The sequence below is a fragment of the Vombatus ursinus genome, unplaced genomic scaffold (assembly GCF_900497805.2).
Source record: "Vombatus ursinus unplaced genomic scaffold, bare-nosed wombat genome assembly UNPS02014798.1, whole genome shotgun sequence".
Lineage (NCBI taxonomy): Eukaryota > Metazoa > Chordata > Mammalia > Diprotodontia > Vombatidae > Vombatus > Vombatus ursinus.
Genome location: NW_020954576.1, coordinates 74420917 through 74493005, shown reverse-complemented (window position 1 = coordinate 74493005; position 72089 = coordinate 74420917). Strand labels below are relative to the sequence as shown.

General features: G+C 36.9%; 1 long non-coding RNA gene across 2 annotated transcripts; it reads right to left on the bottom strand.

The window, feature by feature from the left end:
- Positions 1–32049: 32049 nt before the first annotated feature.
- Positions 32050–43784, bottom strand: LOC114050238. 2 transcript variants are annotated; one of them, XR_003569956.1, is made up of 3 exons: positions 43720–43784; positions 42160–42290; positions 32050–33216 (listed from the first exon to the last, which is right to left on the bottom strand). It is a non-coding gene; the product is annotated as an uncharacterized LOC114050238 (long non-coding RNA). The 2 variants fall into 2 exon arrangements; XR_003569955.1 differs by lacking the exon at positions 43720–43784 and adding an exon at positions 42602–42757.
- Between the last annotated feature and the right edge of the window lie 28305 nt (positions 43785–72089).

Sequence of the window (72089 nt, the reverse complement as noted above, 5' to 3'; positions counted from 1 at the left end):
AAAAGAAGTTCTTTTTTAAATGGCACATTTACTAATTATAAAATGCTCTTATCTCTCTGCAGCCAAAGCCAAAATGAACATGTGCCTTGTACTAAGAAATCCCAGGATTGTCACAACTTGTGCCAGCTGTTGAGGTTATGACACCTGTGCCAGCATCGCCAGCTCTGCCCACTGTCATCTGTTCCAACTGTTCCATCTGCACTGTTTGTACCAATTCTCCCATTTCTGCATCTGTACCTTCTGCAGAAACGGTTCCAACAATGCCAGCTGTGTCATTGGTGCCAAATATGCCAGATGTTCTATTTGTCCACCCTGGGCCAAATCAATGCAGTTTTGTGCTCATTAGTTTGAGCTGGTAGATTCTATTTCACAATTTTTTTAGATGTATTTAGATGGAATTCAGGCAAAATCCCCTTTATAACTGTTTTACATCTCTTTATCTACTATCCATAACCACAACTTCATCTGACAACATAAAGTCAGTCAACATTATTTTGATCGTATTAAACCATGCATGATAACCAGTCCAGCCTTAATGACAGAAGAAATTTTCCTGGGGTGGGAAGCTACAGATAAATGAATACAGCAAAAGTCATGGAACACAGACTATAAATTGGCAAGGTAATTAAAAAAGAATAAACGTTGTTCAAATAAACAAATTGAAAATGCTCAGAGATCAATATGTTAAACTGATTAGAATAATCTATGGTATAGTTTTCTATTAAGCTGCCTGTTTATTGGTCTTTTAATTGATAGAGTTGCACATCCAGATTAATGTGTAGGACATATTCCCATTTTCTATGTTCTGCTCTACAGAGTGTTAAGTAACTATATATAAGGATAGTAGAACTAGGCCTTATTGAAACTTCCTGCTTTTTCATAGAGCTCAATAAACTTATGACCTAATCTGAGGAGGTGTTTTTAAGGCTTCCTTCTCCATTCTGTCTGCACTGATATAAGCCCTTCCTATTTTTGTGTTCTTCTGTCTTCAAAAAATCTTTTGATATCCCCAATATTAACATCAAATTAACTACTTTAGTTTTGTCTTCTTATCAAAGAAATGCCTTTTAGAAGTACTAACTCAAAAAGGATACTCATTTTCACCAGAGTTTATTTCACTCTAATCAGTCAACACATGTAGTAGATGATTCAGGCCATCATCCATCCTTTGGAGGTCTACACCTTAAGGAAGATATGAGATCTAGAGAAGCTTAGTCTGCCCTCCTTTTCCCCAACCTATTCCAATTTACCTTGTCCTGTCCAATAGTGAAAATCATGGTTACTCATTAACATGACTCGAGAGCCAAAAGCTGAATAAATGATTCTATAACTCTTGCTAGACTGACTCCTAAAGGCAACATGTCAGTTCAACTAGCACTTGATTCCATTGATTTGGACTCAAGCTCTCTGAGTACAGTGGGCACAGTGAAGAGATGGCTCAGCAGCTTTATTAGGTTTTCAGAGCCCAAAGAGAAAATAATAAGCTTCCCTAGTGAGTCACTAAATTACCCTAAAACTAGGACAATAATGGGTTCATTTGGATCTCTGTTTAGAAATTGTAGAAGTCTGCAGTCCTCAGCTCTCCCTAGAACAATAAGATATCTGCCAGGATCTCAACTCCCTTCCATGACTGTGACACTCTCAACATAACCTTCAGTCTTCTTGTATGGGGAGAAAAATGCCCGTGAAATCATATCCATCCTTACTATAGCTAGCATAGATTATACAATAATCACAGCCTCTCACTTTTGTTATCTTCCCACCTCCAATTCCTAATTCTTCTCCTCTCAAAATACCCATCAAATCCCTTTTTCCTAATTTCACTGTACCCCTGGTAAGGAACAGTCCATTTGAAGTGAATAGGTGGGGGATATAGTAGAGAGAATGTCAATAAATAAATATGCCTGAAGAATAACAATAGTTTTCTGAATCAAGTACCCTCAAGTACCATGTTCTAGTTTCAGGACCCCTCTTTAAATCGCTGCAGTCTCTGGGGAGTTTGTAAGTCCCATTTCAGGAAGTTCCACACTGTGTAATGCTGCCTCCCTACTCCATATGATGTAAGGAGAGAACACACTTAATTAGGATGAAAATAGCTATGACACTAGTTGGAGTGCACCCTGTACCTTCTTAGAACATTTTAATTAACGTAACTTCTGGTTCCTGCTGACAAAGATGTTTCCAATGGTGTTTTGGTCCAATCTATCCCCGCCTTCATTGGTATGAGTCACTTAAAGACTCTCAGGAATCCATACTTCATAGTTTCATGGAAAATAAAAGATTGAGAGCCCGAGATACCAGATGTGCATGTATTCTCTTGATTACTTTTCACTATATTTGTGGTATCTTTCATATAAGTCATTGATAAGTACCTAGAGGTCAGGTTGGCCCCATGCCACAGGCAGAGCATAGCAAAGCATTTTTGTCCAAGCACCGGTGATCAAGCAGAGAAAAAAATCACAATGTGCTTGAATTTTGGCTCACCAAAATATATCATCTTGAAGAGTTCCTTTTGCCTGAAGTGCCTAAATATTCGCTCAGCATGGCATCATGGGACGAGTAGAGAACTAAGGATTAGAAGAGTTAGGTTTGAGTTCTGGCTATGCCACTTGCTACCTGAGTAGCCATGTAAATACTCTTTAGCATGGAGATGCAGATGATACTTGTATTATCTCCCCCAGAAGTCTGCTGTGTGAATAAAATGAATTAATGCATGTGAATACACTGTCAATTGTGAAGTTCTACATAAATAAATTAGTGAGGGCACATACAATAAATATACAATTGAGGGTAACAGATTGGCTTCTAGAGTTTTCTATGGACATTTTGGCATTAAAAAGACATCCATACCTTTACTGGATAATCCCCAGGAGGGTTCATACCACGTAATGTTTTTGGTTTGTTTTTGCCACAGAAACTCATGAAAAGGACAAAAACACAAAATTAACTTTAGATCCATGTGTCTTCCTTCTACTTCCAGGATGATGGTGGGTTTGAGGAATCAAAGGTGAGTACTAAGGCAGAGAGTGGTAAGAATCACAGAGTTTTTAGCTTGTCTACGAACATTTATTTAACTGATATTCGTAACAAGTAATTTTTGTCCAAAGATCCTTCTAATGGTTAACATAATGCTTGGATCACATGAGTAAGGACATTTTTGCCAGTAGCTAAACTGTAAGATATAAAGAAGTTAAAACAAAATAGTACAACTCTCCTTGGAGAATTAAATAAAAGGATTTGCAGACTTCATCCAAAGACAGAAAGAGACATAGAATTTTAGAATCATAGATTCGGAGCTAGAAGGGACTTTAGAAGCCATTGAGACCAAACCTCTCACTTTACAGATGAGGAAACAGAGGCACAAAGAAGGTAAGTGATTTGCACAGTGTCTCAAAGTAAATGACTGAAGGGTTTGAATATCAATGCATTTCATGGTATACATAGTAATCTCACTCTGCAGTGCTCAAGTATCAAAAGGAGTGTCCTGGGTATCTTTCTTCTGTTTACCTGTCACCATTGCCCACATTTTCAAATGCAGGACATAATTGTTAAGTTACAAACTGAATTATTGGAATTATTAAACAAACATTTTCATTTTGTTGTATTGCATGCATTATTAATATAGTACTATTGCTGTTCTAATATCTCAGAATTGAAGATGGTGCAAAAAAAAAGATAATTTAGACTGTCCATCACTTCTTTCAGTTCTTGTGGCTTCTATTTCACAGTATTTTCTACATACAAAATGTGTCATTTCCAAGAGAGCACTAATAGTCTCAGACAAGGAACATTATTTGACATGCTGATGTTCCTCCTGGAAATTCCTAAGGCAGATTTTGTTTTAAAATGTCAATACCCAAAATTTCGGTGCTGACATATGTACATAAGCTACTCTTTTTACACCACATACCTATACAGATTTAATAGAACTGACAACTCCTAAGCAAAGAAGCATCTGGATGCAGAAATGAAATGTGTAAAGGTGGAGAAAAGTCTAGAGAGAACAGGAAGTCATGTCAGTTTTTTAAAAAGTAGGACAGAAAAAGGAACAGAGGTTCACCTAGCCAATTACATAAATAAATGAAAATAAGGAGTTCTTTTAGTTAAATGAACAAGCAAAACAAGGAACTTAAACATTCAGTTTAGTGAGTATTTGTTAAGCTCCTACTATTTATCAGGAAATGTGTTTAGGTACAAGAGATATGAACACACACACACACATTTCCTGTCGTCAAGAATTTTACACTCTATAGGGAGGAAATGAAATGTACATAGATAAGTTTATGTGAAACATATGTGTATGTATGCATGTGTGTGCATGTGTGTATATCATGAAAGGTCTTATGCAGGAAGCTTCAAAGGGAGCCTGGGATTTCGAGAGGTTCAAATAAGAAGAGAAGACAATCCAGTTAAGGGGTCCACTGACTTATGCAAAAGCACAGAGGTGAGAGATGGAATGTTGTGCATCATGAGCAGCAAGAAGGTCACTTTGGTTAAAATATAAACTGTGTGAAAGGTAGTAATATGAAATCATTTTAGGAAGATAGATTGGACACAAGTTAGGAAGGGCTTTAAATGACAAAAAGAGAAGTTTGTCAGTTATTATTTTATATTATTTTATTTTTATACTTATTTTATATACCTATTTTTATTATCCTAAAGGTAATAAGGAGCCACTAAAACTTCTCTTGGCAAGGGAACATCATGGTTAGACCTTTGTTTTAGGAATATAAATTTAACAACTCTGGTTTCTCTAGAGAGAAGAAAATCTTCTTTCGAAATCATTGGGGTTCTCCTATGGCTTAGAGTTCAGGACAAACCAAAAAGATTTTTATTGATAAATCAGAAAAATATTAAGCTACCTAAATCTGGGCTGTCACAGATTCCCCCTGGGAAGATAATCCAAGTAGTGATATTAGATGGGAATAGAGGCTTAGTAAGGAGATGCTTTCTCTTTAAGCTGTTCTAAGGCAATCGGCCACAAGTTCTCTTTCCCCTCTCATACCATGAGAGGCAAAATGAGAGGGTTAACTAAGGGAAAAGTCTCCCTAAGGGTACCCATGGGAGAGGAGCTAGGAAAGAGTGGTTCCACTTATGTGGGAGCTGGGGGAGATCATCTAAGAGGGAGTAAATAGCTGTCTTGCTAAACCAAACAACTTCAATCTCCATCCTCATCACAGAGATATAAACTGAAACATGTCATCTCTCTATTTATACTTTCAGTTCCTTGTATCTTCTTCATAAATATGCTTTTAATGCCTAAACCTCATTCATACATAAATATGCAAAAGGATCTGTGATCCCATTGATTAGTTTGCACCTTCCAAAAATGCAGATAACATACCTACCTATCTTATTTAATTCTTTTCCAAGTGCTCCTCTAAGTTCAGGACAGAGAGTTTGCCTAATATGTCTGAGGCTTTCCTGACTTCTTTTTCCAGACATAACAGGATATCAATGGAGCACTCTCCACCTATAGGTCTGTCTACATGTCATCTTTTGCTCTTGCTACATGATAAGCCATTTTTTTTTTACTCCTGTCATACATTTCCTTGATGACATTCTTCATGTCTTTTATTTTTGAAAGTTCCTCTTTGGTTATGCATTTCAGCCTACTCATACCCATGTACTTCTTGTCTTCTGTGTGATACTCATTTTCAATTCTTTGGAGACTATACTGTTCTATGTCTTATAGCCAGACAACATAAGCAGAATATTGGTATGTTTAAAAATGGGACTTTCATTCAAGGAAAAGAATGGAATCATTAAAGGAACTCTGTAATTTCCTTAAGGCAATTCATCCTGCTCTCCTCTTGCCATCTTAATTCTGGGTCCAACTTGGGCATTTGCATGATCCATCCCAGATTTGAAACTGATAAACTCAATAGGTTTCAACACATAGAAGTTGAGCTGCATTTCGTAATTTGGGCAATAAACATTTTCCATCCACTTGGTCTTTCCTGTGTGTGTGATTAGAAATTTTGCATGGTTCTTAATCTCTTCTAGGTGACTCTGCAATGTCTCAGGACTTAATGAAAATAGCATAATATCTGTCCACAAGTGGCAGCATCTGTTGGACTACATTAATCTTGGGAAGGCCTTTTTAATTGAATGCTGCCCTGGATCTACACTATCACTGTCATAAAAGCCTTTGGTGAATATACACCTCCCTATTTTATCCCTATTTTATGCCTTGTCACCAGAAGGTCATTGAACAGGGTTGCTTCTGTAGTTAAATCTTATAAGAAATCTTGAAGGATTTTGATTTATAGATAGGAGAAACCACATTAGAAGAGAGCCCTTAAGAAAGTGCTCTGCTGTGTAAAATCAAATGCTTATTCATAATTATCAAGGCATAAATACAATGAGATCTTATATCAAGATGTGGTCTATTATAGAATATAGCTTGTGAATGCCTTCTTGTTCCCTACTAATATCCTCAGCAAGGAGCCCTCAATTCATATAGATAATTCAACATAGATAAACCTGATAAAGACTTTGTAGAGATGGGAAAGTAAGCACCTAGGTTGGTAGTCATTAATGGGGTTTTTTTGGTTGCCTTTTCAATATTAACAAGAATTGAAAGTTTTCCCATGCTTTTGATACCTTCCTTCCTTTAGACAGATACCTTATGAATGTCCTCAAAATTATGTCACCTCCAATTTACATATTTTTCCTATCTTTGTTCTCTTTAGGACCCATTAGGGTCTATTATCACTTCTGAAACAAGTGTGGTAATTATACTCTACTTGACAAAAAGAAAATGTCATTAAGGTCTTTGTATATCTTTTCCATTTTTCTTCTGTTTATCAGCCTTCTATTTCTGTATTCAAATGTCCTGGGGTCAGTTTGCCTAGTTGAAGAACTTTCTAAGATTTCTTTAAACTGGTTTTGCTCTGTATTGCTTCTCTCTGAAGGTGAGACAATACTACTCTTTCTCCCATAATCCTTCTTCGTAAGTTTTTACAAATGAGTTTATATTTTAAACTAGCAATGCCTTTGGTCCAGATAAACTATATCTCAGGTCCTGAAAGAATTAACAGAGGGGATTTCTGAGTTACTGTCAGAGATAGAATACAAAAACAAAGGATCATGGGAAATGGAAGCTATGCAAAAGTAGGATAGGCTCCCTCCTTCCTAGATTCTTCCTCCTTAAAGGTCCTCAACCAGAGACTGGATGAATAGTTGTCAGTATGTTATAGCGGAGAGTCTTTTCACACATAGGTTGGACAAGGTAGACACTGAGGTTACTTCCACTTCTTAAATTATGCGACTGGATGCTTTCTCTCTCTACTTGGCAAGTAAGTCAAGGGTTTGATGACTAACCCACTCTTTAGACTCTTTTGGTTTCCTTATATGGCAATTGACATGTCAATTAAATTCTGTATAAAATTAATGCATGCAGATATTATTTTTGTTGTCCATTATCCATTTTTCATGATCAATTACTTGTTACAATAGCTCGGGATTGATTTTTTAAATTGTATTCCATACATCTCTCATTAAGATTCTTTCTTTTATCTTTTTACTAACTCTAATCATTTGAAGCTCTTCTAGTAGTATGTTCACTCATTGGTCATTAGACAAGGATTTTGTTATTTAGTATGAAATCAAGTTAAAGTTTATTGACTGTCTAGATTCTTAGCACTTTATGTCTCCTTTTCTGTACTCTGCTACCATCACTGTAGAAGAAGAAGGGGGTTGAACAAACCTGAGGACTATTTTGTATTTCTCTTTGCTTTATAGGTTGCCATAACCAAAGAATTCACCATCCCATGCACAACCAGTGATGAAGAACTTCTCCATACTTAGCCATGCTGGTTCTCAGAAAGCACACTCAGTCTATGGCTGGGCTTGTACCCACAGATTTTGTAGCATGTCAGAGCTTACCCTCCACTAGTACAATCCTTGAGAAAATGTAAGGTGACTTCCACACAATAAAGAGGTATTGGAGTAACACTTTGCGGCAAAAATACCATTCATTATATGATAAAAATAAAAGAATTCTCATATCGTGTCATATATATCAACACATTTATCATTTTCTAATTTACAATGTAATTAATTATATACTTGACTTATCTCTCCAAATGGATTGCAAGCTGCTTGAGGGAGTGAATATGCCTTACACATCTTTTTATTACCTAGGGCTAGCATAGTATTTTGTGGGTAGAAAGGACTTAATAATTGCCTATTGAGTTTTGATAAATTAATGGTGTTTTGAATATAAGTGCTAGTCTAATGTATCTTTGTGATTTAGAAGTGACCCTACGTTCCCAGCCCAGCCTACTACATGCTATGGCAGGTCCTACTAAAATGAACCTGGTGATGGACTATGTTCCTTGCCTAAGATCCACTTTAACAAATTCAGAGAGGTTCTGCACTAAGAAATTGGACACCTGGTGATGAATTTTTTGGGTCAAAGTCCTAAAGATCACTTATTAAGGTGTGAAAAGGTTGTAAACCAGGTCAGAGGAAGGAGGATGCACAGATGAAATTATAGATTTTCTGAAGGGCTGAAAATATGTAAATATCTTTAAACCAGGAAATTAGTAACATTTTTAAGTAGTGCATAACTTTATTAAAATCTAGAGAGCCATCAAGTTAGAATACAAAGATAAGTAGGCTCAGTGGCTCCCTATTGCCTCCATGATAAAACATTAGCTATTCTAGAGCATCAGTATTCAAAGCTTTTTGCAATCTGCCGTCAAATTGTATTTCTAGACTGAATTCACATCACTCCCCTTTGTACCCTGTGAATTCCCATAAAACTGGCCTACATACTGTTTCCCTCCTTCAATGTGGCCTGCTTCCATGCTTTTCCACAGCTTGAAATACTCTTCTTTCTCACTTTTTCCTCTTGCTCTCCCCCTTCCCTGAAATTACTTTGAATTGATCATGTATATTTTTTACATTTATTTATTTATGCACATATTGTTTCTCCCCAGTAGAATGTAAGTTCTGTGAAGGCAGCAACTATTTCATTTTTTTCTTTATTTCCTCAGTGCCTGGACAGTACTGGACACATAGTATAGGCATTTAATAAATATGTATTGAATTGAATAGAATAAAAAATAAAAATATCTTCCAGAAGAGTCAATCCTCTAATTAATGAAACCCCTGAAAAGAGACTCTGTGGCCCATAGTTTCTGCTAGTGACTGAATAGGTATTAACAAGTAACCTATGCAACTATACTTTCAGTAATAATCACTTAAGTTCACAAATCCCACTAAATTTTGAGGCCAATCCAGAAACAGCTTCTTAATGGGGGTTTTTTGGCGATCAAAATAAAATGCACTTGTGATTCAAGACCAATTGTACAACTGTTACTTGGATAGACATCCATTCAGTCCTTAAAGAAACCCCCAGTACAAATATAATAGGAACTTTGTCTGCTCCATAGAAAAGCAAAGATAATTATAATTCTCATTCCTGTTTTCAACAGAGGCCAAGGATTGAGCTAAGCTGGGGGAGAAAAAAAAAAACATATATATATATACACATATATGATATATGATATAAGGTACTCATCCCTGCTTGTTAAGCTTGCTCAAAGCCTCTTTTGTAGCTTTTGAGAACAGGAGTGTGGCCTGGTGACAGGACCATGTGGAGAAGCTGACACTGCCATGTCTCCCAGTGTGCCTGCGTCATGAACTTCCTCACTCCCATGAATGCCCTAATTATCACATGCCCCATTTATCTGAAGAGCTTTTCAGTCATGGACAATAAAATAGAAACATATTCAAGCATGAACAAGTCTCAATCATGATATCCTGAATTACATCAAGGGATTTCTTTAGTTATGCTGATTAGGACTACAGTATATGTCCAAAGAGCCAGGGTAGGTACTGATTCCAGGGCAATATTGTTCTTTTTCACAAGGACAGGTGAGGGATAGGAGTGAATCAGTAATACCCTTTCATTTCTCCTGGCAATTTTGTAAGGCATGGGAGGGGAGAGGGGATAACAGCCTAGTTTTCATTCTCCATGCTTTCCTGCAACTTATGGAGGAAGAAAAAGAGAGATGTACTCCTCCTTTAATTTCTGATAGTCCCATTCCCCCTTGCCCCAACACCTTAAATCTGGAGTCAGCCTTTTTTCTTATTGAGTCAAAAATACTGCACCTGTGCTGGGGTAAGGATTGTCACTATCCAGCTTGATTTGGTGATAAAAGGACATTGTATGGACTGAGTCATTGATGAATGTGTTCTCAATGTCACAATCACCCAGTTCTAAAGCAACAGAATTTCCCAAGGGCATTATACCAGAATTCTGTAAAGATGCATAGCCCTCTCTGTGCTATCCCATCCATACCATTATTCACTTTCTCCAATTCTTTTCAAAGTACAAGTCTGATTTGGGACATGTTGTAAAGATGTGGAATACATTCTTTGACCAACTTACCAGAAGGAGGGCATTGTCATGGCTCTTTATCTCTCTCCTCCCGATCAGAACCTTATGCTTCACCCCTGGGACTTTGGAATCTAACAGGTGAGTTTTCACCTTACCTTTCCTGGAGCAAGATCTCCATGCCACTTCCTGGCCATCTCCACACCATGTTGCTACATGTATCCCTCTTGTCCTCTTTTTTTCCAGATCCCCTTTATATGTTGTCTTCCTCCATTAGAATGTAAGCTCCTTGAGGACAGGGTCTGTATTTGCTTGATTATACCTGTATCCTCATTACTTGGTACAGTGCCTGGAACACAATATGTGTTTAATAAATGTTTTATCCATCTGTCTAGCTATTAGGATTTTTATATCTTACCACAGCTTCTGAGATGCTTCATGGCTAAGTTCTTCCTACTTCAAATCACTTCAATTCAAGTAGGTTTGATTCAGCAAACATTTATTAAACACTTCTTGTTTTCAGAGCTCTGTGCTATGTCTCAAGGGAGATAAAAATATTAGATCTGATAGTTATCTGCCTTCAAGGATGTTATTTTCTAACAGAGGATGTGATACAAATACAGATAAGTGAAGAGAAAGGGAATAAGCATTTATATAACACCTGCTATGTGCTAGGCATTATGATAAATGCTTTTACGAATATTATCTCATTTGAACCTCCAACAACCCTCAGAGATGGGTGCTATTATTATCTCCATTTTTCAGTTGAGAAAATTAAGATTAAATAACTTCCCTACGGTCACGAAGCTAGTAAATGTCTGAGGCCATATTCAAATTCTAGTCTTTCTGATTCCAGGGCCAGCACTCTATTCAATGTACCATCAGCTATCTATAGATGAAAAAGAGTAAGAGAACTAAGGTCAAAGTTTTATATGAGGTCTGAGAGGGAAAAGGCCATCACTAAAGGGGAAAATGAGGGAAAGATTAATGGAGTTAGTGGTATCTGAGTTGGGATTTAAATAATAGATAATTCACCTTTTCTAAGTAGCAAAACCTGGATTGTGTTTACATGACACTAAAACAATCAGTCCAAATGTTATTCAAACCACTTGTCTGGCATCAATTGTAAAAGTATATAAAACCTTTTTTTTGTTTGCTATATGCCTTTGGATTGTTCAGGACACATTTGTGAAATGGTTGCTATAAATGAGGACAAAGGAAAAGGATTCATTCTCACCCAGTTATCCACTGGTCTAGCCATCTGTGTACCCACATTTATTACTCCACATATTACACACACACACACACACACACACACACACACACACACAAATATACACATGCACAGGTAGACACACTATCCTTACTCCTCTCTCCATAGTGATTACCATGACTACTTTGTTCCTCCTGAATTGAAAATTGTCCAGCAAAAATGAGGAAACCGGGGCAGGTAGGTGGTGCAGTGGATAGAGCACCAGCCCTGAAGACAGGAGAACCTGAGTTCAAATCTGGCCTCAGATCAAACACTTGACACTTACTAGCTGTGTGACCCTGGGGAAGTCACTTAATTCCAATTGCTTAAAAAAAAAGAGAGGAAACCAAGGACAACTCAACATACCAAGGATGTCTTAATGACACATAAAAGGAATGTGCAACATTTTTTGTGAAGCAGGGTATAGATTAAATACCTGGCCTTACTGCCTCTAATATACACCACCATTCCATCCTAAACTGTACAAAGCCACCAGATTCATATCCCTACATCTCCATTTTTGTCATGATAAACATAAGAAGGCTTCCAATTGTCCATAGGATAATTATCTCTATTTTTATTGTATTATTATCTCCATTTTTCAGTTGAGGAAAATAAGGTTAAATAACTTGCCTAAGGTCATGAAGCTAGTAAATGTCTGAGGCCATATTTGAATTCTAGTCTTTCTGATTCCAGGGCCAGAACTCTATTCAATGTACCATCAGCTATCTATAGATGAAAGAGAGTAATAGAACTAAGGTCAAAGTTTTATATGAGGTCTGAGAAGGAAAAGGCCATTACTAAAGGGGGAAATGTCAAGCTTAGCTTGACATTCATGACTATTCCCAATCCAGACCCAACCTCCCTATCTAACCTTACCTTCCTCTACTCTCCAACATAGATCCTCTGATTCAACCAACAGTCTTCTCATTATTACCCAATGCCCACTATGCTTTTTTCTGACATAGAATTAATGAATAGCTCTAAACTTTGTTCATACTATTCTCCTCACTTAAAATTCCTGTTCTGTTCTCCTTTGCATTTCCAGATATTGCTTTTCTTTAATCCTACTAAAAACTCTTCCTCAATCAGTCCAGTCTACATAAGTTTTTTGCTTTTGTTTTTGCCAAACCCTTATGTTTTCATTTGTTTGTTTGCAATATTTTTGGTCACTCGATCATATTTCTGGGTGATCATTACCTGGAATGCAGATGTAAGACAATCAGAGTCCTCAACTAGGCTTTGGAACTTTGTCCCAAGCTGACCTGTCCTGATTGGTGAGTACAACCTTACCTTCCACTATTTTAACTGGCCCTAGTCCATGCTTCACAGTTCATCTAGCCATTAACCCAAAAATAAAGACCTTCCTAGGAATGTGACCTGCCACACCACAAGTATAACATCCCTACCCTTCTATCTGCTGCCCTTGGTGTGGGAAAAGTCATCAAATAAATACTATCTTTATTACTGGCAAAAGCTTGACATTTGACTATCTTATGGCTTCATTCACAGTCTCTTCAAAGTCAAACCAAACCTCCCTTCCCTAGCTGTCACTCCTTCTATTAGAATGTAAACTTCTTGAGGGCAGGGATGGTTTTACTTTTGTATTTGTGTCCCAACCACCTAGCACATTCATTCCACAAGAGGATCATACCAATTGTGTAAGTCAGAGTTTAAGGAGAAAAAGTTTCAATGGAGTTAGTCCTTTAGAACAATTTCTCTCTTAGGGAGCTATCCAAGGTACTAGACTGCCTATGCGTCTCTAACAACCCTCTGTCTTTGTAGCTGACTACATCATTACCTACCTTAAACCTTGTCCTCTTAATTTTGAATACACCTAGAATTAGCCTGTTTTCCACAATCTAAGATCTTTCTTGTCACAAATGACCCTGTATAAGAGGCAGCATTGTAGATTAGGAGCACTGGATTTGGAATCAAGATACTTTGATCCAAATGTTAGATCTGACACTTACTAGCTATTTTTCTATGGTCTGATTATCTAACCTCTCTGAATCTCAGTATTCTAATCTATAAAATGGAAATAATACTTGTACTGCCTGCCTTCCAAAATTATTATGGGGAAAGTGTTTTGCACTATTTTTAAGATAAATAAGTTGGAAAAATACTATGTGCTCAACAACTATGCAATTGCTAAGTAACTTGTGGCATATTAATTTAATGCAATATTAATGTTCATTAAGGAATAATAAATACAAAAAATTCATATAAATATAGGAAGATGCATAGAAAGAAAAACAGTGAGGAAAGTAGATCCAAGAGAATAATGTAGACATGTATTATAGCATGTAAATGAAATAAATAATTAACAACAACAAAATTCTAGTTAAATTCAACAAATAATATTGGTACTGCATGGCTAAGGTTAAAACACACAGCCTTCCTTTCCTCTAAGGAATGGTAAATTGCAGAAATTTACGTGGTCATGTACAATTCCTCTTTTGTGTTGATTGTTTAACTGCTGAAAAGTACATTTTGTATTCTGTTTGCTCTAGTAATTGTTTATGTTTGCCTTCTATGGTAAAACAAAAATTACAAATAAAAAAGGAAATTGCTTTGTAAACCTTAAAGATATATATATATATGTATATATATGTATATATAATGTAAGTTATTGCAATTAGTCACTCATTCTAATCTAAGCCCAAGTTGACCTTTGCTATTACCTGTTTACAATCAGTTGTGCCCCTAAATGATGGTCAGATTTTGACCTTGGACAAATCCCTTAACCTCCCTGGGTTTCAATTTCTTCATCAAAATGATGGGGTTAGACTAAATGGTAACTGAGGTCCTTTCTAGCTTTACATTTGTGATCCCATGATTCTTGGAAAAGTACCAAATATAGAAGGTGGATTTCAGGTCTTATTGTTTTTCCCTGTCACCTCATCATTGTTATGCACATACTAATTGCTCATAAACTCTTGGTGAATGAATCAGTTAGTTGATTGACTGGATTTTTTTTTGCTTTTTTATTTGTTGATTTTGGTGTTAGACTCTCCTCACCTTATGCCCTACTCCTGTGAGAAAAGGTATGGCCTTGTCATGAAATCTACATACGTTTTGTCTTTGAATCTTTGTTTAAATTTCACTTAATTCTTTATTTTTTTATTTTTTATTTTTTATTTTTAGGCAGTTGGGGTTAAGTGACTTGCCAGGGTCACACAGCAAGTAAGTGTTAAGTGTTTGGTCTGAGGCCAGATTTGAACTCAGGTCTTCCTGACTTCAGGGCCAGTGCTCTATCCACTGTGCCACCTAGCTGCCCCTAAATTTCACTTAAAATGTGCTATTGGAAGAACATAAAGTCTTATTTTAAAATTTTTGGAAGCCTTAGTATTGAAAACAGTTTGTTAAAAAAAAAAAATTTAAGGGGGACAACTAGGTGGCACAGTGAATAGAGCACTGGCCCTGAAGTCAGGAGGACCTGAGTTCAAATCTGGCCTCAGACCAAACACTTGACACTTACTAGCTGTGTGATCCTGGGCAAGTCACTTAACCCTAACTGCCTAAAGGAAAAAAAGAAAAGAAAAAAATTTTAAGGAAGCTGTAGCTCCTGCTAGTCTTTGTATATTAATCTTTCTAACTTAGTTCAGTTACTGCTGAAAATACCCTCATAGCCAAGAGAATGTTTAGCACTTCTTTAAGAATAAAATAGAAAATTATGTCTGTTTAGAGAGGACCATTTCATGAAATGAATTATATGCTTTTGAAATTAAGGCACACGTAATATGGATTATTGTTTCTTTCTCCTATGAGGAAAAAAAGAGTTACAGGGAATATTACAGATCTTTCTAGTGGCTTAGAACTCTCAAAGGCTGAATAAGGATATTCATTTAATTAACCCCAATAGTCTAATAGATCAAACATCTATGACTGAGATGGGGGAAACAAATGTGTCATTCTCATGCTAAAAACATCTGTTGTGCAGGTTTGAAAGACATCAATTGGACAAACTGACTAATGTTGTGCTGCCACTGACTACTTAACTGAACAATTATGAAATTAGAATGAAGAGTTGAAATATAAGAGTTAAGGATCTGTGAGAAAAGTATCAAATTGTATCCAGCATTCCTTTCTTTAAAAGTATGCTTCGTACAATTATCTAATGTTTTATTTAATGATTGGTACCATAGCCAGGATTAGGAGTAGTAAATGTAGGTAGCTGTCTATTGTGTGACACACAATAGAGTACAATAAGGGGCATTTTAAAATATTTTGTTGTATAAATGTACATATTTTAATGCTTTAAAATCCTCACAAATTGTGTAATATACATATTTATTTTGAACTGTCACATATTACTGAGAATGCATAAAACCTTCTGTGAATGGCATTTTTCAAAGGGCATGAATATTCTAGTCAATACACATAGCTTATTTCACTAAGAGTTGCATATCTGTAAAATAGTCATTTTTATACATTCACATATGACATGTATTTCTATATATGCATCAAAACTCCATTACATAGTAATAATAATAGCTAACAAATAGCCACATATAGCACTTACTATGTGCCAGTTACTGTGCTAAGTGTTTTACAATTGTTATCTAATTTGATCCTCATAACAACCTTAAGAGGAAGGAACTATTATTATTCCCATTTTACAGATGAGAAAACTGAGGTAAACAGTGGTAAGGTGACTTGCACAGGGTCACATAGTTAATAAGTGTCCAAGGCTATCTTTGAACTTGAGTTTCCTGACTCTGGGCCCCATGTACTATACACTGCATACATGCATGCATGCATACATACATACACATGTACACAGTACATACATACATATGTATGCACACACATACACACATACATATAAATATGTGTGTATATATAGGTGTGCACATATTTTTACATATATGACAAAATATGTAGTTCACAGTTTGAACCACAGGATCAAGTTATCTTCAGTTACCTGGTGACATCTTGCCCTAACTATAGGAAAAATACCTAAATGGAAAACCACTAACTGCCTGAGGTATGAACTTGGAAACTGTAATTACAAGTGATGTATTGATAATAACCATCAAAGGCTCCTTTACTAGTCTCAGTGAATAGGTGCTACATTCAGTCTTCTCCAGGGAACAATTGTTGAAGATAAATCAGACAGCCCTTGTGCATACCACTTAATTGAATTCAGACATTTAGTAGCATCTCAAGAGCATTAGTGTTCTCACACTGGGAGAATACAAAAGTGATTAGCAATTTGAAAGCACAATTTACAATGATCTGATAGTCTGAATCTTCAGTGATAAACCACCTGAGGTATCTTGCATTGCCTTTTCCTGTTTTGGGCATCTTACACATAGAATGGTGAATTTAAGACTTTCCAACCTGAATTGTTTAGATACAGTTCCTCCTAAAGAATTCTGTGGGAATAATAACTCCAGAAATTTTTACTGATCATTAATTGGATATGGCCTAGAAATTAGGTATATTATTTATAAGGTGAACTTTATATTTGGTTACCAATGGAGACCATATGATACATTAAAAAGAACTGTTATTAGAGTCAAGGATCCAGATTTGAATCTCATCTTTACTATTTATTACTTGTGTTATTTTGGACAAGTCACTTTTTAAAAAAAAAATTTATTTATTTTTAGTTTTCAACATTCACTTCCACAAGATTTTGAGTTCCAAATTTTCTGTCCAACTCTCCCCTACCCCTACCCCAAGACAGCTTGCATTCTGATTACCCCTTCCTCCAATCTGCCCTTCCTTCTATCACACTCCCCCTTCTCTTATCCCTTTCCTTCTCTATTTCCCTGTAGGGTAAGACGGATTTCTATATCTCATTGCCTGTGTATCTTATTTCCCAGTTACATGTAAAAACAATTTTTAACATTCGTTTTTAAAACTTTGAGTTCCAAATTCTCTCCTTTCCTCCCTCCTCACCTACCCTCATTGAGAAGGCAAGCAATTCAATATAGGTTATACATGTGTAGTCATGCAAAACACTGGCATAATAGTCATGTTGTGAAAGACTAACTATATTTCCCTCCATCTTATCCCACCCCCATTTATTCTATCCCCCCCTTTGACCCTGTCCCTCCTCAAAAGTATTTGTTTCTGATTACCCCCTCCCCCAATATGCCCTCCCTTCTATCATGCCCCCTCTCTTATCCCCTTCCTCCTACTTTCCCGTAGGGTAAGATAGGTTTCCATACCTAATTGAGTGTGTATGTTATTCCCTCCTTAAGCCAAATCAGATAAGAGTACAATTCACTCATTCCTTCTCACCTCCCTTCTCTTCCCCTCCACTTTAACAGCTTTTTCTTGCCTCTTTTACGTGAGATAATTTACCCCGTTCTACCTCTCCCTTTTTCCTTCTCCCAGTACATTCCTCTCTCACCTCTTAATTTTATTTTTTAGATACCATCCCTTCATATTCAACTCACCCTGTGCCCTCTGTCTATGTATATTCCCTCCAACTACCCTAATAATGAGAAAGGTCTCATGAGTTACAAATATCATCTTATCATGTAGTAATGTAAACAGTTATACTTCAATAAGTCCCTTATGATTTCTCTTTCCTGTTAACCTTTTCATGCTTCTCTTGAGTCTTGTATTTGAAAGTCAAATTTTCTATTTAGCTCTGTTTTTTTTCTCAAGAATGTATTAAATTCATCTACACCATTGAATATCAATTTTCCCCCCTCATTAATTACACTCAGTTTTGCTGGGTAGGTGATTCTTGGTTTTAATTCTAGCTCCTTTGATTTCCAGAATATCATGTTCCAAGCCTTCTGATCCCTTAGGGTAGAAGCTGTTAAATCTTGTGTTATTCTGATTGTGTTTCCACAACACTTGAATTATTTCTTTCTGGCTGTTTGCAATTATTTTCTCCTTGACCTGGGAACTCCAGAGTTTGGCTATAATATTCCTGGGAGTTTTCCTTTTGGGATATCTTTCAGGAGGTGATTGGTGGATTCTTTCAATTTATATTATACCCTTTGGTTCTAGAATATCAGGGCAGTTTTCCTTGATAATTTCTTGAAAGATGATGTCTAGGCTCTTTTTTATCATGGCTTTCAGGTAGTCCATTAATTCTGAAATTATCTCTCCTGTACCTATTTTCCAGGTCAGTTGTTTTTCCAATGAGATATCTCACATTGTCTTCTATTTTTTCATTCTTTTGGTTTTGTTTTTTAATTTCTTGATTTCTCATACAGTCATTAGCTTCCATTTGCTCCATTCTAATTTTTAAGGAATTATTTTCTTCAGTGAGCTTTTAGACCACCTTTTCCATTTGGTCAGTTCTGCTTTTTAAGAATTCTTCTCCCCATTGGCTTTTTGGACCTCTTTTGCCATTTTGTCTAGTCTATTTTTAAAGTGTTATTTTCTTCAGTATTTTTGAGTGTCTCCTTTAGCAAGCTATTGACTTATTTTTCATGATTTTCTTGCATCATTCTTATTTCTCTTCCCAATTTTTCCTCTACACCTCTTACTTAATTTTCAAAATCCTTTTTGAGTTCTTCCATGGCCTGAGACCAATTCATATTTTTCTTGGAGGCTTTGGATGTAAGAGCTTTGACTTTCTTGTCTTCTTCTGAATGTATGTTTTGATCTTCCTTGTCACCAAAGTAAGATTCTGTGTTCTGTGTTTTTTCCATTGCTTGCTCATTTTCCCAGCCAATTTCTCAACTTTTTAACTCTTTGTTAAGTTAGGGCTCTGCTTTTAGTGTGGGGGGCATACTGTCCCAAGCTTCAGGAGTTTTGTGCAGTTGTTTTCAGAGATACTTCTAGGGACCTGTAACTTTTCAGTTCTTCCAAAGTGGTATGATCTAAGGAGAGGTGTTTACTCCTCTCTCTTCTGTAAGTGACCACAAGCACTCTTTTCTGCCCTGGAACTGCCACAAGCTTTGCTGCCACAAGCTGTGCTATGTTAGTGCTCCTCCTCACCCCAGGACTGCCACCCAGGACTGAGACTCAGATCCAAGTATAGGCAAAGCAACAGAATTCTGCCTCAGTGCCAGCAAAGAAACCTCTGTAATCTCCTCCTGATCAGTTGTTTGATCCTTTTATCATCTGTAGGCTGAAAGCTGCAGAAGCAGCAGCCGCTGCCACCACCACCCCAAGGCTGTGCTAGGGCAGGGACTGATCTGTGCTCCTTTCTAACCCAGGTCTGACAGATCTTTCCTACCGACCTTATAAGTTGTCTTTGGCATTTGTTGGTTGAGAAGTCTGGAAATTGCCACAGCTGCCAATGATTCAGTTCCTTGATGCCTGATCTGGCCTGCTGGGGTGTAGTCTGTGCCAGCATCACCCATGCTAGACTGCACTCCTCTCCCATCCTGGTGCAACAGACCTTTCCTTTGACCATCTAGGTTGTTTTGGGCTGGAAATTTATTTCGCTCTGTCTTTTTGTGGGTTCTGCTGATCCAGAATTTATTTAGAGTCATTTTTTACAGGTATTTGGAGGGTCATTTGGGAAAGAGCTCAAGTGAGTCCCTGTCAACCACCTTGGCTCCACCCTCCCCTTGGACAAGTCACTTTGGGCCTTAGCTTCCACTTCTGTAAAATGAGAGGATTGGACTAAATTTCTAAGATCCCTTCAGCCTTAAATCTTTTGACTGTGTAAAAGGAGTTGTGACTTCTGAGGAGATAGAGAGAAGGGAAAGGTAAGATACTTTTATCCTTTCTAGATTTAAAAAAAAAAAACACAGAAAGTTCCAAATGCTCTCATTTTTATTCTAGAATTCTTAAGAAATACAGAAAATATTTTATCTGAAATTGAGTGAACTGTAGTAGTCATCAGTGATACTTCTAACAAATCAAAACTGTGAAATGATCTAATTCTGGAGGCTCACTTTGGACAGTCTACAAGGAGGCTGCCCTAAACAAAGCTCTTAGGCTTGACCATAAGGAAGGGGGATTTTATTTTAATTTTAAAATGTGCCTTAGAAGAATGAAAAGGCCCAATTTCTGAACATGTTTATGAGCATTGCTTGATTTTATTTTGAACCTTTTACATGTGACTCAAACATGCAAATTGGAGTGATGAAGACTTACAAGGACAGCAACACCATATGGTAGTGGTTCAGCAGATAACTGTGCTAAGACATGAACACTGAAATAAAAACAGTTCTTTGAGCCCCAAATGACTTGATATTGGCAGTGGCTGTCTTTAGCACTTTGGTAGAACACTAATCGTTCCCCACTTACAAGATTCCCATCATAGAAACATGACATGCAGAGCCAAATCCCTGTTCATCCTAGGAGTAAATTTATAGCTCATTGACTCCTGGAATGCAAGAGCCTATGGGGTATGCTAGGCACTCTACATGAAAAGTATATGTATAAGTCAGATTTTGCAGGGTTAAAGTGTGTTCTACATTCAAGCAGGACAATAGGAACATAGGTTCATGGGATGGCAGGATTTAGATTTGTAGGGGACCTTAAAAATCATCCAGTACAACTCCCTAATTTTTACACTTGAGGAAATGGACCCAGAAAGAAGAAATGACCAAGATATTCCAAGTAGTGAGTGGCAGTTAGGATTCAAAGCTAGATCTTCTGACTACTAATCTTATACCTTTTGTATCACATCATGATAACTAGTACTCTTCCCTTTGCTGAAATCCTCTAAATTGACTTAATATATCTTCTACTTAGACATAAAATTTCATATCTGGAAAGGACCTTGAGAAGAGGATGGTACCATGCAAAGAGTTTTAGTTTGGGAGTCAAAGGTCCAAGTCCAAGCTCATTTACCATCTGTGTGATGCTAGACAAATCACAACCTTTCTGTGCCTCACTTTTCTCATGAATAAAAGGAGGAAGTTGAGCTAGATAGTATTTAAAGGGCCTTTCTGTTCCAAGTCTTTTCTGCCCAGTTATTTTTCAGTTGTTTCTGATTCTTCATGAACCCATTTGGGGCTTTCTTGGCAAAGATACTGGAGGGTTTTGCCATTTCCTTCTCCAATTCATTTTCCAGATGAGGAAACTGAGGCAAAGGGGATTAAGTGACTTTTCTGAGGTCACACAGCTAGTAACGTCTGAGGTCAGATTTGAAATCAGGAAGATGAATCTTCCTAACTCCAGGCCTGGCACTCTATCCATTGGGTCCTAGATTTCAGCTAGTTCAATCTCCCAGTTTTATAGATCATGATACTGAAGCCCAAAAAAATTCAATCAACTTCCTCAAGGTCACTTAGCTATTTAATGGAAAAGCTAGGATTAGAGCCCAAGCCTATTGCTTCCTAATTAAATTTTGTTTTAATTATATCACTACCTGGTATTTCCAAATCCTGGGGCTTGCAAAGAATCTTGAGAAGTCATCTAACACTTTGCTCACTCCCAGACAGATGAGCATCTATGCTAGTAGATATAGCTGCATAAAGTTAACTGATTGAATTTAAAACATATAAACCTTAATTAGCACCTCATATTGTCAAATCAACTTCTTGCAAGTTAAAATATCAAAGGACCAAAATATCATAACACCTCTTCTATCTTCCCACGAGAAAACTATATCTGTACAACTGGCTAAGCTGGCCTAATATGTAGATAGAGTAGGGACCTGCCTACATGGTGTGATTTGAGAGGGCTGCCAAAGGGCCCTTGCCCTTAAAATATCTTTTGCCAGCCTGCCAAAGTACCTGAAACTCTGATCATTAGATATTCATTTCTTTGGATTAAGGAATTATCATAGTTCAAGAGATAAACACCTCTGAAAAAGGCAATAATACTAAAACTAACAATTATCATTGTGATGACTATAATAGGTATTCAAAAAACAAATAATGTGATATAATGACTAGAGAGCTGACCTTAGACTCAGGAGGACTTGGGCCCAAGTCCTACTTTTACTACATACTGGTTGGGTGACCCTGGGAAATTCATTTAGCCTTTCAGTGCTTCAGGTAACTGACTATAAGTTGTAGAAAAGATTCCAGCCTAACTTTGTAGCAAGTTTACCCACTGGGAGTTTCCTTCACCATTAACATTATAGGTTCAGTATAGTAGTTTGCAAAGCATTATCTCATTCGAGCCTTACTACAAGCCTGTGAGGTAAGTACTACAGGTATACATATATATATATATGTATATATACACATATATATGTGTGTGTGTGTATATGTATATATATGTATATATGTATATATGTATGTATGTATATATGTATATGTGTGTGTATACATATATATATTTTTTTTTTCCAAACAAGTAAACAGACTAAAATTAATTAACTTGTCCATGGTCACATCACAAGTAAGTGTCAGAGATTGAATGTGAGATCAGGTCCTTCTTACTCTAAGGTTATTGCTCTATCCTCTCTCCAAGAAATGTAGAAAGGGTAATACCATAACATGAATTAGTATATCAAACACTAGAATCATAAATCTAGAAATAAAAGAGACTTCTAAAGTTATCTAATCCAATTCCCTCATTTTAGAAATTAACTAGGCAGTCATCTCACAAATCCATAATGGAGGAGACATAGAAAGATAAGTTTGTATGAAGAAAAGATTCAAAGCATATGACATCACCTGGGGAAGGACAGAGACCAGTGAGGCAGTTTCATGAAGATCCCTTGGACAAACAGAGTAACAGGAAAGCATTGAGTGCCTAGAAATGAGAAATAGTGCTCTCCCCCTCCCCGACCTCAACAGTTATCTATTTGCCAGATCATCCTACTCCAGGTCATTCTCCTACCTTCTGTATTGACTTCAGCCTCTGGTTTCCAGTATATGCTTCTCTGGCACTCCTTTTAACTCAGAGGGCAAGGAAAAAGGTTGCCATAATCCTTGCTCCCCACTGGAATTTCCAGACCACAGTTATACCACAATAACTTCTCTTCTTTTGAAATCTACTCCATCCTTTTTCTATGTCCTCCCCACTTCTATTCACATTATCTATTGACCTCTAGGACTCTTGGTTTCCAAAATTATTTTAGCACACAATTCACAGGCTTCCTTTTCACCCCATCTCCTGATATTATCCTAAAGGACTTCAGAATGTTTGTAGAAGAATTTTCCAACTCACCATCCTCCTATCTTCTCAACAACCTCAGATTCATTGACCATCATATCCATTTAGTCTCTTGCCCACATAGCCATAACTCAGATATAATCTTCACATTTATCTTGTTAATGAGACTGCCAACTCTTCTCTAAAGGCCATAGCACAATTGGTAGCCCAGTGCCATTGAATAAATAAGCAACTTTGCTTTAGGGAAATTTGGTGAAGATTGCCAAACTCACGGATTTTTCAAGGAACTGAAAAAAATCAGTTCAGTATTACAGAATCATAAAATCTCAGTTGAAAAAACTAAGCCATCTAGTCCAACCCATATCTGAACAAGAGCTCCATCTACAACATTCCCAGCAAGTTGCTATTTTTGTCTTTGCTTGAAAATCTCCAACAAGAAAGAATCCACTATCTCCCAAGGCAACCCATTCCATTTGTTAATAGTTCTAATTAATATTAATTTTCTTCATATGTCTGTCCAAAAGTTGTCCCTTTTACAACCTCTCCCAACTGCTTTTAGTTCTGCCCTCTTGGACTAGGGAGAAAAAGCCTATTCACTCTTCCTCATGACCACCCTAGAAACACTTGGAAACTTCTATAATGCACATCCCACTCTTCATCAAATATATATATTCTCCTCTGCAAGGTTGTTGTTCAGTTGTTTTTCAGTCATGTTTGACTTTTCATGACCCCATTTGGGGTTTTCTTGGCAAAGGTACTGGAGTAGTTTGCCATTTTCTTCTCCAGCTCATTTTGCAGATGAGGAAACTGTGGCAAATAGGGTTAAGTGACTTGCCCAGGGTCACACAGCTAGTTAGTGTCTGAGACTGGATTTGAACTCAGAAAGATGAGTCTTCCTGACCCCATGCCTGGCATTCTATCCACTGCACCGCTTAGCTGCCCCCAAAATGTAATTGAACTCAAAACCTGATCTGATGCTTTGTTGTTGTTTAGTCAGTTAGTTGTATCCAACCATTTGTGACCCCATTTGGGGTTTTCTTGGCAGATACTGGAGTGGTTTGCCATTTCCTTCTCCAGCTCATTTTACAAATCAGGAAACTCAGGCAAACAGTTAAGAGAGTTGCTAATGTGTGAGACCAGATTTGAACTCAGGTCCTCTTGACTCTAGGGCCAGCCCTCTAACCACTTTACCACCTAGTTACCCCTACTTCTACAAGGTAAACATCCTCATTTCTTTGAACTGATCTTCATATGGCATGATCTCAGGTTCCTTTGTCATCTATATCACCAACTTCTGGATGTTTTCCTATTTATCAATATCCTCCTAAAATGTGTTACACACAACTAAACCTAGTACCACATGTGGTTTAATTAGGACAGAATATATCAAGATTATCATACCCCTATACCTGAAGACTATGTCTCTTAACGAAAACTAATATCAAATCATCATTTTTTTACTTCCATATTACACTATTATTTCACATCACTTCTCAATGTTCCCACATTTTTTTCCTTTGGAAAAATTTCTCCTCTTTCCTCAGAATCATGTCCAGAATATCAGTTTCCTTTGTCACTTCCATATTTTGAAGGATGAAATTGTCATTGTGGCAAGTCAAAAATTTACTAAATTTTTCTGTGTTAGGAGAGAGAGTTTTGGCAGAGTTTAAATAATTGAAGTCCTCAATTGTCTTTTCTATCATATTTCCATGTCAAGTTTGTGATCTGTTTCCTGAACTTCTTATCTATTACCTTCTTCTGTCCTGGTGGTCTGTAGTATACTAGAACAACAAAATTTCCTCTAATCCCCTTAAGCACCCAATACAATGTCTCACATTATATAGGTGCTCTATAAATATTTCAGACAAATTTAAGGAAGAATACAGGTTGCAGAAAGTAGTGGTAAGGTTCTCCAAATAAGTATTTCTCCTGTTTCTCTGATTTACAAAATGATCCAGGCAATTCCAAAAGACTTACGATGAGGGAAAAAATTTTATCTGCCTCCAGAGAGAGAATTGATTAACTCTGAGTACCAAAGTATAATCTTCTCACTTTCTTTATTTTTTGTGATATGGCTAATTTGTTTTGCATGATTTCACATGTATAATTGGTATCATATTGCTTGCCTTCTCAATGGGTAAGGGATGGACAGGAGGGAGGGAGAAAATTAGGAACCCAAATTTTTTTTAAGCATGTTAAAAATAAATAAATAATGCATTAAAAAAAGAAAATACCCTTATTAATTTACAACTACTGATAAGTTATCTGAAGAGAAGAATCATTAAAAATCTGACTTTTATTATCTCCTTTTCACTCATACTAGAACATTATTTCCTGTCTTTCCCACCGTAATATTCTTATAATCATTTCCAATACATTCTCAGAGTTGTTTTGTTTCCCCTACCTACATATACACTCCACCAGTACAAGTGCTGAGGAAACTAGGGTGATTCAATACTAAGAACATTATATGGATTCTAACTACTGTGTGTGACATTGCGTCTATAGAAAAAAAAATTTAAAGCATTCATTAAGTGCCTACTATGTGCCACATATCAGGAATGCAAAGACAAAAATGGAACAATTCTTGCCCTAAAGGAGTTTACATCTTTGGAGGGGAGGCAGTGGTGCATGTGAACAGGTAAGTGTGCATAAAATATATTCTAAGTAACAAGATAATTTGGGGGGGAGTGGGGAAACTATAAAGGGACTCCTGTAGGAGGTACTTTAAGCTGAGTTTTGAAGAAAACTTCAGAAGGTAAATTATTACAAACAAAAGATTTAAGATTTATCAATATTTCAAACCTTATGTAGTCTAAGCTAAAATAATGGAAGGGGTAGAAAAAAATTGTCTACTATATCTGCCAAGATAGTTATCATAGAGCAGTAACTACAGCATAAAAGTAATAGAAGTAGAGAAATCTATGAATTGGCAGGAGACAAAAACCAAAAAGAGAACCAGAAATAAAACCCATAACTTCAGAGGTCTGTACACAACTACACAAAGTTTTGATAACAAACAAGTGGAACCAGATATCCTAACTGGAGGAATGGGAGATTAGGGAAGGTTCAAGAATTATACATTAACATATACTTATGTGAGGAAATTTAGGAACTAGAGAGGGGATACACAGTGTTGAATATTTGGTGAATATGAATGAATGGAGAAATACAGATGACTCATCTTCCTCAGTTTAAATCCAGCCTCAGCCACTTATTAGCTGTGTGACCCTGGGCACATCACTTAACCCTGGTTTCCTTAGTTTCCTCATCTGTAAAATGAGCTGGAGAAGGAAATGGCAAACTGTTCCAGTATCTTTGCCAAGAAAACCCCATATGGGGCAACAAAGAGTCAGTTTTGACTGAAAAATAACTGAACAACAACAAGACATATATTATAGACTACCAAGTTAGAAGAAGGGCAACAGGTAAGTTTAAGAGACAAATCACAATGTCATGGCAACATGACAGAAAGGTAACTGGGAGTTTCAATTATCTGAATATCCACCAAAACTCTCATTCCTTTATGCTAGTGCCTTCCCTCTATGTTTTCATGTTGTCTGTCTCATTAGACCATGAGCTTCATAACAGCAGAGCCTATCTTTTGCCTTTTTTTTTGGAGGGGGGGCTAGGCAATGGGGTTAAGTGACTTGCCCAGGACCACACAGCTGGTAAGTGTTATGTGTCTGAGACCAGATTTGAACTCAGGTCCTCCTGAATCCACAGCCGGTTATCTGTCCACTGCACTAACTAGCTGCCCTTGCCTTTGTTTTTATTCCCAGGGTTTAGCACAGTGTTTGGCACATAATAGGTGCTTAATAATTGCTTATTGATTGATTACTAAAGCAGAGGGGTTAATAAATGTTTGGCTTGCATCAATGATAATTTTATTCTTCAAAATATCAAGAAGTGAAAAATGAAAACTGCTATCCCAAACCTGATTCTGACCATTCAGTTTTCAAATTCATGCTGCAGGAGAGAAAATCTGAGCTTAATTTAACATGTACCCTAATATACAGCTAATGTAATCTAAAGCTACATCGACAGGCACAGTTCCTTTGTCCTATTAAGAATATACATAAGTAATGGATGAAGGAATTGCAGAGATATAGCTTGGAAATAAAAACTTAAACTTGTTCTGTTTGTCTTCAGAAGATAGAAATAGAAACAATGGCAAAAATTTCAGAATGGCAAATTCAAATCCAATGTAAGGAAAAATTTGCTAACAATTAGAGCTATCTAAAAATGGCTTAATTCAAGAAGGTTCCTTCTCACTTGAGAGTCCTCAAGGGAAAGCTAAATGGCCAATTGTTTGAGTCATTGAAGAAGATTATTGGTAAGGACCCTACTTGGTAGGGTTGGAATAAATAGCTTTTGGGGTTCCTTCTAGTCTTGGCATTCTATGAGTCTGTGATCCAGAGAAAAACCAAACTCAGACTGTCTTGAACATTTCCTCACAGATGGTGGAAGGGAGGCAATTCCAGTTCTCTAGGCTGGGAATGAGAAGGTGGGATGGTTCTGGGGTCACTACTGACAAGTTAGGTGGTAGATTGAAGGAACCAGCAGCAATTATGACATTGGTGAGGAATAAGGGGAAGGAAAGATGAAGGGAAGATAAACTCCCAAGGATATTCCTTCCTTTTCTCTCCCCTTCTACCTTTCTAATGAAAGGTCTGTCACAAAACTGCCCTGACCCTATCCTTGGGGTGATGTGAGAAATAGAGGTGGGAAAAAAAAGGATGACAGTTCCAGACAATAGTTAATAGAAAAGGAAGGTGAAAAAAGAGGAATAGAAATCCCAAGAAGCAGCACTGGGGAGAAAAGAGGATTCTCATGGCCAGCAGTAGATCTCAAGGGGCTAGACATACATAGAGAGTGTGTATTACCTAATCATATGTGACTAAAAGACAGACTTTATTTATTTGGCACCTACTATGGTTCCAACATGGTGTTACGGTTCCTTACAGAGAAAATTATGTCAGGTGACCTGGCCTGGAATATTCCAGTCCAAAAATCTATTCCCTGAGCTTCTTTCCTCCAAACTAACCCACTCTGTTTCCCTGTCTGTTTATCATAGATTACAATTTGTCTCTGATCTCTCTGAGCTTTTCTTGACCAAAATCTGGGGCTGTACAGATAAGAGCTTTGTCTCAGCTTTGGCTCTACGTCTTCGTCTTTGATTCACTTTTCCTTTTTTTTTTTTTTGTCACTTAGAATACAGCTCTCATACTCTTAACAGCACTTCATTGAATATAATAGAGCTCCAGGGAGTAACATAAATCATAGCAACATTGGACAGTCTTAATATAAAACAAGGCAAACAAAATTCAAGGTTAATATGATGGGTCAGATTTCTGAGTATTTCGCTTTTCCTTAGAGGAAACAACTTGGATACAACACAGGAGATCTATTTATCTCTATTCCCAGCTTCACAACAGACACATCTATGACCTAGATAAAACACTGTAAATTTACCTTTCGGGATCTCAATGTTTCCACCTACCATCAGGTAACATTAATAGAGCACTTGAAAATTCTTGATAAAAGGTTTCATACAAATATAAAACACTGCTTGCCTTTTGTTATTGATTTTCTCCTTCAGTATCAAAATATTGAATGTGGTTATTTGCCATCTGTGACAATGAACAAAATACCTCAATCAAATAAAATAAAGCCCTGCTGACATGTAACACTTCAACATACATTTTCTCAGTTTTGAGAGCCCAACAAAGTGAGAGAGAAGAGAAGCAAAGAGGAGAAGAGGAGCAATTATAAAGTAATACAAAGTGATTATTTTTCTTTTTTAAACATTTTTATTTAAAGTTTTGAATTCCAAATTCTATCCCTTCCTGCTTTCTTCCCCTTCCCCCTCCCTGAGATGGTAAGTGGTCAGATATAGTTTATACATGTGAAATTATGTAAAACATTTCCATATTAATAATTTTGTACAAGAAGACTCAAATAAAAGAAAGAAGTGAAAAATAGCACACTTTGGTCTGTATTCAAACAATATCAGTTCTTTCTCTGGTGGTAGTATGCCTCATCATCAGTCCTTTGGGATTGTTTTGGATCATTGTATTACCAAGAATAGCTAAGTCTTTCTTCCTTGAACAATATTGCTGTTACTGTGTACAACATTCTCTTGGTTCTGTTCACTTTACTATGCATCAGTTCATGTAAATGTCTCCAGGTTTTTCTCAAATCACCCTTCTTGTCATTTCTCATAGCATAATAATATTCCATTACAATTATATAACGTAACTTGTTTAACCCTTCCGCAATTGACAGGCATCCCTTTGGTTTCCAATTCTTAGCCAGACAAAAAGAGCTGCTATAAATATTTTTGTACAAATAAGTCCTTTTCCCTTTTTAGTGTGTCTTTGGGATATAGACCTGACAGTGGTATTGCTGGATCAAAGGGTATGCAGTTTTTTAGCCCTTTAGGCATAGTTCCAAATTGCTATCCAGAATGGTTGGATCCGTTCACAACTCTACTAACAGTGCATTAGTATCCCAGTTTTCCCATATCCCCTCCAACATCCAACATTTTTCCTTATTTGTCATATTAGCCAATCTAATAGATATGAGGTGGTATCTCAGAGTTGTTTTAATTTGCATTTCTCTAATCAATTGTGATTTATAGCATTTTTTCATATGAGTATGGATAGCTTTGATTTCTTACAAAGTTATTTTAAGGGAAAAGTGCTAATGACTATAGAGAAGAGGAAAGGAGGAAGGAAGAAAGGAAGGAAGGAAAGGAGAAAGAGGGCAGGAGAGAAGGCAGAATTTTGCTGATTGAAAATATAAAATTTAATTTAAAAGAAAAAAGATCAAAGTTTCTCAAAGGAGTGAGAAGACATGAACCCAGAGAGGAGATTTCATGACAAATGGAAATGATCATAAGGAGAGCAAAGAATAGTAATGAACCGCACATAGACATAAAAAAAAAAATTTTACCAAGTGACAATGTTTTTACCTTCCCTATCTCCTGAAGGAATAGATACTTCTAAGAGAGAGTCAGAAAAAGAGGGCATGGGGCAAGATCTACAAGGCAAAACATAGGAACTTTCAACAGAGAACTCAAAATAGGCAAATACCTTAGAAGCTCTAATTCCATAAGGAATACATAGACTCAAGAAAGAATAAAAAAGCGTAAAGGTTATGGATTAAAGAATAAAAATCTAGAATAGAGAAAAATGAATGCTAATAATAAAGAGAATGAGGGAAAGAATTTTTTTTTTAGAAAAAGATGCAGAAAATGAAAATTTTAAACTAACAAAAGGAATTGAAGAGGAGGAGAGGGAGATTTTACTTGGCTACTTAGCAGAGAATGGAAAAAAAAACAGGGATAGAAGTGGATAACTAGATAAAAGAAAGAAAGAAAAAGTAATTAACAAGCCAGTAAAAATTTCGAAACTAGAGCAAGGGGTAAAAAATGGGGAGGGGGGCAAGAAATGAGAGTGAGGGAAAGAGAGATAAGGAGAATAATGTTGCCTTAAAGTAGATTAATCAGAAATAAATGAAAAGTTAATCTTTACAGAAGATGAGAGGAAACAATTTTCATTTAGGAAAAAAAAACACATTAGAGATAAATGGAAGAAAAATAAACCTAACTCATAATTTTAAATGAGAATGGATGAAACAATCCAACAAAAATGAAAAAAGTGACATTTGATAAGAAAACAGGATCCCATAATCTGTTGCTTACAAAAAAAAATACAAAAATATACCAAGAATAAAAATTAGGGACTAGAACAAAATTTATTATATACCAGGTTATTTTCTATCTGAAATTCTGTCTGACAAAGTAAAAATTAAAATTTGTAACATAAAAAGAGATTTAAAAAGAAACTATTACACCGAAAGGAACCATAGACAACAAAGCAAGATCAATATTAAACTTATATGCTCCAAATGCCTTAGCATCTAAATTCATAAAAGAAAAATTAACTGAACTATAAAAAGAAATAGGCAGAAACATAACTGTGGCAGAATATTTTAAAGTATCTCTCTGTTTTGGACAAATCTAATCAAAAGATAAAAAGGGAAATGTAGAATTTCACAAATTGGAAAGACTAAAACTAAAAGACTAATGGTATCTTCTAAACAGGACTGGAGAAAATGGGGAGGGGAACATTCAGCAAAATTGATAAACACACCAAAAATCTGAAAATATATGCAATGTGCCACACCCATGGAGCCGTCACCTTTTCAAAGGAGTGGGGTGGAGATATCTTCTCATTTCTCTTCTTGGGGGTCATTATTGTTCTTTATAACTTTGCGACATTCATTTTGATGATACTGTGGTTGTTCTTTTCCATGTATAGTTATAGTCATTGTGTATATTGTTTTCTTGTCTTGATTTACTTAACTGTATCAGTTAGCATATGTCTTTCCATGCCTCTCTAGAGTCATCATTTCTTCTAGTACAGCAATATTCCATTACACTCATGTACTACAATTTGTTTAGCAATTCCTCTATATAGCTGGCATCTACTTTGTTTTTAATTCTTTGCTACTACAAAAAGTGCCTCTATAAATGTTTTTGTGTTTATTTCTTCTCATCAATGACCTCCATAGGGTATAAGCCTGTTAGTGGAATCTCTCAGTCAAAGGGTATGTACATTTTGGTCATTTTATTTTCATAATTCCAAATTATTTATACTGATTCACATTCCATCAACAAGGCAGTAATATGCCTATTTTCATGCAACTCCATCCAGAATTGACTATTCCTATCTTTTGTCATCTTTGACAGTTTGCTGGTTCTGAAGTGAAACCTCAAGGTTGTTTTTATTTGAATTTATTTTATTATTCATGATCCAGAGCAATCTTTCAGGCAACCGTTTCTTCATATCCTTTGATCACTAACCTATTATGGAATAAATAGCTTTTGGTTATATATGTATAAGGGGTTTTTGGAGTATTCTCAGATCACATAACATGGAGTAACCCTTCTCTTGGAAGGGGTCCCCTCCCATCCTACATGAGGATGGCAGTAGCCTCATTGACAAAAGCCAGGGATGGCCCCCTATAATTGGGAGAACACCAGTGTAGGGTATCTCAAAAAAAAAAATCAACTCTCTGCAAAGCAAAGGGCCCAATTTTATCCCAGACAAGGTCTCAATGTGTAACATTCACCCCCCTTCGACCTCATTTCCTGGGAGGCCAGATGAATTAAATTTCATTCTTCCCCCAGAGTATTCTGATACCATCAAGGCAGATTGGGAGACATCTAAATTTTCTGCCATTGGGTCCAGCCCCCATTGATGGTGTTCTCCAAATTGTAGGAGTCCCCAGCATCTCAGTTCCATTTAACCACTAACAGATTCGTTTTCACAAAGGAATATTCATTTCCAAACGTATTATCTCAAACATAAAATTTACTCCTCAACACATGGAGCTTAATTCTCCTCTGTACTTTCACCACCTGAGTCTCTAGGGAGGGGTAGGGGATTAGGTTTGTAGCTAAATTCAATTCCTATAGAGCACATTCCCAGTTTCCAAGTCCAAAACCTTCCTTGGACTAGAGTCCCAGGTACCCTGGCTTCTCAGGGCTTCCCTGCCAGGCTGGCAGGCTGTAATATCTCATCTGAAATTCTGGCTCCAAGGTCTCCATGGCTCCAATTCCCACTCTGGTAAGGATCACCTCTGCAACTTGAAACTGAGAAAGAAAAACAGCACAGAACAGAAACAAACACCTCCAGTCCCATTTCTTGAAGCCACAGTAAAAAAGAGAGCAGAGGAAAGAAGTCCTTCTCCCCTTATCAGTTCAATTCATGGCACCTGTGCTGAAGGTGAACTGTGATCTTCACCATCTGGATGCAGGTAGAAAGAGTGTGTAGGAAAAAAAGTGACTGTCCAAGTCTGGCCAGTTTTTAAAATACAGTCTTTTCTGGTAAGGAGGCTACTCCTATCCATGTGGTAGGAAAACGTAGACTGGGAGAGGAAGCCATCCCAAGAACAGGATATCACCGTGTTAGGAGATCTGGGCATAGCCAAGTAAGCCCCTTCAGAGTGATCTGGGCATGCTCCAAAGGTTCTTTAATGTGTGTGTTGGGGTGGGGAGTGCCTGTCTATCCTAGATGCCAAACCCTTATCTGAAAAATTGGATACAAATTTTTTTTTCCCATTTGGCTACTTCCCTTCTTAACCTATATACAATTATTTTGTTTGTGCATGAGCTTTTCAGTTTCCAGTAATCAATATTATCTAGTCCTTCATAATTGCCTCTATCCATCTTTAGTTAAAAATACATCTCGTACCCATAGCTATGAAAGATATATCATCTGCTTCTCTTCTGATTTTTTTTAGTATGATCTTTCCTGTTAAAGTCACTTTTCCAATTTGAATTTATTATGGCATATCATGTAGTATGTTAGTCTAAGCCTAATTTTATCTTGACTACTTCCAGTTATTCTGGCAGTTATTTTTAAATAAAATTTTATTGATATTTTGTTTTTTACATTATCATAGTATCCCAAGTACCTTTTCCCCTTTCCCTTCCACAGAGTTATCCCATATAACAAATAATATTTTTTAGAGAAAAAAAAAAGTTACAATTGAGATATTAAAAAAGTCCAGGATTACGCACAATGTGTAACACCTATGGACCTCCCACCTCCACAAAGGAGTAGGTTGGAGTGTCTTCTCATATCTCATCGTTCAAGCCCTGTTTGATATTTGTAATTTCATTACATTTGCTTTTGATTTTTGGCATGTAATTTTTCTTTCCATTTATTTTATTCTAGTTACTATGTATATTGCTTTCTTGGCTCTGCTTACTATATTTTTCACTGGTTCATATAGATCTATCCATGCTTTTCTATAATAATCATATACATCATTTCTTGTAGCACAATAGTATTTGTTACATTCATGTACCAGAATTTGTTTAGCCATTCTCCAAATGATGGACATCAGTTTTATTTCCAATCTTAGCTATCACAAAAAAGTGCTACTGTATTCTTACTGATGGCTTCCTTAGAGTATAAACCCAATAAGGGATCTCTGATTCAAAGGGTATGGATAGTTTAGTCCCTTCAATTGCATAATTCCAAATTGTTTTCCAAAACGGTTTTACCATTTCACAGTTCCTCTAACAATGTAATCCACCAACAATGTATAATCTTTCCACGACCCCTCTAATGTTGACTTGCCACTTTTTGTCATTTTTGTCAATTTGCAGGGTAATGAAGTGAAACATCAGGGAAATCCTTCTGTTTTATTTCAGCTAACAATGAGGTTCAACTGATAACTATTCTCGTCATCCCTTCCTCCATGCTTGTATACTCTTCTTCTATACCCCAATTACTAAAAATAGCAAATTCTACTCTTTAATTTCTCCTTTCCACATTAGCATATTGCTCCTCTTACATTTGTTATTTTCTCTTCCTATCATTTTAGCAAATTTGACAGGTGTGAGATGATATCTCAAAGTTGTTTTAATTTGCATTTCTCTAATCAATAATGATTTAGAGCCTTTTTTTATATGACTACATATAGTTTTGTTTTCTTCATAGAAAAACTGCTTGTTCATTTCCTTTGATCACTTATCAATTGGGGAATAATTTTTATTCTTATAAATTTGACAAAGTTCTCTATATACTTAAAATGTGAGACCTTTATCTGAGATAAAATTTTTTATCAATATCAATCAATATCAATATCAATAAAAATTTCCCCAAATTTCTGCTTTCCTTCTAATCTTGGCTAAATTGGTTTTATTCGTACAAAATCTTTTAAATTTAATGTAATCAAAACCATCCACTTTACACTGGAAATTCTTTCTTAAATAAATTGTGTTGGTTTCCAGTTTTCTCAAACACTAGGTTGGTGTGTTTAATTGTTTCTGATTCTCCCTTGTCTAATCTGTTTCACTGATCTACTTCTCTATTTTTTAACCAATACCAAATGATTTTGATATCTGCTGCTTTATAATATAGTTTAAGGTCTGGAAATGCTATTCCCACTACATCCTATCTTTTTTCATTATTTCCCTTAATATTCTAGATCTTTTATTTTTCCAAACGAATTTTGATATTAGTTTATCAAGTTTGACAGCTTGATTGTTTAAAATCATAAATTAACTTTGGTAGTTTTGTCATTTTTTTTTACATTGGCATGACCCAGTCATGAGCACTACATATTCTTCCAGCTGTTTAAGTTGTTCCTTATTTAAGGAACATTTTGAATGGAATTTCCTTTTCTATTATTGCATCTTTGAATTTTCTGATTATTATCTAAAAATGCTTGATTTTTATGGGCTTTTTGTAGCCTCAACTTTACTGTAGTTATTAATCACCTCTATTAATATTTTTCTGATTCCCTAGAATTTTCTGTGTGAACTATCATGTCTTTAGAAAATAGGATTAGTGTTATCTCCTCTTTTCTTATCTTTACAACTTTATTTTTTTAATTATTTCTAGAATTTCCAAAGCTATATCCAATAATAGTGGAGTAGGCATGCTTTCTTTACTTTTGTTTTATCAGGAAAACATCTTGTGTATTAACATTGCATATGATGCTTGCTTTTAGTTTTAGATTGATGATTTTATGATACTAAAGAAGTCTCTCAATTCCTATATTTTATAGGGTTTTTTTTTAAAGCATAAAGGAGTGTGGTATTTTGTCAAAAGCTTTTTTTTTTTGCATCTATTAAGATGATTTGTTTGGGATTTTTTAAAATGTGAGTATGTTGATTGTTATCCTAATGCTGAACCATATTTGGTATACATCCAGTTCGGTCATATGTTTGATTTCTTGAATTGTTGGAGTCTCTTTGACAGATTTTATTTAGATTTTTAAATCAATATTCATTAATGATATTCTGTGCTGTGTTTTTCCCATGTTTAAGTATGAGGACTATGTCTCCTTAAAAAAATGCCTGATATACTAATTTATTTCCCAGTTTTTGAGAATAATTTATGTAATATTGGTACTAATCATTCTTTAAAAATCTGATAGAATTCTCCTGTAAATCCTGTAAAAACCAGGAGCTTTTTTGTTTAAATAGTTCTCTTTATAGCTAATTCTATTTCCTTTTCTGATATCGGATTAAAATTCTTATTTTGTTTTCTGTTCATTTGGGTATTTTTTTTATGTTTAGAAGTATTCCACTATTTCATTTGTGTTCTCAATTTTGTTAGTATATTCTTTTTATTCCTTCTGTTGTGATTTCACCTTCTTCATTTTCTATTTTACTGATTTGGTTTTCTGTCTTCTTTTTAATCAGGTTGATTAAAGGTTTATCAATTTTGTTAGGCTTTTCAAGGAACCAGCTTAGTATTATATATCACTTCTATGCTCTTTTCCAGTTTATCTTTTTCTGTTCTGATTTTTTAATAGCTCCTCTCTTTTTGCTTACTTGGTTAGGTTTATTGGTTGACTTTATAATTTTTAAATGGATATTCAATTTATTAATCATCTCTTTTCCTACTTTGTTAATGTATGTTTTTGTAAATATAATCTTTCTTAAGCTTTAGATGCCTCCAAAAAGTTTGATGTTTTCATTATCGTTTTTCACATAATTAAGTTTTTATATAATTTGATCTTTGATTCACTCAGTATTAAAGATTTCATTGTTAAATCTTCATTTATATCTGTGTCTTTTGTTTTCACTTTCTGAAATTGATTACTATTTTTTAATTGAGCTATGGCCTATAAATAATGTATGTGTTTACTATTTCTGCCTTTTTATATTTATTTAAAATATGTCTGTTTACTAGACCAGGGCTTCTTAAATTTTTTCCACTTATAACCCCTTTTCAAGATTCAGCAGTGTTCATTGGTGTTGTCTGGTCTGAGGGCATGCACAGTGCAAAGTGATCATGCCTTGTGTTCAGAACCAAGGCTGCAGAGAAGTTGCACAATGCAATATGGGCAAGCACTGCCAGAAACACCTTGGATTCATTATGTTGTTATCATATAAAAATTCATCATTGACTTTGAATTAATTTTTGGTCATTGCATGTTCAGAAACCTTACTGTTGCCAAATTTTTCATGACTACATGGGGTCATGACCCACAGTTTAAGAAGCACTGTCCTAGACCATGGTCATTTTTTGCAAAAGTTCTATGTGATTAGAAATATGGATATTTTTAGTAGCCCAGTTTAGGAGATGCCATCAATCTTTTAGCTCTAGTTTCTCCAGAAATTTGTTCAAGTCTATATTTTCCCTTTTGTTTATTGTTCTCTTAAATTTGCACAAAACAGAGAGAGAGACACGTTGAAATCTCTTGCCACTATTATGTTATGTTTTATTATAATTCAGTTAATTTTTCCTTTATGAATTTTGATATGAAAGCATTTGGAGCATATAAATTCAATATCAACATTGGTTTGTTCCTATGGTTCCTTTCAATATGATGAAGTTTCCTTGTTTGTATCTTTTGGTGTTGTCAATTTTTATTTTTACTTTGATAGCATAACTGCAACTCCTGCTTTTTTAAAAAATTTACCTGAAGCATAGTAAGTTTTGTTCCAGCCCCTCATTTTAGTTTTGTATGTGTCTGCTTTTTATGTGTTTTTCCCATAAGCAACATATTGTGGAGTTTTGTTTTCCTATCAAATCTGTCACTCTTTTTAATTTTGTTGGATTGTTTAACCCATTCACATTTAAAGTTACAAGTTGGATTTATTTTTCCTCCATTTGTCTTGATTTTTTTTCCCAAATTGAGATTTTTGTTTTTGTTCTTATTGTTCCTCTTCCTCTACTAAAGACAGAAATTTGTCTCTTCAGTAATTTTTGCTTAATATACTTTAAGGCAACCCTATCCCCACACACTCTCTTCCACTCAAATTAAGCCTCCCTCCCCACTCCCACCCCATGTTGGTTATCTTTTTTCCTAGTTTTGAAGTTTTATTTCTTGTCCCACTGAATCCAGATTTCCCCTTTCTTTTCTCCTATCTCAATCCCTCTCTTTGCTACCTCATCCATTCTACTATAGGCCATTTTTTTTTCCTCAGAAACTACAGGAGTAATTTTCCCTTTGTTTGTCATTGATTTGATTATGGTCACTCCACCCTATCTTTTTTCCTGCCCTTTGTCCTTGCACATGTTCTCCCATTCTGCAGTTTAGTCCTACAAAAACATTGATTCACCTGTAGGAAGGGCTTACTCCTTGGTGTTTCAGGCCTGTTTCTCCATCATCTCTTCATTTATTTAAGTTCCACTTTCACCATTGTATTCTCATGTACTTTTAGGAAGAAATTTCTTACTGGTCCCTATGTTATTGTTGTTTTTAACACATCAATGTCTCACTTTCTAAGGGTTTTCCCCCTTTATCTGGTTTTATTTGTTACTTGTGCCTTCCTTGGTTTCTGTCTTTGTTTAATGGTCTTATGTTTCTGTTGTCTGAGGTGTTTGCAAAGCTAATAATCTGTTCACATCTGGTTTTAGTTTGGGGGGGGTGAGAATGCTTTGAATATTTCCCTTTTATTGATTGCCTATATTTTCATTGATGATTAGGCTCAGGTTTTTGGAGTATGTCATTTTGGATTGCTTCCTGAGCTTCTTTGTGATTTGGAAAACATTCCATTCCCTTTTGCAATTTCTGGTGGGTACAAAATAGTTTTGTGTAATGCGAATTTCCTTTCCTATAACACTGAAGATCTTTCTTTTGTTTGCCTACTGAATTTGTTATTGGAATTGTTCACTTTGATCACTTTGTGTTTTAGAGTTTACAGTATAGGGATTTGGGAGGGAGGGAAATTGACAAGTACTCATATATTCTCATATATCTCAATATATACTCACATATTTAAGTTTTCATATCTTTGTACCTTGTTCCCCGACCAAACTAAATTCCTTCAAAGCAGGCACTATTTTATCTTGTATCGTTCACAATCTAGCACAGTAAGTATATGTTAATTTTATTCTAAAATGAATTCATTATTTACTTAAGACAACCATAATAGAACTATGGAATCATATGGTGCAAGAAATAGAAGAGCTCAAGTCAGGAGGACCTGAGTTCAAATCTAGCCTCAGACCAAACACTTGACACTTACTAGCCGTGTGACCCTGGGCAAGTCACTTAACCCCAATTTCCTAAAAAAGAAAGAAAGAAAGAAAGAAAGAAAGAAATAGAAGAGCTCTTAGAGATCTACTCCAACTCTCTCATTTTAGGGATGAGGAAAGAGAGACTCTAGACTAGGGTGAGATGATCCCCAAGATGATATATTGAGTGAGTTAGTAGCCAGAACCAGAACTCAAATTGTTTGACTTTCTGCCCATTGCCCTTTCCCCAAAGAGCATGCTGCCTTTATTTATTTCTCACCAAAAGCAGTGCCAAGTTTGGCTTTAATATTAGTGACTCTTTTTTTTTTTAGCAACAATAAGATGGAGAGGCCTTATGACATAATAAAAAGTTCTGAGCACTAGAAAGGTTTTAAATCACTAATCTAGCCCTACTAAAGGATAACTCTCCACTCTAACAACATCAAAATTATTATGATTTTAACCTACACTCCAATTAAGCACTCTTTGAGAATAAGATCAGCAAGATATTTAGCAAAGGAAACAAACAGTTCTTAAGGAATAATGATGACCATCGTGGTATTTTATCCACATCTTCCCCTGGTGCAAAACCTGCAGTCATTAGAAAAGCCAGCTAGCTGTGGGTCTGACCAATTCCCCTACCTTCCGTGGATATTTCAAGTCAACTGCTCAAATGCCTGCAGGCAATAGGAAGGGAAGGTACTGGCAGTCCTTGTTCCCTTTGGTTCACAGCATTTCAAGATGGCATTTCAAATTCCTGCAGGCCAGGGAGAATGGAGCATGGCTATGTGCAACTGGTATTAAGTAGTCTACTTAGAAGGGGTGCATAATTTTCTCCCACTTAATAAGTCTGATGAACCCCCAAATCCATTTAAATGCTGAACTCCTAGAATCTTTTTAGGTTTTGGTTATTGGGTACCTGCAAATCTTAATTTTACACATAATTTTACTCAAGAAAAAAGAGAAATTTAGAGGACTATCAGCATTTAAGCTATAAGGGAATTCTTAGCTCATTAACACACGTATTTATCTAATACAAATTGAAGTACCAAGCATATGGAATACCAGGTGAACTATGAACACAGTAACAAGAATGTCAGTCTATCAAAACCTGACCCCTATTTTCTCTTTTAAAAACCACCACCATCATTTTGACCACTATTTCTTTTTAAACTCTAATGGAGGGGCAGCTAGGTGGTGCAGTGGATAGAGCACTGACCCTGAAGTCAGGAGGACCTGAGTTCTAATACGGTCTCAGACCAAACACTTGACACGTACTAGCTGTGTGACCTTGGGCAAGTCACTTAACCCCGATTGCCTCACTAAAAAATAAAAACTCTAATGGAGCTAGGCCAGGACCCTAAACCCAAGAGTCTTGAGAATAGCAGTGTCCCCAAGGCCACTAAACCTGCCTCTAGGCCAGCCCCCTCCTCTTATGGAGGGGAGGAATCATTGTGAAAAAGTACTCACTTTTCTCATCACCACCAGCAAGAACTTCTGGTCAACTCCCACCAATAGGTGGATAACTGCAGAAGCCCTGGGGGTGGGGGTGCAGTACTCCCCAGACCATGAGTCCTGCTTCCCACTTATCCCTCTCAGCCACCATCTAAGAAGGTAACACCTATGGACCAGGGGCCAACCATACTCACTAGCTCCCAATCAACTACCACTCACAGGGCAGGCGAGCCAGCCTAGCTCCTGAGGGAGAGACTAGAGGCAGTGTAAATCAGGCAGCTCAAACCACCACCACTTTGAGTATCATCTCCCCTCAGACTCTTATAGAGACACCCCTGGGCCCTGAACCTAAGAGCTTTCGGAATAGCTGTGCTTATAGCCCAGCGCTGAATGGCTCAATATCAGAAACTGTTTTGATTTCATCAATGGAAATGACATCAAAAAAGAGGCATTACCATCTACTTTAATGCTACATTCTTAGGTCCATGGGACCTTTCCATCCCACTTGCAACTGAAACCTTCCACATGTATTGTCTTCTCGGGGCAACTAAATAGTGCAGTGGACAGAGCTCCAGCCTTAGAGTCAGAAGGACCTGAGTTCAAATCTGGTCTCAGACACATGACTCTTACTACTTGTGTGGCCCTGGGCAAGTCGCTTAACTCCGATTGCCTCCGAAAAAAACAAACAAACAAACAAACATATATGTTGTCTTCTCTCAAAGATCTCACATTCTAGTGGAAGATCATTATTATTATTATTATTAAGAGAACAGGAACTATCTTACTTTTCTGTTTCTATCACTAGCCCTTAGTATAGTGCTTCTTTGCACAAGGAAAGAACTTAAAAAATGTTTTATTCATTTATCAAAAATTACTTCTAGGGGCAGCTAGGTGGCTCAGTGAATAAAGAACCATTCCTGGAATCAGAAGGATATGAGTTCAAACATGTGACACTTACTAGCTGTGTGACTCTGGGCAAGTCACTTAACCCCGATTGCCTTGCCAAAAAAAAAAAATACTTCTAAATAATGAAAACAGAATATTTATTAATAATCATAATAAATATATGACACACAGTTATTCCTGTAAAGCACATTACAATGGATTAATACCTCTCCTAGGTAGGGAGGGGTAAGTCTAGCAGAACTTACCTGAACATAGGGCTAGGTGGATTTCCCAAGTCATAGCACAGAAAGAGAGACTTAATGTAGACAATTCACTTGCTTCAACCTCCACACCAGCAGGAGCTACAGGCCTGAGCCACGATGCTTCTTTACTTTACCTAATGGAAGATGAAATTATTAAGGTAAGTCAAGAAATGTGTTAACTGGTCTGTTTAGAACAGAAAGAGAGCTAATGAGACTGATCAGCTCTTTAGGAAAACTCAACAATATGTGAGTTGTCAGTAGTAGTAGTAGCAGTAGCAGCAGCAGCAGCAGCAGCAGCAGCAAGTACTGCTGCAGTATATGTCTACAGCCTCAATTTTCAGATTCTCCTGAAACATGTACAGTTAAACTTGTGTCTCATACAGCTGGAAAGAATACTAGGAATTTGGAAAGGGACAGGGGAGAGGAGTATAATTCATCAGTATACCTTGTTTCAAAGAAGGTCTAAAATAGTTGGCCAGGATAGAAGCTATGTCATTTTTGAGAAGCTCCTGCTACTGAGCAGGGGCTTAGCACAGGGCAGGTGTGGCATGCCTACGGAGCCTTCATTCAGCCTCTGCCTCCTGGTATGAATTGTTTTGGTATGCAGATCACACCACGGAAATCTTCAAAAGAATGAAAGGAATGAACAGAGGTTACTGTAGTGCATTTTGAGAAGACTAACCCCCATTCACCATTTCAAGTAATAACCTCTCTTCATGAGCAATCAGAATCTAGATTCGGATGCATGGAGCTGCTTGTAATTTCTCTTATTTCTGCAAGTTCGGAAACTAAGACACTTGGGAAAACAGCAGAGTTTTTTTGAAGTCATACTCTAGTGTGTTGAGAATGATTTACCACCCATGATGAACAAGGGTGGTAAAATGGTTCCAAAATTCTTTCAGGCCTTCCCACATTACCCAGTGTTGGCATTTGTGGAATGTAGAATAATGACAGGGGGTATCAGTAACCTAAGCCTGGATTGAGGAAATGAAAGCCTTCTTGCCCTCTCCCCAGCCTATTAAAGAGAAAAGAAGGAAGAGAAAGAAGACAAGGAGGAAATGAAGGAGATGGAAAGAAGAACAAGTAGAAAAAAAAATACAAAATAAACCAAGCAAGCTCTTCAAAATGTATATTTTTAAGGAACAAAAGCAAACAAGAAAACAACAACCCAAGCCTTTTAAAAATGAAAGCAATTAAAGAAACTTGAATCTCATGTGAAATCGCAGCAAAGCCAAGATGAGAGCAAGTCTAGGTTGGAATGAATGCTACCTATCAGCTTTGCCAAATCCCCAACGTGCCAGATCACTGGAGGAAACCTGTGGGTGGTAGACTTAGGAGAGAATGAAGTAAAGGGCAGGAAGAGGGTCAGGGGAGAGAATAGTTCAATTCAACAAATATTTATTAAGCACTTTCTGCATACAACGCTCTGTATTAGTATCTGAGAGAGACACTAAACTTAGATAAAGTAAGGATACTTCCCTCATGGAACTTAAAGTCTAGTAAGGAGATAAAACCCAAAAATGTAGCCCAGGTTTCAAGCCAAGCCCAGAGTGCTGTACTTACAGCATCCAAGTCACCATTCTCTCCACCAATCAGCATTCTCTTTTTGCATAGGCAAATGTGCACAAAGGTTATACATAGATAAACAATTCTACACGAAAATCAAGAGAAGTGCATTTAGAGAATTGAAAACTGCCTTGTTTGGGGAAAGGTGGAGAGCTAGCTGTTCTTGTTACCAACAGATTAGGGAAGGCTTCATGTAGGAGGTGCCATTTGAATAAGGACTTTTCGAAATTCATGATTTTAGTGATGTATCTTTGTATGTGATAGAGGAGGGAGCAGTAGTGTGGAGGTAAAAGCTAGCATCTTACTAGTACTGTTTTCTTCTCTTCTTTTTAAAGGTGTGAGCTAGTCTGTAAGCTGCTGGAGCTTTGCCTAGTCAGGGGTGGGGAACCTGCAGCCTCAAGGACGCCTGTGGCCCTCTAGATCTTCAAGTGCCACCCTTTGACTGAATCCAAACTTCACAGAACAAAGCCCCTTAATAAAAAGATTTGTTCTGTAAAACTTGGACTCAGTCAAAAGGCTGCATCCAAGGACCTAGAAGGCCACACGTGGCCTCGAGGCCGAAGGTTCCCCACCCCGACTCAGTTTTATACTGGCTTAGTTCAGTATTGAAATGGGGATATAAATCTGCTGGGAGGTGGGGGGCAGGGTCCTCTCCATGTAAGTTTGTTATTCCTCAGATTAACATTATGAAATATGCCTTTGATGCCTATGACACAGGCCCGTGTCTCTTCAATAGTCATTATTCCAATGAGTTCTTTTTTTCCTTAACTGAGTTTATTTTCTTCCTTCAGCATCTTTAATGTAGAATTGGATTTAGATTGTTTTCTTTCAGTATTTTCTGATATTTCAATCAAGTATCACGAGGAAATGGTGCAGTGGCTGATATTCCAGGCTGGATATAAGAAAATTGAGTTCCTTTGTCCAGTTTGGTTATTGATGTACAATTCTCTCTCTTTGCATCTCTGATTTTTCTCTGGGATATTCTCCACGTGATCAGAACTGACAATTATATTTCCATTTTAAGGTCTTCAAGGAACTTTACATATATTATTTCCTATGATCCTTACAACCACCCTGTGAGGTAGGTGTTAGAATCTTCCCCCATTTTACCACTAAAGAAACTGAGGCTGAGAGAGGTTAAGGGAGTTGTTTTTTGTCACATAGCAGGTAAGTGGATGAAGTAGGATTCAAACACAGTTCTTCCTGGTGCTGAGTTCATTTCTCTCCCCATTATGGCAAATGAAAAATTAATGAATAATAAATGAAGTAATTTTTTAAAGAATCAATAAAAAAAACTTTTTAAAAAAAGACAGCTACAATAAGTCATGTTGCCTTTCATTACAATATTACCCAAAATAAGCATATTATTATCTTGTAGTAATACAGCATATCTAATATTCATGTGGATTTGCAAAGCACTATATATGTGTACATATATATACATATATACATATTTTATCTCATTTGATCTTCATAGCATCCTTGTATGGTGCATACTATTATTATTCCCATTTTTTTGATGAAGAAGTTGAGGTTTCAAAGTTGTAACAGTATTATACAGTTATTGTGTCTGAGGTAGGCTTCAAAATCTAGAATCTCTACACTGCTCAAAATCCATATCTCTACAGACAGTGTGGTGAAGCTATCTAAGACACAAGGAGCTTTCTGCTAAGATCAACAGAAACTTTTGTCCTTGTTAATTCAGGAAGTCCCCTAGGGTTTCCCAAAATGGGGCAATATTTATGTAAGATTGTTTACTCAACTGTCCTGGAGTGGGATGTTATCTTATGCAATGTAGACAGTAGTGTTGGATGCTAATGCATCATTGACTAAATAAGGACAACTTATTTTTATATAGTACTTTAAGGTTTACAAAGCCCTGGAAGGGAGTGCCAGTATAAAGCTACCTATTTTATAGATGAGCAAACTCACAAAGGTGAAGTTCGATTGCCCAGAGTCATACAATTAGTGTTAGTTTCTTCCTTTTTTTTCCTGACTCAGCTTTTTTTGGGGGGGGGGGGCAATCGGGGTTAAGTGACTTGCCCAGGGTCACACAACTAATAAGTGTCAAGTATTTGGTCTGAGGCCAGATTTGAACCTGACTCAGCTCTTTCAACTCCAAGTGCAGCATTCTTTTTATAGGGCTATTAAACCCAAAGACTGATAGATTAAAGATCCTAAATCTGGCCCAGGTTGAAGCTGGAAAACAGGATGGGTCTCAATGTCCTTTCATTCAATGGCTAGTTACTTTTATCTGTGGAAAAATACTGTCTCCTAGAAGTTCAATGAAGATCTATTAGATAGCAAATGTGGAGGATCATAGGATCATAGATTTAAAGCTGGAAGTGCCTCAGGGGCTCTTTAGTCCAACCCTTCTCATTTTAGAGAGGAGGAACTGAGGCCAGAAAGGAAAAGTGTCTTACTCATGGTCATCAATGTAGTAATGAGCTGAGTCAGAATTTGAACCCAGGCCTCTTTCCACAGAACCAGGGTCTTGAGGCTATGTGGAAAGGGGGAGGGGGGGAATCTGCAAATAAAGCAACCCTTAAGCATTAAGAAACAGTATCCTTATTCTAGAGCTGACTAATTTTAGGCATGGCAAAAAGTGAGTTCACTAAATAAAAATTGTCCCCTCCAACTGCACCCAAGTCTAATCGTACTTTCATTACTTTCTGGCTAAAGATTTCACAGGATTTAACAGAGGATGAAGTGTTGGATTTGGAATCAGAAAGGTCTAAGTTCTAATCCTGTCTCAGATAATTATTAGCTATAAGATGCTAGGTAATCCACTTACTATTTCTCAGTTTCAGTTTCCTCATCTGCAAAATGGGGATAATAATAGCACCTATTTCACAGGATTGTTTGGAGTAACAAATGAAATAACATATGTAAAACACTTTGCAAACATTAAGGCTAAATATAATTTAGCTATTATTATCTTATGATTATTTTCCAATACTTTCTTAAATTACATCCTAGAATCCTGAATCCCAACTGACTGAAGCAAAACCGGCATAGTGAGCTCTAAGTTGTAATTAAAGAACTTTTATTTACAGTTCATAATTAAGTACTATAACAAAGGTATTGAGTAGGAATCACTGCCCAGATATTTTACATCTAGGTGACAGGAGATCTGGCAGCACCAGGGTTAGGACCACCTGAAGCTAAATTATCTCTAATATACTTACTGAACAGCTGAAGTCCAGAAGTCAGCATCAAGCTTCTAGCTAACATGAGCAATGACCATCTGTCCCTATAAAGCCAAGCAATATGACCTTCAGTTTCAGTCATTTCTTGTATCTCTTTTTCTAATAATAAAGGAGGAAGGGAGAAATCTACTCTAATAACTAACTGGTGCTAGCAGCAACAACAAAATATAGCCCAAAAAATGACCATCACATGATATTTATCCCTATTTTCATTATATGGGCTCTATTTTTAAAAGGGCAGCAAGCTGAGATTCAAGCTACGATATCAGACTTTCTTTTCTTGAAAGGAAGATATACATATATAATTAATATGCAATCAAAGACCAAAGCTGAATGCATTATTCTCCAAATTTCATCATTTATTATCAATCGAGATGATGTGGAAATATCTGGCTAGAACAAAAGCCCAGCATTGCGTAGTTTGAACCTCAAGCTGTTGAATCTATATCGAGAAACAATAATCAATCTAAAATCTATAACAATTGTCTTGGCAGAAAATAAACAGCACTAGAAGTCTGAGATAGTAAATGATTATATAGAATAACCTTCTCTATCAGTGGCTGCTAATCTGAAGTGATTCATTAACTTCTCTTATGAATTGGATGCATCTTCCCTACCTGTGTCCTACATTTTTCTCTAAGTCTGTCAAACAAGAAATGAGCATCATCAGAATGAAAAGGGGAGAAAAAACCAGTGTCTCTCAGTAGGAATTCAACATTTAATAGAAAATAAGATAAATACATCCAAGATAAACAGAACTAGCCATTATAAAATGTTTCTCATGGACTAAGTGGGTCTCACAATACCAAATCAACGTGTAACTTGCTATTTTAGTAAGGAAATCCAAAAAAATTAAAGGAAAAGAAAGGCCTCATCTACCAATTTAGCCAGTTCTCATTGCCCTTCTCATTCCTACATTTCTCTTTTATATACAGAATTTCCTATACAAAGAAATTCTCCATCCAAGAAAAGCCAGACAGAATATACTTTCAAAGAACTCTCCAAGAACCACACCAAAATTTTTCTGAGAAAACTCCCTCAAGATTTCACTCCATCTCTTAAATTGTATTATAAAGCAGAAATCATCAAACCACTTGGTACTGGCTAAGAAACAGAGTGGTGGATCAGTGGAATAGGTTAGGTATGCAAGACACAGTAGTCAATAAATATAGTAATTTGCTGTTTGATAAACCCAAAGACCCCAGCTTCTGGGATAAGAACTCACTATTTGACAAAAACTGTTGGGAAAACTGGAAAAGAGTGTGGTAGAAACTAGGCACAGACCAAAATCTCACACCATATACCAAAATAAAGTCAAAATGGGTTCATAATTTAGATATAAAGGCTGATACTATAAGCAAACTGAGAGAGCAAGGGATAGTTTACCTGTCAGATTTATGGAGAACAGAAGAATTTATGACCAAGCAGTTGATAGAGAACATTATGAAATGCAAAATGGATAATTCTGATTACATTAAATTGAAAAGTTTTTGCACAAACAAAACCAATGCAACCAAGATTAGAAGAAAAGTAGAAAACTGGGAAAGAAATTTTACAACCAGTGTCTCTGATAAGGGCCTCATTTCTAAAATATATAGATAATTAAGTCAAATTTATAAGAATACAAATCATTCCTCAATTGAAAAATAGTCAAAGGATATGAATAGGCAGTTTTCAGATGAAGAAATTAAAGCCATCTATAGTCACATGAAAAAATGCTCTAAATCACTATTGATTAGAGAAATACAAATCAAAACAACTCTGAGGTACCACATCACACCTATCAGACTGGCCAACATGACAAAATAGGAAAATGATAAATGTTGGAGAAGATGTGGGAAAATTGGAACACTAATGCATTGTTGGTGGAGTTGTGAATGGATCCAACCATTTTGGAGAGCAATTTGGAACTATGCCCAATGGGCTATAAAAATGTGCATACCCTTTGACCCAGCAATAGCATTTCTAGGGCTGTATCCCAAAGAGATCATAAAAATGGAGAAAGGATCCCCAAGTACAAAAATATTTATAGCAGCTCTTTTTGTGGTGGCAAAGAATTGGAAATTGAAGGGATGCCCATCAATTGGGGAATGGCTGAACAAGTTGTGGTATATGAATGTAATGGAATACAGTTGTGCTATAAGAAATGATGAGCAAACAGACTTCAGAAAAACCTGGAAAGACTTGCATGGACTGATCCTGAGTGAAGTAAGCAGAACCAGGAGAACGTTGTACACAATAACAGCCACGTTGTGTGATGACTAATGTTGATAGACTTAACTCTTCTCAGCAATGCAAGGATCTAAAACATCTCCAAAGGTCTCATGATGGAAAATGCTATCCACATCCAGAGAAAGAACTATGGAGTCTGAATGCAGATTGAAGCATACTATTTGCTATTTTTTTCTTCTGTTTTGTTTTCTTTTCTCTTTCTTGTGGTTCCTCCTATTGGTTCTAATTCTTCCTACAACTTCTAATTCTTCTCACAACATCACTAATGTGAAAATATGTTTAATAGCAATGTATATGTATAGCCTATATCAGATTGTGTGCCATCTTGGGGAGGAAGGAGGGGGAGAAAAATTTAAAACTCAAAAGCTTATGGAAGTGATTGTTGATAAATCAAAATAAATTAATTTTAAAAAATTTAGAAAAAGATTTCACTCCATCAACATTAGTCCTAGTGCATATCACTTGCTGTGGTTTTCCTTTGTGACCTCACTTCCCTCTCCTTTTTCTTCCGGTCATTTAATTTTCTTCCTGCTCCTATGTGTCTATTCTCCTCATACTTCTCTCTGTGTCTTCTTTTCTCATCCTCCATCTACTATGATTTGAATAAATCTTTGACTCCATACTTACCTTCCTTTCCCTCAATCTCTTCGCCAGGATTTTTTGAAGTTTTTAACATCCTTGGGATTTATTTTGGTGGATTTCTTCCATTTTGATGCATTCCTGCTAGATGTGAGGGTGATATGAATATGGCATTTGTAAATTCAAATATCAGTAGGGTTGGTTTGGTATAACTTTGATTTGGGAGATTTGGGAGATCTATATTTCCTCCTTTACTGTTTGTTCAGTGTTCTATTTAGTCCACAAGTAGAAAGATAGACAGGACAATTGATCTATGGATCACAGAGGCAATGGTTTTTGCCAATAATCCTTCTGAGAGTATGTCTCCTTTCTCCTGCCCCACCACCCCCACCCTCCCCTACCCGCAGGAAGCCTTTAGCCAGTTTATAAAAACAAAACTAGCCCAGGTTTCTGAGCTGATGTTTCTAACCTCGACTTCACACTGCAGAGCTGACTATGTGAGAAAGAGCAAGAGAGAGCTGTGGGAAGTCAGGCTACTTGTATATCATTCCCCTTGTGTCTGTGTCTGTGATACCCTATGTTCTGTAAATGACACCATGTACCAAAGGGTGAGGCAGAAATGACACTGCACCTGCCTCCCAAGGGCAGCAACAACTTCGTCCTTAACAATACCGCTTGATCCTTAATCCATTCTGTCAAATGTGTTTGTGCAGAGATTGCAGGATTCTATCCATCAGAAGTTAACCTTGACATTGCTTTGCCAAAAAACAAACAAACAAAAAGAAAATCACTGTGCTTGGTCAAAGAGGATGACCTTTCCTAATAGGGGAGTCTTCAGTCCACGATCATACTTTCAATATACCTTCTCCATACATTCACAATTAGATTTCCAAAGCTATCCTGTTTCTTTTTGTGAAGCTTAGAATGACTCAGATTTATTTCAAGTCTGTCAGAATAGACTCTTTTCATAGATAATGTACCTATAGTCCAGGATAATATCCAAATTATAGGCTATCTATTAATATAAAGAGAAATCAGCATTGAACATCTTTGTACATGGGGACATGATTTGACATCAAAACTAAATGTGTGATATAGCAAGGCACATTAAAATGAGGTATTTTGATATTTCATCCTGGACTTTCATTATTTCACATACGACCACACACACACACACACACACACACACACCACCTTTGCTCTTCTTGTCAGCCTAATGCATGTCTCTTTCTTTTCCACTCTATACCAAAAAGAGTTTCAAAGTTGAGATATTGTGAAAGTCCAATCATAACGATATAACTGTTATCAAGTGTCCATTCTAATAGGTTTTTTTAAGGTAAAAAATATGAAGAACCGGATTTAGGTTCCTCCACAGACAAGGCAGCTATATGAAAGTTCAGTCTCTACAGTTTCTTTGGCTATTTCTTCTTTTTTGTAAGTTGGAGGCCTTTTAAAAAAAAAAAGAAAAGAAAAATTTCTTCAAGGTTAATATGAAAATATTACCAAGGAGAAGAAATAATGCTAAACAAAAATCAAAGTAAACTTACTTTTGTCATTTCTGCTACTCACTGACAAACTATCTCTGCTCTAGCCAGGCTGGTCTCCTCACTGTCCATTATACCTATAAGCCTTTCTTTCTGTTGTTCCTTTCAAACCCCATTGATCACTCTAGCCTACATGGATCTCTCTTTTTTCTAAAGTCCCATCAAAATGAATGTGTATACAACTCATTTTGGCACTTAATCTTATGCTGTCTTATAGTGTCAGTTTTATGTAGTTATGTCCCATCTCCAAAATCATTCTAAGTTCCTTAAGGGTAGGAGTGAGGAAACCATCTGTTTTACCTCCCACAGCACTTAGCCTAGTGCTGAATACTGAATACATAGTAAGTGTTCAAAATGAAGCTTTGAATTGAATGAACTACCCACAGAGTCAAATAGCACCGAACCAAAAATATAGGCTATCAAATGAAGATATTAAAAAAATATATAGATATGTAAACGTCCTTTTCTTCCTCTTCTTTTTATTTATGGTAACTGCCACATTAACTGAGTCCAATACCAAGTTATGTTCAGAATGTTCAAAAGAAGTATCTCCTGCCCCCACCCCCACTTCTCACCCTGGGGAAATTATATAACATAAAAGATAAGATAAATAATACGTTCTGGATGAATCTGTGATCTCATAATGTGGGTGCTATATCTCAAGATCAGATCACCATCCATGGTTTCTCACACTGTGTTTTGATCTATATCCTCCCATAAATACTCCACCATGAAACATGTCTGTCTTAGTTGCCTGTACCCAATATATCAAGGATCATCTTCTAGATATCTTGACAATGCACAGATATCAAGAAAGTATGAGAACCGTTCATCAGTTATCCCTTGCTCTTCTTACATAACTGACCCACCTCCTTTTCTGGACATGCATCTCTCTGATGACTTATTCAATTATTCAAATTTTATTATTCAATTTTTCAAATTCAATTCAACTAAAAAATTATTCAATTTTACATAAGTAATTGCTTGTTAGTTATCTGTTAGAGCCTATTTGCTCCCATCATGTGACTTCATCGCTGTTTGGGTAATCTGTAAATTTACCACCACCAGCAACAATAATAACTCAGACTCAGATTCATACAGAGCTTGAAGGTTTCCAGTGTCTCATATACATATGTATGTATATATATATCAATCATTTGGGCCTCACAACAACCCTATAATATAAGATATTGTTATTATGAGGCTAATGCTAATTGGGGCACGTAGGTGTTACAGTGGATAGAGTGCCAGGCCTGAAGTCAGGAAGACTAATCTTTCTAAGTTCAAATCCGACTGTAGACACTTACTAGCTGTGTGACTCTGGGCAGGTCACTTACCCCTGTTGACCTCAGTTACCTCATCTATAAAATGATCTGGAGAAGGAAATAGCAAAGCACTCCAGTATCTTTGCCAAGAAAACCCAAAATGGCATCACAGAGTCAGACACAGTTGAAGCAACTGAACAACAAACGACAAAATCTGCCAAAGGTTACATTCTGCGGTCTCGCTCTTTGAAAACTCACTGTCAACTGCATACCATTATGAGGGATCAGAACTGGTCTTAGCAGAGACAAATAATCAACAATGCAAAACAAGCATGGATTGTTCTTTTAGACACTTGGTGATTTTTTGGTTTTATTATTCAGATTATTAGTGAATCAAAATAAGAAATTTGAGGCTGGTAACAATACATATCTGACTTTATTTAATCAAGGAACATATCACCAATAGGTTAGATATGAAGAATTCTAAAGGCAGATGTAAAAATGTTGATTCAGATATACATGGTAGAGGGGGAAAAAACCGTTTCTCCTTTCCTTCTCTGAAGAGAAGGAAAAGGTTTAAAAAATATACAGAACTGAGAAAAAAGTTCATATGAATAGGGCAAAAGGTATAGGTAGGAAAATGACAAGAGGTGAGATACTTCCCAGCACTTACTGTTAAATGGCTTGAAGTCTTAACTATCAAATAGAAAAACATGTTCTCTTAACTCAGTTGAGAAAGTGGCTAAGACCTCTAAATTCTTAAAAATGCAATTCTAAATTGTAGGCTAATTAATGGTTTAAAATAGAAAAGATTTAGTTGCTTACATTTTCATCCTTTACACTTTTTCCCCTAACAAATGTGTGATAGATTCTATGAACTCAATGCAGAAAATCTTAACTAGTAAAATTCATTTGATTTTTCATAACTTCTTTGCAAAATAATTTTATTGGCCTACCAAAAAAGCATTATAGACATTTGGTCTAATTTTCTTTCAAATGAGAATTCATCTTTGATCTGAGATTTTGGACCAGAAACTTCAGATTAGCATTGAAAAATACATATCATTTACATTTAGACACTAATGTATTCCAGCAGATCTGTCTGCAAATCAAGTTACCATACTGTGAGTCTTATTTTTCCCATTGACTTCCATTAAAGAATACCTATTCAATTTAAAATAGCAACGTGACATTAGGCAAGTCAACAAACTTATCTGACACTCAGTTTCCTCATCTGTAAAATAAGAGTTGTTTATAAAAAAAATTAGAAAAGGGATGGTTTCAGAGAAATATGGGAAGACAAGGAAAGGAGAGAAAAGGAAAAGAGAGGAAAGGAAAGGAAGTCATTGAAGCATTTTTAAGTACATAGAAGAGAACAAAAGGAAAGCCATAAAGAATTATATGTAAGCAAGATAGTTTTGAAAGTTACATATTGAATTTATTATATATGCAATCCTCTTCTTTTTTATTAGATATATAAGGATATGCTCACTTTATTTGGTGTTTGTTAAGTTCAAAATAATAAAAAAGAAAAATTCCCCCCAAAGTAAGAAGGTTAGATAATTAAAGCTACCTCCAATCTTTAAAAAAAATCAGTGTGCTCATGTGTTCCCCACTGAGGGAAAAATCTTTCATTTATACTTTACTGAATCTTTGATCTCACATTATAAAAATTCTGTAGCCTACTTACATATACCATGTATTCTCCATTGCCCTTGAGTCACCTGTAACTTTTATTTTTCTGAGAATGTGATGTTATATGATTTACAACCACGTATAAGGGTGGGCAGATGATATGGTTTTATTAAGTGCCTACACTGTGCCAGGTGCACACTGCTAATCATTTTATAAATATTATTTCATTTGATCCTCAAAATAACCCCGTGAAGTAGGTGCTGTTATTATGCCCATTTTACAGTTGAGGAAACTGAGATAGAGGTTAAGTGATTTACCCATGTCACATAGCTAATAGATATCTGACAGTGTTTGAACTCAGGTCTTTCTCACTCTAGGCCCAGCCCTCTAGTTATCTAGAAGATTAGGCATGTTGAATGAATTAATGAATGAATAGATAAATGGGGAAAATATGTATTAAAGCACTGTGCTAAGTGCTAAGGGTACAAACACAAGCAAGAAATATAGCTTCTGCCTTCAAGATTTGTAGATTCTAATAGAGAAAGACAACACATACAGAGTTGGAAAGCAGAGTGACAAGTACACATGTGCTACCATATGGCAGAAAGATGGCCAGAAAGTACAGGACTAAATGAAATGAAGGCTCACCAATCAGAGCCCCAGACCACAGGGTTTGGACTCTGAGTTGAGTTGGGAGAGAGAAGCAGGGAGAAAGTTGCAGGGAATAGAGGAGTAAGAGGTTTGAACTACAGGTAACTTATCAAGGAAATGGCTAGAAAGTTGCTAAGAGGATGGGGTCTTCCGTAAGGAAACAATTGGTGATCATTGACAGTGCCATATAATTCCTCAAATTGAATATAACCTATTCTACTCACCCTATTCAATTCTGAGCCCAGATAATTGTCTGTCTTCTGTGTCTGTCCAAAACATAGGCAGACACAGATCTACACAGAGCTAATGGTTAAACCTATAGTAGCTGATAAGTTTACTGAGAGAGTATAGAGAGACAAAAGAGTCCAGGATAGAATCTTAGGAAATACCCACAATTAGTGGATGTGATATGAATGATGAGTCAGAAAGGAGTGCAGAGAGGAGGAAAATCAGGAAAGAGATGTGTCACAAAAACACAGAACGGAAAGAATATACAAGAGGAAAGTTAGATCAGAAGTGTCAAATGCAGCAGATAGGTCGAGAAGGATTAGACCAGGGGTAGGGAATCCAAACCTCATGGAACAAATCCTTCACAAATCTGTGAAGTTTGGATTCAGTCAAAGGGCTGCATTTGAGGACCTAGAGTGCCACATGTGGCCTCAAGGCTGCAGGTTCTCCACCCCTGGATTAGACCATAAGATTTGGCAGTTAAGAGATCATTGTTAATTTTTAAGAAAGTAATTTCCATTGAATGATGAGGTTGGAAACTAGATTGCAAAGGGCTGAGGAGTGAATGAGAGGAAAGGAAGTGGAGATAGTGAGTATAGACAGCTTTTCTAAGAACTTGGCTTATACTGGGAAACAATTTTTTTGCAAGTGTCTCTGATAAAGGCCTCATTTCTCAAATATAAAGAGAATTGAGTTAAATTTATGAGAATACAAGTCATTCTCCAACTGATAAATGGTCAAAGGATATGAACAGGAAGTTTTCAGATGTAGAAATCTAAACTATCTATAGTATGAAAAATGCTCTAAATCACTATTGATTAGAGAAAAACAAATTAAAACAACTCTGAGGTACCACCTCACACCTATTGGAGTGGATATGGAAAAATTGGCATATTAGTGTACTGTTTGTGGAATTGTGAATACCACTTCTAGGACTATAACCCATAGAGATTTTTTTTAAAAGGGGGAAAAACCTATTGTATAAAAATATTTATAGCAGCTTTTTTGTGGTGGCAAAGAATTGAAAAAGAAGGGATGCCCATCAATTGAGGAATGGCTAAATAAGTTGTGACTATGATTGTAATGGAATATTACTCTACTATAAGAAATAATGAGCAGGCAAATTTCAGGAAAAATCCAGAAGGACTTATATGAACTGATACAAAATGAAGTGAACAGAACCAGGAGAACATTGTACACAGTAACAGCAATACTGTACAATGATCAAATATACTATTCTCAGCAATACAATAATTTAAGACAATTCCAAAGGCCTCATGATGAAAAATGCTATCAATCTCCTGAGAAAAAATTGGTAGAGTCTGAATATAGATCAAAGCATATTGTTTTTTACTTTCTGTATTTTTTTGTTTTTTTTTCCTTTGGGTCTGTGTCTTCTTTCACAACACGACTAATACGGTAATATGTTTTATATGATTGAACATGTATAATCCATATCAAATTGCTTACTGTCTCAGTAAGGGGGAAAGTGAGGGAGAAAGAGAGAATTTGGAAATCAGAATTTTTAAATGAATGTTAAAAATTGTCTTTCTATGTAAATGGGGGGAAATAAAATATTATTTAAATTTTAAAAAGGAGAAAAAACTTGGCTTAGAAATGGAGGAGAGAGTACAAGACATTGTACAATATCTCCAAAATATTGTAGAATAATATCTTGAAGGAGTAGTAGGGTCTAGAAGTTTCTTAAGGATGAGGAAGATTTATGCATGTTTGAAGACAATAGAGAAGGAACCAGTTGATAAAGAGATGTTGAAGATTTGAGAAAGAATGAGTGTAACTAACCACCCAATCTGATAGAAAAGACAGGAGAGGATACAATAAAGTACACATTTAGAGGCATTGGCCTTTTCAGGGAGAAGGGGCACCTTGTGTGAAAGACCAAGGAAAGAGAGAAGGGAGTGGGAAATGATGTTAAGCAGTTATGAGATTAAGAGAATTGGAGAAGAGGGAGCTCACAACGAATGGCCTAAAGTGTTTCAGTAAAGTAGGAGGTCTTCAGCTGACAGAAAGGTGAGAGGAAGAGGTATGAGGAATTTAAGGAAGGGAAGAAGGTTTGGAATACCTTCTGTAGGCAGTGAGATAATGAATTAAGTAGGGATAAATAGACTGCCTCAATGAAGTGAGGGCCGGACCTAGTTGAGGTAGGATAACATGAATTTGTAATATACTCAGTCAATACAATTGTAGAATTCCCACCAGGAACATGAAACAGATTATTAATAAGGAGCAGAGGAGGTGAATGGTAGGAATAATCTCTGGTTGAGGTTGGCAAGAGTGAATGATAGGACAAGGGCACAAGAGAAATAGCTAACAGCTGGGTTGAAGTTGGATAGGGAGGAAAGTGAAGTCAGACAATTCCAAAAGATTCAAGATGGAAAACTCTATCCATATCCAGAGAAAGAACTGAGGGAGTCTGAATGCAGATTGAAGCATACTATTTTCACTTTTTTGTGTGTTTTTTCCTTTTGTTCTGTTTCTTCTTTTATAACATGATTTGTATGGAAATAACATGATTGCACATATATAACCTATATCAAATTGCTTACTGTCTTGGGGGGGAGGAGAGAAAGAAAGGGAGAAAATTTGGAACTCAAGATTTTATAAAAATGAATGTCAAAAATTGTCTTTACATGTAATTGGGGAAAATTAAATACTATCAAAAATAAAATTAAAAAAAGAAAGTGAAGTCAAAGCAGGGATAATTAATTGCCTTAAAAAGTACCAATGGGTAGAGGTAATGGAGGTTTTGATAAAGGCAAAGAACAGGAGTAGGACAAGTGAAGTATAGGGAAAGGTGGAATAATGGGAGTTTATGGGCAGATGGGGGATCATCAGAATCTCTAATTAAGGGAGTGGAACACTTGTGGGTGATGGAAAGATCTAGTGTGTGACCATCCCTATGTATGGCAGAGGCAAAGTGAAGGAGTAGGTCATGGGGCTTAAGGAGGCTGAAGAAATGGGAGTCCAGGGAATTCGAGGGAGACTTTACATGGAGATGAAAGTCCCTACCATGAGGACAAGAATTGAAGATGAAGGGAAGATGGTGAGCCAGGTGCTAAACTCCTTCAGAAAGGAGAAAGAATAACCTAGAAGTCTGTATAACACAATAACCATAATTTTTGTTGAATGAAAAATGTTAATTGTGTGGATTTCAAAAGTGGAAAGTTTGCTAATAGAGAGAGGCAAAGGGAGAGGCTAAAAGTGATCTCACTACAATAATGTGAGGTAGATGGGTCCTATCACCAGTTCTAAGTGGATGGTGCTGGCCAACGCCTTCTTATTTTGTTTGGGAAATTAGAAGATGCTCCAGACAGGAAGTTGCTACACAAGTAGAGGAAAGATATGTGATAGAAAAAAAGCCAAGACCGGTAGTTAGGGTACAAGTCATAGAGCCAAAGGGCCATAACTGTAAAAGTATATGGAGCAGAAGAAGGGTCAAGGATCAAAAAAGTCTGATGGGCTAATAAAGTTAACTAGATCTAAAATCAGACTGTAGAGTATTAGTTCAATTAAACAGATGTTGAGTATATCTATATCGTGCAAAGTCTTGCAAAACCTCTTGGTTTGATACTGAGGTAGGTTTGATACAGGTGATCAAGTTTGGGGGTAAAATATTTCTCTTGACTTGCTGCATTCTATGTTCTGGGGGAAAAGGAATGCATAGACTGTGGGTGAAGGTGTGCCAGCACACACTGGGGTGAACATTACCAACCCTTCCCCTCACCAAAGAACGAAAATATTATTTGTATTTTATGTACAGGGAAACAGGCTCAGAAAGGTTGTTACTTGCATGTGGTTACACAGCTAATAAGTAGCTAAGCATTGGAGATGGAGGGCTAGACTTGGAGTCGGGAAGGCCTGCGTTTGAAATCCTGCTTAAACATTTGTAAGTGGTATGCTTACAGATAAGTCGCGTAAACTTTTTCAACTTGTTTATTCATCTGTGAAATGGCGATAATAATAGCACCAACCTCATAGGATTTACATGTGGATCAAATGAGATCACACGTGCAAAGCACTTTTTGGTTTGTTTGGTTTTTTTTTGGCGAGAGGCAATCAGGGTTAAACGACTTGCCCAGGGTCACACAGATAGTCAAGTGTCAAGTGTCTGACGCCGGATTTGAACCTAGGTCCTCCTGACTCCAAGGCCAGAGCTCTATCCATTGCACCACCTAGCTGCCCCATGCAAAGCATTTTGTAAACTTTACAACACTATTTAAATACTAATTATTATTACTAAATGGAAAAGCTGGGTCTTCAACCCCAGTCTTCTGACTTGGAGCCGATGCTTTCTTCACTACAGCTAATGATAACTAACATGTGTGTAGCACCTAGTATGCACTAAGCTCTGTGCTAAGCTCTTTACAATCATTTGATTCTCACAAAAACCCTGGAAGATAGGTGCTATTATTATCCTCATTTTACAGAGGAGGAAACTGAGGCATAGAGAGGTTATTAATAATAATAGCTAAAATTTGTAAAGTATTTACTATGTGCCAGGCACTGTGCTAAGCATTTTACAATTATTATCTCATTTGATCCTAACAACAACCCTAGAGATAGGTACTGTTATGATTTTCATTTTACAGTTGAGGAAACTGAGGCAGACAGTGGTTAAGTGAGTTGACTAGAGTGACACACTAAGTGCCTGAGACTGGATTAGGTCTTCCTGACTTCAGGCCCAGCCCCACCTAGCTGCCCATGGATGAGAGTGAATATTACAATGAAAAAGTTTTCAAAAGCTGATAGTTTCATAGGTGGCCTGCTATGGTGTATGGCAAAAAGTATACTGTATTTGAAATCTGATTCATAACTCAGTTCCAGCACTTACTAGTTGTGTGATATCAGGCAATTCACTTAACTGCCCTCTCAGTCAAATGCTTGTTTTCTAAAAAACTGTCAGTCAATTTAAATATGTGCTTAATAAACTAGGGCCACATTAAAATTTTTATTTCTGATATGTTCACAACAATCAGAGGGTGAACTCTTCTATTGATCCTATGAGAAAAGAAGAAATAAAACAGTAAAGCACATGGGTGGAAGGGGGAAATGATTACATAGGGAATATTACTGGGCTGGAATTCATTTTGTTTTGGAAAGTTGCTGGTTCTGCTCTTTTCATACAACAGCAGTTCAGCATTAGCAGCCCTTTAAAAGCCTGAGAGAATAGTGCTCCTTCCTTTAAAACAACAAAAACAAAAACAACAAAAAACCTCCCCAGCCTAGTTGTTTGGGAATGCCTGCACCGAGATGGTAATGTGCCCTCACAGAGCTTAAACTTCCCTGCTTCTACATTCACAATATAAACAGGAAGGATTAGAGTGACCCCTTGTCTGAAAGGACTAAAGCAGTCCCAGGAAAAGCTCTGGTTACCTTGCATCCTGAACAGACCACATGCTTGATGACAAATACTCCAGATTCGATCTCTCTTTGTAGTTCATGGGAAAGCACTGCTAATCCACCAAGCACTGTACACACACACACACACACACACACACACACACACACACACACACACACACACACACGTGCGCGCATTAGTCTGATTCGGCTCCTCCTCGAAGTGCCCAGGCTGGGCTCACTGTGCCACATTATACCCACTGGGAGGCAGTTCCCTTCAATCCCTTTGCTTTACATGGTATTTCTCTCATAGGCAAGTCCTTCAGTTTGTTGCCACATCTTCAGTCTTGAGTTTCTAAACATAGGATGCTGACACATTAAAAAAAAAAAAAAAAGCAGTGATTGCACCTTTGGCTCCTCTAAGGTAAAATTTCAGAGGAGAAAAAAGAGAATTGCAGCTAGGTTTTGATTAGTACAAACAGTGAATCCCATGAAGTGGTAGCATTATTTTAGTTTTCATTGCATATTTCCATTGGACTAGAACTAATTACTATATTGTACATATAATTATATATTTGAATAGTGTGAATTAGAATAATTCACAAGATTCACTATTTGTACTAATTGGGACCTAGGTATAATCTAGAGCAGGGATTCTTAAGATTTTTAAAATTGTAATATTTTATTTTTTCCCAATTACATGTAAAAACAATTTTAACATTCTTTTTTCAAATTCTGAGTTCCAAATTTTCTTCTCTCCCTCCCCCACCTCTTTGAGAAGGCAAGCAATAGAGCAAGGGTTCTTAACCTAGGATCCATGAATTTGGATAGGAAAAAAAATTATACCTTTATTTTTACTAACCTCTAACTGGAATTTAGCTTTTCCTTCAAGTATTAAAAAAAAAAAACATTATTCCAAGAAGGGGTCTGTAGGTGTAACCAGATTGTCAAAGGGGTCCATGACAGAGAAAGAATTGAGAACCCCTGTTCTCTGGAGCTTGCTCTCCTCTGTACCCTTGGTCAAACTCTAGTCCTTTTTGTCTGTCACCTCTGTTTCTATTCTATTTCTATTCTAGGTGAGAACCTGTCTCTTCTTCTTTGCTTTTTTGTCCCCTTTCTTCTGTCTCTCCTCCTACTGTGTAGTAGTGATAAAATTTTGGTTTTCCATCTGGTTTTCCATCATTTTGAAATTTCCAGTCTTTGAGCTTTCTATCCCCTAGTCTTTACCAGCTAAATGTGTATCACAGAGCTAATTGCTATGGCTGTTGCTTCTCAGATGTGCAGCTTTCTTATATGTCTCCCTTCCTTCCATCAGCCCCAATTCCTTCACTCTGAAGGAAATAAAAAAGAACCCTTTTCCTTTCTGGTGGTCTCACTTGGCTGCCCTCCAGGTACCCCAACCTCTCCTGCCTTGGTTTAAATATTTGCCAATCTCATGCCTTCTGAAGTCAGCCTTGTGCATGGGTTAAGACTAAGGAAATCTACAAAAACAGTCAAGGTTAAAGAATAATAGGCCCATCCCTTTTCCTCTTGATCCCCTGGGCAGAGCAAAGGAGAAACAGGACCCTGGAGAGGATGCAATCTAATCCAGCAAGATTAGTTGACTACCTACCTACTAGGTTCAAAACACCATGCTAGGTATTGTCAATACAAAGTTAAAATGGGGGCAGGAGGAATAATTTAGAAACACATAAGTATATTCTTGATCATTTCAAGAGGAAGGACACAACACTAATAAAGGAACCTTGGAGGAAGCCAAATGTTCTAAGAGGCAGAGGTGAAGGCAGGGTGCATGGGATATAGTAGACTGCACAAGGCACAAAAATAAGAGACTGAATGTCATATACTAGGAATAAGTAGGCCATTTTTACTGCATCATAGAGTGAGTGAAGTAGAGTAATACATAATCAACCTAAAAAGTTAAGGGTTTCTTTCTAGTGAAAGTCCATCCTATCTAGCCCAATCCATGCCCTTCATTCTGCTCTAAGCCTATCTTCGTGCCATGACACCAAGGATACCTTACCCTCCTCACCTCTAGTTTTCTCTCTGAGAACAGTAATCAAATTGTGGTCATTGGTTTATCTTCATTTTGAATTTCCAGTCTTTGAGCTCTGCTCTCATCCCCTAGTCCTCACATCCCTAAGTGTGCATCATGGAGGTTACTGCTATGGCTGCTGCTACTTCTCAGATAAGTAGCTATGGCTCCCTTCCTTCCACCAGCTCCAATTCTTCCATCCTGAAGGAAGTAAAGAGGAAGACCCAAGACTGAAATTCCCAGAAAGAATGTGTCAATCATTTTGCCCTATGACTCCATTCAACATCCCTGTGCCTTCTCTAACCAAAACACCCCTCCCTGGCCCCTGTTAGAATGTAAGCTCCTTGAAGGCAAGGATTCTTGATTTTTTTTTTTAATTTGTATCACCAAAGTGTAGCATCTACAGTAGTCATCTGCAGGAATTCCTCTACCGTGCCACAAAAACCACTTCACCCTGGAAGCTCACTCCCTCCCTGGAATACTTCTCACATTGGAAGTTCTTTCCACTCCTGAGACATCACCTCCTGATTGGCTGGTTGCTCCCAGAACTTCCAATTTAATGAGGATATTCAAGCCAATCATTCCTCCCTGGGCTGTACTGCTGACTTTTTTCCACCAGTTTCTCCTTTCCCTTTTCCCTCCCCCATCTTTTCAGCTCCTTTTTATATGTTGTGATCCCGATGAGACTGTAAGCTAACTGAGAACAGGGATTGTGTTCCTTCCTGCTTGTATTCCTGTTTCCATTGCTTAGCACAGGGCCTGGCACATAATAAGTGCTTAATAAATGTTTATTGACCTACTAACACTGTATCTGGCACATGCTAAATGCTTAATAAGTGCTTTTTAATTAATTTATTTATTCATTCAAAGAGAGGCTGGAGTCAGATGGTTCCTTCCTTAGCAAATGGAGACGATTCTCTTAGGGAGCCTAGATGAGGCCTCAGCAATCACTGGGGAAGGGGACAGTGCGCAGAAAGTCACCCTGAAGTGTTTTTACTTTTTAAGAGATATTTAGAAACAACCTATTCTCTCCAGTTTACTTTTAGTCCCCATGCTTAAGATATCTGAAGTCCCCCTTCCTATCTCTACATTTCCCTCCTAATGGGTGTTCAGAGTTGATAAGCCTCTTAGTTATCCTATATTTAACTGTGGTGTATATATCTGACCAAAGAAGATATTTAAGTCTGCATACCAACCGTAGACATTGGTCAGAGAACTAGTTGCTAAGAGGTAAGAGGGGAGGAAGGAGACTTCCAAAAGACTGCTCCGTACAAGAGTAGGACATGGCTACAAACCACAGAATGTCAGAGTTGTAAGGGACAGTAGAGATTAGTATCTAATCTAATGACCTCATTTTACCAATGAGAAAATTGAATTGACTTGCCCAAGGTCATTACAGGTGAAAAGGGATGAAAAACCTCACCCTCTTTTCACTTCACACCACCACACTGCCTGAGGGGCAATTTGAGGGAAATGTTTTGTAGACCACAAGTGAGGGGGTGTATTTGAACAGCTGCCTCTCCCTTGCTGAGAACAAACAGAACCGAGAGCTTGATCCTCTCTGTGCTGAGGCTGCAGTCAGATGTACACTATGGTGGGTGTACCTTGGAAGAGCAGACCCTGTTCTGTGCAACCCCTATTCTCCTGGGGCGGGGGGGAGGATTGTGCCAGCTGTAAAAAAAAAATGTGGCTCATGCATTTTAGAGCATACACTTGCCAAGTATGATGGGACAAAGCAAGTTCATTAACAGATGATATCCTTTATGTTTCAGAAGAATGAGGGGAATAATGTATGATTCACATGCAAAGTCACCACATAGGAAATGACAAGATGGGTGTGGGTATCTTGCTGTGTAACCTTAAGCAAGACACTTTAACTCTGAGCCTCAGTGTCCTCACATATAAAATGGGAATAATGTAACAACATTCCTTACTTTATGGGGTTAGTATGAAAAATGAGCTTTTTGAACCTTAAAGTGCTATTGAGTGTGGGCTATTATATTCTTATAATCACATCCACTTCCCAGTGTTGTTGTAATGATAAATGAAATAAAATAGGTAAAAACACTCTGCAAACCATAAAATTACATGAATCCTAGCTACTATCACTGTTGTTATTGTTGTTATCTATTCATCTTGTTTGATAGAGTTCAGATAGAAATAATTGTAGGATAAATCACTATCTTGCTATTATTCTTTTGTCTTTAATAATCTTTGGATTATTGTGCAGGGGGATAAAATAAATAACCACTTTTATTATTGTCACTATTATATCATTGTTATCTTTTCTAGTGTGGTTCAAATAGAAGTATTCCTGTAATACATCACTAGTTTGCTACTATTCTTTTGTGCCCAAGGTCACCACAAGTGACCCTGAGAAATTAGATAATCTCTACACTATCCTTCCAGCTCTGACAAGAAAGAAGGAAGGAAAGAAAGAAAGAAAAAGAAAGAAGGAAAGAAAGAAGGAAGGAAGGAAAGAAGGAAGGAAGCAAGAAGGGAAAGAAAGAAAGAAGGAAGGCAACAAAGAAAATGAGAAAAATGATTATTAATAACCAATATCTTGGGGAGATTCAGAGCTCTCTCCTTCTGCCAAATTCCTGATTTCAAAAAGTTCAGCCTTTTGAAGGACATTACTGATAATGAGGTCGAATTAACTCTCCTCCTCTTGTTCAGACCCCACCCAAATTTACAAGGAATTCAATCTAAGGTGCAAAAGCCCATAGTGTTCTACTCAAACTTGGGTGGAGATTGATCTTTTTGTCTAGATAACCCACCTGCAATTTCTGATCCTAAATCACTACTCAATTTGGCCATTTGTTTGAAACTTTTATCTATGTAGTGTTGATTTACATAGACGCTTCCCATGGAGCAACTTATGATTTCGTTTTTGAATATAGTGATTTCAGCAGTTCCATAGAGACAAACCACTTTTAATTACATTTGAAAAATCCTGGGGCTTATTACTGTTGTCCAATTTTACTATTGCTTTCTGAAATAAAAGCTGTTTACTCCAAAATTATTTCTGTAAGTTTTAACCTATTTATCGTGTGCTTGGGAATATCTATCAGTTTTTCTTCTCCTTTTTGGTAAGAAAATGTTAAATTTTCAGAGTAATGAGCCCAGTGTTTTACTGTGGGTTTCTAAAGAGATCAAAGAAAGAGGGAAAGGATCTACATGGACAAAAAAAAATACTTATAGCAGTTTTGGGGGGCTTTCTTTGTTTTTCGGTGGTGGCTAAGAACTGGAAACTAAAGGGGTTCCTATCAGTTGGGTAATAACTGAACAAATTATGATATACGACTATAATAGATCACCATTGTGCTTTCATTCATTGTTTATCCTTCCCTCTCAAAAAAGACCATGACACCAGGAAGGTGATGTCATGACTTGCAAGTGCTTTAAATGCTTTTTATGCTTTGTGAAAAGATAGAAGGACTGGTTTCAGAGAAACCTAGTAATACTCATTGTACTTAGCTTAGTGGTAGAGGCAGGGGAGTTGAAATTTTCCTGTTCCCCAATGCCATTTCCAGTTTCTCCCCCTTTCTCCATCACTCAGTAACCTTTCTTTCTTTGAGGTTCATTTTATGTATTCATTACTGAGTGGGGTATAGACTTTGCAAAGACTTCTCAGGGTGGTGAGGGAGAGACTGTCTTGAAACTGGAGGCAGGCTCCAGAGAACAAAGAAAAAAACCAACAGGCCTAAGTTTCATTTTCCTGAAAATTACTCATCCTACGGAATCCAGGCCCCCCCTTTACTGCCATATCAGTATTAAGGACATTAAGCAAATAAGGACATATACATTTTGACTGGTTATGCCCCGTTTCCTTGTTCTTTGTCTCCAGGGAAGATTTTCGTGCTTAGAATGTGAGCCCTGCCTCCCAACCAATGGGAATTAAGGGACAGTGGTGGGTGGGAGGCTCGTTTGGATATGGTATATAATTTCTCCTTGTCCTTTGTGCCTCGCCTCTCTCCTGCTGGTAGTGAACTGTGGGAGCAGACGCCCCTTCTCTTGAGATTGTAATAAAAAGTAACTTTTTTTTGCTTCCTTGAGAAGTCTCTAAGTTTAATTGTGTTAGAGTCGCTGTCCCACACATTATCTAATCCTGGTAGCTGTGGTCTACAGACCTCCAGGTCATTCCTCTTTCTTCCTCAATGAATTTGATACTTTACTCACAATTTTTCTCTTCTCCCCAGTTCCTGCCCTCATTCTAGGGCGCTTCTTACATAAATGTTGTTCATCCCTCAAATATCCTCACCATTCAGTCCCTCAACCTACTCAGCTTCCATGAGCTACTCCTCCACCCAACCTCAGTCACACAGAAAGATGGTCAAGTCATATTCTTGATATTGCCATCACACACAAATGTACCACTTCTACATTCAAAAATTCTGAAATCGCCTTATGTGACCATAATCTATTGTTTTTCACCTGTCTCTGCCTTCCCTTACAAAAACTTACTCTTTATCTTTACCATGACCTCCAGTCCCTTAACCATTCAATTCTCTCTCAGGCCATCTCCTCTTCACTAGCCACTCTCTCCTCTTCTCCCTATCTTGACTCCTTAATGAATCAATACAACACTACACTGTCCTCCTTTTTTGAATCCCTACAGCCAAACCTCAGCCTTGGATCACTCCCAACCTTCACTGCCTTTGCTCTTACACACATGCTTCTGAACAAAGGTATAGGAAAATCATGCAACCATTCTAACTGAATCCACTATAAATTCATGTTACATGACCTCAACTGGGCCCTCACTGCTGCTAGGCAATCCTACTATCTCTCCCTCATCAACTCATTATCCCACTCTGCAAAGCAGTTCTTCCAAACATTTTCATCTCTTTTCCAACCTCCCATGGCTCCTTCTACCCCCATTCTCTCAGCTAAAAAATTTGCCTTATATTTTTACGGGAAAAAATCGAGGCCATTCCCCATGAATTCCCTCTTCTCTCTTCTTTCTCATTTTCTAACACTCATATGGTTTCTGCCACTTTCTCCTCCTTTACCCCTGCCTCACATGATGAAGTGGCTCTACTCCTCACCAAGGCTAACCCCTCTACTTGTTCAAAAAAATTCCATTCTATCCCATCTCCTCTAACAGACTGCCCCTCTATCATCCTCACTCTTAGACTCACTCAATCTCTCCCTCTCTAATGGCTGATTCCCTACTGCCTACCAACATGCCCATGTCTGCCTTATCCGGTTAAAACTCTCACTTGATCCTTCTATCCCTATTAATTATCATCCTATATCTCTTCTGCTCTTTGTAGCTAGATTCCTTGGAAAAGCCATCTACAATAGGTACCTCTACTTTTTCTCCTCTTAAGGGTAAGCCTGACAATCTAGCTTCCAACTTTATCACTCCATCAAAACTGCTCTGTCCAAAGTAGATAATGCTATCTTAGTTGCCAAATTCAATGGCCTTTTTTCAATCATCATTGTCCAGTAAACAACTCAATACGTCCAAAATGGAACTCATTATCTTCCCCCCCAAAAAAACCTTGTGCCTCCAAATCCCCTCTTACTGTACAGTACAGCACCTTCTTTCCAGTCCCTCAGGCTCACGACTTAGGAGTCGTCTTCCAGGATTCCTCACTATCTTTCAATCCCCATATCCAATCTGTTGCCAAGACCTGTTGATTTCACCTTTGCAACATCTCTCAAATACTCTCTTTTCTCTTCTGACACTGCCGTCATTCTAATGCAGGCCCTCACCACCTCACATCTGTATTATTGCAATAGCCTGCTGGTGGGTTTGCCTGCCTCAAGTTTCTTCACACTCCAATCAAACCTCTGTTCAGCCACTAAAGTAATTTTCCTAAAGCACAGTTTCAATCACATCAACCCCCTACCCAATAAACTCCAGCAGCTTCCTATTACATCCTGGAGCAAACATAAAATGGTGTTCAAAGTCCTTCATAATCTAGCCTCCTCTACTTTCCAATCTTCTTACACCTTACTTCCTGACACATACGCTTTGATCCAGTGACCCTGACCTCCTTGCTGTTCCCCAAACTAGACACTCCATATGTCAGCTTTGGGGATTCTCCTTGGCTATCCCCCATGCTTGGAATGCTCTCCCTCCTTTGCTCCAACTACTGACCTCCCCGGTTTCCTTTAAGTCCCAACTAAAATCCTACCTTCTACAGGAAGCATTCCCCAATCCCCCTTAATTTCAGTGCCTTCCCTCTTCTAACTATTTCCTATTTATCCTGTATATAGTTTGCTTTGTATATATTTGTTTACATGTTGTCTCTCACATTATATTGTAAGCTCCTTGAGGGTGAGAACTATCTTTTGCCTCTTTTTGTATCCCCAGTGCTTAGCACACTTTTTAAAAATCTTTTTTGCCTCTTTTTTGTATCCCCTTAGCACAGTGCCTGGCACATATGTGTTTAATAAATGCTTATTGATTGATTGATTATATGAACTGATGCAGACTGAGCAGAACCAGGAGAAAAATTTATACAATATCAACAAGCAACTTTGAAAGACTTAAGAACTCTGGCTAAGGCAATGACCAACTATAATTCCAGAGGACCCATGAATAAAGTTTACCTATCTCCTAACAGAGAGTTATAGACTCAGGGTGTAGCTTAAGACATATATATGTATGTATGTATGTATGTATATACACATATATACATATATATATTTGCTTTGACTATATACTTATTACAGGAGTCTTATTTCTCTTTCTTCAATGCAGAGAAATGGGAGATGGAGAGAAAATAGATTTTTGTTCATTAAAATAAGTTAAAATATATAAGTAAATAAAGGTTAGGCCAAAAAATAAATAAATAAAATAGCTCAAACCCTGTAGGCATAGGATAGAAAGGGAAGAATACAAACTGAATGCCAGTATTAGAGTGGGGTGTGTTTGTGTGTGTGTGTGTGTGTGTGTGTGTGTGTGTGTGTGTGTCTGAGCAAGAGGAATGAGATTTTTTAACTTTTCTATGTATATAGTCTTTCTGGTAGACATTTGGGGGATCATAATACCTCAGCCATCTTTGGTTTTAGTTCAAGCCAACAAATGTTTATTGAGCCCATACAGGCTGGGCATGTGATTCCATCGATCTATGATGAAAGTTTCCCCTTCTGGAATATCCAGTGATGTAGACTATCAACTTGCCTGTTGAGGTATATTTATAAATCTTGCAGTCCTGGCGTGGTGCCTGAGAGCCACTGAAATAACCAGCTTATGCTCATGGTTATACCCTAGACATATATTAGAAGCAGAACTTGGAACCATAGCTACTTAATTGCAAGACTGAATTTCTACCCTTTATAGCTACAATGACAAAAATTAAACCATCCCTAGCCTTAAAGCATTCTGCTTCTGAAGCATAATTTATTGTTGTTTATACTGGTAGAATGCTGATAAGAGTAAGATCTGGGTTTTATTGGGGGTTTTTTGGGGGGAGTAAAGGGGTTGAGGTTTGTCCGTTATACACCATGGGCTTTGCACATAGAGGGTACTTGATGTTTGTTGAATTGGACATGATTCTTGCTCCTATTTCTAGTTTGTGGTATGTTTTGGTATTATGTCAGTTAAAGGTGCCTTTAAATTCTATTTAATTGTAATCACTACAATATTCTTTCCAGGTTCCTGTCAAGAAATATATTCTCAACTTTCAAGTTTTTTCACAACATAATTAATTTATCTGTATTGTTCAACAACAACAAAGTAATTTTGCACCCAAAGCTCTTGCTTAATTGTCTTTCAAATAAACAATCTGTTTCTAAAATCTTGAAGTATATTTGAGCATTTCTTTGACAGTGGTTGGGCACTATCAATAAGCCCCTTTAAAATGAATTTAGACTAGGTCTTTGCAAGGACTCAAAGTATACGTATATAAAAGTACTTCATGCCAAGCACAGGAGATGTATTACATTAAGATCTAATGTGCCTCAAAGGTATGTGGGTTTTTTGTAAATGAGAGGTAAGTATACCATCTTAGAAAATTTTATATGGGTTTTTTAGGATACTATCCAAATCTATTATTCCATTTTTTTGATAAGTACATCAAGATTGGCGTTGCATGGGTGTTAGTTGCTTTAAATGTGTTCTTATCAACTTTGATTTCAGGATGCCCTTAAGTCTCTTAACATATTCAGTCACAGCCTTGTCGTTGATATCCTTATGCTTGCTGAGTCTTGCCTGCAGAGGAGCCCCAGGTACTTGTGAATATTGTCTTTATCCACTGGTTCAATGTGATCTACATTTCTCATCATCATCAACATCATCACATCATATGCAGATTTGGGTTAAAATTCTTTGGATATGTATTTCAGAAAATTGAGTTCCCCTTAAGAATAGTAAACTAAGATCCAATAGAAGACAAACAATATGAAAAATGTATATGAGACAATATGCAACATCATAAAACATCAGACAGAAACTTCTAGATCACTGATGGGTAGTAACAAGCAATGTAATATTATGTGCTATTTCAGTCACATCTGAGGTTCCTTGTAATCCAAATCTAAGTAAAGAAGGAATACAAAAGAAAAAGGAGATGTTCTCGGCTTAGCAGTTCTAAATTCACTCTGTGTGTGTGTGTGTGTGTGTGAATGCTAAGGCAATACTTACAGAAAAAGAGGTATCATGAAACTCAAGCCTGTTTTATTCACAGCCTTAGGGCAAACAGAAAATGGTCTCCCCATAATATAATATAATGCCTTGGGACACAAACTTAATTATGTGGAGGTAAATTTAAATTCAAATAGATAACCTATTTGTATGATCAAAATGAAATATAGTTTTGCAAAGCTGGAAGTAACTATCGTCTGAGATTGTCCTTAATCATTCCACTTAGAAAAGTAAACAGAATCAGAGAATCAGAGTATCAGAACTAGAAAGAACCTTAGAGACAGCCTCTAGTCCATATTCCTCTCACTATAACATGTGATGAAGATTTTTTAAAACTCACAAATATCATAGAATAAGTGACTGTAAAATGAAGAAATTAAAAGGGGTTTATTTTTGCCTTCTTTTCCTTAAAAAAGATTCTCCCTCTTCTACCAGTATTGTGTTTGAATGAATCCTTTCCCTAGATATCATGCTGACATGGATTCACATCTGAATTTAGCTTAGATCTCACTGATCTTTAAGGGTAATCTTCAAATCTTTCTAAATAAGTCAACATGTAGTTTCCATTGATAAATAACAGCCTCTGTGCTTTTACCTCCTGCACATGCTGTTTTGACAAATCACCACCATGAAGAAGTTTTTTGTGTATAAGAAAAGTAATCTGTCTAAAGGAAGAGGGTATTTTCAAATTGTATTTCTAAAAACTGTCAACTACCCAGAAATCGAGAGAAAGGGAGCTGCAGAGTAAAAAATAGCACCTGACTAAATAAGGCCAAAAAAATAAAAATAGAGACAATCAAGAGATGAATTATATGAAGAGGAAAAAATAGGCATATAAACATTAATAGAGGTGGAAAATGAAAGAAAATGAGAGAGTAACCACCTTTTTGTTCAGTGGAATGGGTACTGATAGCATGGAAATGGTAATAGAACAGGAAAGGAGCTTCCCCATTGAACTATCTCATTATTTAGGATTTTGGGATAATGAAATACAAGTTGTGGGGTTAATAGAGATCCAAGTCTTCATGG